Source organism: Monodon monoceros, unplaced genomic scaffold (assembly GCF_005190385.1).
Source record: "Monodon monoceros isolate NGI ecotype Baffin Bay Population unplaced genomic scaffold, NGI_Narwhal_1 Super_Scaffold_1, whole genome shotgun sequence".
In the NCBI taxonomy this organism is placed as follows: Eukaryota; Metazoa; Chordata; class Mammalia; order Artiodactyla; family Monodontidae; genus Monodon; species Monodon monoceros.
The window spans coordinates 221300-291560 of record NW_021703765.1 but is presented as its reverse complement, the minus strand read 5'-3'; the positions used below and the strand labels follow the sequence as shown (position 1 = coordinate 291560).

At 47.7% G+C, this 70261-nt stretch overlaps 3 protein-coding genes across 11 annotated transcripts; 2 read left to right on the top strand and 1 right to left on the bottom strand.

The window, feature by feature from the left end:
* Positions 1-2682: 2682 nt before the first annotated feature.
* Positions 2683-15375, bottom strand: TXNL4A (thioredoxin like 4A). Of its 7 annotated transcripts, none has more exons than XM_029222901.1 (4): positions 15323-15375; positions 14858-15026; positions 7212-7315; positions 2683-3260 (listed from the first exon to the last, which is right to left on the bottom strand). In XM_029222901.1, exons 2-4 carry the CDS (start codon positions 15008-15010, stop codon positions 3089-3091), a joined length of 429 nt encoding a protein of 142 aa, XP_029078734.1. In that variant the 5' UTR covers positions 15011-15026; positions 15323-15375; the 3' UTR covers positions 2683-3088. The 7 variants fall into 7 exon arrangements, with proteins under 7 accessions (XP_029078734.1, XP_029078742.1, XP_029078724.1 ...); XM_029222909.1 differs by lacking the exon at positions 15323-15375 and adding an exon at positions 15138-15231 and having other exon boundaries at positions 2841-3260; XM_029222891.1 differs by having other exon boundaries at positions 2850-3260; positions 14786-15026; positions 15138-15323.
* A 12575-nt stretch (positions 15376-27950) lies between these two features.
* On the top strand, positions 27951-37750 carry LOC114898253 (putative 2-hydroxyacid dehydrogenase SERP1888). The gene is given in 5 exon segments (XM_029227445.1): positions 27951-27962; positions 28134-28515; positions 30065-30236; positions 31693-31867; positions 37548-37750. Coding segments are annotated over 5 exon segments (840 nt in total). The 3' UTR covers positions 37647-37750.
* Positions 37751-38920: 1170 nt separating this feature from the next.
* Positions 38921-59373, top strand: RBFA (ribosome binding factor A). 3 transcript variants are annotated; one of them, XR_003793557.1, is made up of 8 exons: positions 38921-39237; positions 41953-41995; positions 43218-43394; positions 43955-44067; positions 47229-47313; positions 51556-51626; positions 52703-54322; positions 58970-59373. XR_003793557.1 is itself a non-coding variant. In XM_029222858.1 (7 exons), the coding sequence occupies exons 1-7, from the start codon at positions 38921-38923 to the stop codon at positions 53064-53066; spliced, it is 1170 nt and encodes a 389-aa protein (XP_029078691.1). In that variant the 3' UTR covers positions 53067-55683. The 3 variants fall into 3 exon arrangements, 1 of the variants encoding a protein (XP_029078691.1); XR_003793554.1 differs by lacking the exon at positions 58970-59373 and adding an exon at positions 54978-55683; XM_029222858.1 differs by lacking the exon at positions 58970-59373 and having other exon boundaries at positions 52703-55683.
* The last annotated feature ends 10888 nt before the right edge of the window (positions 59374-70261 follow it).

Here is a 70261-nt window from a genome sequence, read left to right as displayed (position 1 = left end):
AGATGCTTTGATTCTGTTGGTGCCCCAAGCTCCCCGTCTCGTCCGGACTCGGCGCAGGCAGAATAGGGCAGTCAAGCCCACAGACCCTTGGACGCCTACGTAACAGCCTAGTGCAAACACGGAGGCTGCTGATTGTCTTACTGTCTCAGATCTTGTTTTCAGTGTCTTAAAACTATATGAATGGCATTACGCCGTAGCGTCCTCTGGACCTGGCTTTTCCATTCAGCAGTTTGAGATTCGCCTGTGTTGATATGTATAGGTCTAGACAACGTAACTAACTTCAGTGTAATAGTCCTTTGACTCTTTGCCATTGGTTTCCAAATGATGCTGCAGTGAATACTCTTGCATGTCTGCTGTGTGTATGTCAGTCTCTCTAGTGTACCTGATAACTTACTATATTCCTGAATATATTCTGTACCTCCTAGGCTGGTTGCCTCTGTGTCAGCTGCCATGTCTAATTCCTGGACTTTGCATAAAAGCCATCCTGGGAAGGTTGGGAAACAGAAGTCACTCGATGCCCAGAGAACCAGGGGTATCAGCATACTTTCTCTACTAGTTAATTTCAATTTGATTAAAGCAGTATGCACAGCAGTGAGGTAAGGTTTGGTAACCCTGCAGGTCTAGGTTTTGAATTCATGTCCTCTGCGACTAGTTGTAACTTTGGGCAATCTATGCTTTAGTTTCCTTCTCTGCAAACTATCTACCTGGCAGGTGCTTGGAAGGATTTGAGAAAATGGCTTATAAGTTACTTGGTTCAGGGTGAGGTAGATAGTAATAAGATATAAGCTTATTATTACAATGATAAGCTTATAACAATAAGATATAAACTTGGAATGAAGAGGCCAAATCATTATAAATTCAACAATATTGCAGTTACAAAGCACCAGTGGAAAAGTTAGTTATTAAAGTCAAATGTGAATGAACTTATTACAACTTATAAATTAAATTTACAATAAATATACAGTAAGTTTACAAATGTGAAGTGTAACCTTTTTGCTTATTTTTTGTTAACAGTTAATAAAGCTTTATCAATGAGATATAATTCACATGCCATACAATTCATCCAATTAAAGCATCCAATTCAATGATTTTTGGTATATTCACAGAAATGACGGTGAGCGTCTTTTCAGGTGATTACTGGCTACAGTATTTGTTTTGAGTAAGTGTCGGAAGTATATTATTATTTTTTTAAAATAAATTTATTTATTTATTTGTGGCTGCGTTGGGTCTTCGTTGCTGCGTGCAGGCTTCCTCTAGTTGCCGCGAGCGGGGGCTACTCTCTGTTGTGGTGCGCAGGCTTCTCGTTGCGGTGGCTTCTCTTGTTGCAGAGCATGGGCTCCAGGTGCGCAGGCTCAGTAGTTGTGGCGCACGGGCTTAGTTGCTCTGCGGCACGTGGGGTCTTCCCGGACCAGGGCTCGAACCCGTGTCCCCTGCATTGGCAGGTGGATTCTTAAGCAGTGTGCCACCAGGGAAGTCCCGGAAATATATTATTGAATGTCTCTTATATGCCAGGTACTTGGGGTCACGTTGACTTTTTTCATTAGCACTTCATTTGATATGGTATTATACTATTTTGTAAATGGGAAAATTAAAGCTGGAGATATTAAACTGCAGATTTACATTTGAATTTTATAACCATTTAAAAGTACACTCCTTCGTGTGAGTGTGTAGCTTTTCTTGTATTTGTTAATTTCATTCTTTGGTATGTACTCCTCATGTTTCAACAATGAGTCAATCTGACGAGGCAGTGGGTGTTTTCACACCACGGAGGGCCCACCAGCCCTGTTCTAATTGATCTGCGTGTAACACAGGTCGGACAGCAGACACCATCATCCCCTTCACATGGGAGGAAACGGAGCGCTGGGGGCCACTCGCCCAAGGTCCTCAGTAGCGACAGAGCCTGGCTGTGAAACCAGGTAGGGGCTCCAGGGTGTGTCCCCCCAGGCCCCGGGCTGCCTCCACGCCGTATGCCCCCTCTTTCACCTCAGAGGCTGTGTGCCCTGAGATGTGCCTGTGAAGATCCCAACCAAACACGCTGCTGGGGTAAGAGACTCGGGAAAGCAACTTGAGATTGCGATAAGGAAACTAGCTACACGGACTCAAGGGTCATGGTTGCTGTGGAAAATACGATGCATTTAAGTGCGTTAGATACAATCTTAGGAGGAATGAGAAACACCTCTTACTTTTTATATTTAAAGGGAGTCCAAAAATAAAGGGAGTCCAAAAATCATTATTGCACTGTTTTTATAACCAGAAGAATAAAAGATGATTTTTCCCTTTTCCTGAACTCAAGCCTTTGGTTCTGCTGTGGGTCGAACTGTGCCCCCTGCAAGTTCACATGTTGGGAATCCTCACCCCAGGACCTCAGAATGTGCCCTTTCTAGAGACGGGGCTGTTGCAGGTGTAACTAGTGGAGATGAGGTCATGCTGGAGCAGGGTGGCCCCCACCCAGTGGGGACACTTGCACACAGACACGCACACGGGGAGAACACCGCGTGAAGGCGAATGCTGGGCCTGGGGTGAGGCATCACCAGCCAAGGGACCCAAAGATGCCAGAAACCACCAGGGCCAGCAGGGGGTAGGAACAGACTCCCCGTCAGGCCCCGGAGGACCAGCCCTGCCGACACGTGGATCTGACCCCAGCCTCCAGAACTGTGTCGAGTCACCAGTCTGAGGTCCCTAATTACAGGAGACCCAGGAAACTCAGACAGACTCTCACTGACAAGTGTGCAAACCACAGCAGCCCCATGGGACCCACACCTGAACCTCACTCAACAGTGAAGAGTTAATTCTTGACTACCAAAATCACTAATCTATACACTACTTTTCATAAGAAATGATTTTGACTGTTCCCATCACCATGTATTTTATTTATTTCAGCTAGATATTTACAGATATTTGCTGATACAAAAATACAAGGACCAGGCAGACTGAAAGTTGAGGCAATGCCACCCTCACCGCAGAACCCTCCAGCTCCTTGAGCTCTGTGTACTTTCCCAAACGCTTTCTCACAGGCTTTAAATAGTTGAAAATGTTTCCGCGTGAGAACGACCCCACGGCACTGCATGCACCAGGACTGGACGGGGGCTCAGTATCTGTACTTGGTGGAGTAGTCCTTCGGGGATACGACCAGGCCACGGCCCTTCCGGGCCCCCCGGTACACCGTCTCGATGATGTCGATCATCTCCTGCTTGTCTTCCATGGCCCAGTTGATCTTGTTGTTGTTGCCAGTGCCCAGGTCGATCATGATGTGCTTGTTCCTGTAGGTGGGCAAGAGGGGGTCAGTGCTCGTGAAAATGCTTCTGAAGCAGAATCCCATGGAAAACATACCTGTATCTCCCACTGCGAACGAGGACACGCACAATCAAGGGGGTCCGCCACTGTTTAGCAGGCTGGAAACCACCTAAATGCTGCTTAAAGAGACACACAGCTCCTTCCGCGTGCTCTGCACTCCCTAAGACAAAAAACCTACAGGGCAATCAAGGCCAAAGGACACAGCTTCAGTCACCTGGAAAGACAAACTGTTTTCCAGAGGGCTGCACTAATTTACCTGAAAAAGGCAATGTATGCGTTTGTCATGGTGTTCTTATGAGCACTTGGTGTAAATTTTATTGAAAGCCATACTAACTGTGAAATAAATGATATTTTGCATTTCTATAATTCTTCGTAGACTGACCTTTCAAGACGCTTCTTTCTGAAATGAAGTTATACGGGCACTGCATAAAAGAAAGACATTAACGCTTCTTGCACCAGCTGCACTGACTTTTATCAATTTAGCTTCCTGTTTCTGCAAGGTTGTGTGTCTGGCCCCCGGCTGCTGTTCCACGGTGCGTGCCCCATCCATCCTGAGGTCACAGCGTGGCCTCCTTTCAGCCAGGGCGAGCTTCCAAAAGGCAGACCTGATGCTTCTCTCTTGCTGCAAACACTCACTTCCAGGAACCTTCCAAGTCCACACACTGGCCCAGGAAACCGTGCATCTGGGCCCCGCCACGCTCTCCCCTGAGCACCCGCCACTCCCCAGCCCTCACCTGTCCGTCCTCCCTCATCCCCGCAGGTCCCCAAACGTGCGGCCTGCGCTGCCCTGTGCCCCTGCCTGCGCTCGCCCGTTATGATGCACGTGGCTCATGCCAACCTTACCCAGCAGCCTTTGGGCACTCCCCATCGCCCTGCTGCGCTCAGTGTTTGTGCCTCTGTAAACACCTGTTGCAATACTGTGATTTATAGGAAAAATATATACTTGGTCACTCAGAAGAATATATTTCTCATATGCATTTGGTCTTCACCCACAGATCCTGGCTCACAGCTGAAAAACCTTCGGAATTTCCAGCAATAAGAGTGATGGGATATTTGGACTCTAGTCCTACGTTCCTGAAGACACTTTAGGGCCATAAAGGTGAAACGGGTGCATAAGCACCCTTTCTGTCACAGTGAGTTTGCTAATGAAGGTGACTTCTAGATCCCACCAGCAGGGTGCCCAAGAATCGCCTGTTGGCGTAGGGAAGCCTGCACACACGCGCACACGCACACACGTTGCAACTGGGCCTGGGAACCCCTCTATCATCTGTCCCCTTGCATCTCCCTGGTTCCCTGTGCTAATTTACTCAGCTGTCGCCATCAGATGACGGTCTGTGATAGGAGGAAGCCTGTCTTATCTGACTGAATGTCCCAGCACTAGACATAAAAGCCAGCAGGACTCTATACGTATATATACTTGGTGAATAAATTAATTAAAATACTGTTACTACTTGTCTTAGAATCCTGGAATCCCGGGTCACAGAAACAGTAGGTTTTGTCCCCTTTTCCAAGTGCAGCATCAGTCCTAAACCATCAAAACACACGGTGGCCGCAGCGCCACTCGACTCCTTTCTGCAACCTCCTTCCCCGTCAGGGCAGCCCCGCCCAGGTGGGCCCTACATAGTGCAGTGCCCACGGCCCACCTGGAGGGCTCTGGGAAAACGTGAGAAGCATGGCAGGAAAGGCCGAGATTGCCTTAAACAGCCTGTTAGTGGAAACGTGGCTTGGAAGGAGGTGGGGATGCATTTCGGGGAGTGGAGGAAAGGGATCCTTGCTGCACAGGGGCAGAATGTCTGTGACGCTCCAAAGTGATGAGCATGGATACCAGCCGAGGACACGTAAGCAAAGTCTTGAAGGCGCTGCCTGGGTTCGTACTGCTTATAGTAAAAGGAGGGAGACAAACCGGAGTAAGATCCGTTAACCCAAAAGATTTCTCAGCCTCTCCAGATAGCAAAAGATGCTGAAATCCAGAAATGGCTGCTGAGCTGTTGACACAGAGGCCACACCACCTTCTGCTGAAACCTAGTAAAGACCTAAAAGTCAGAAGGTTCAGTCACAGGACAGGATCTTCCCCCAGGAAGCAGCCATCGGACAGAGGGCAGCCCCGGTGCCCAGGACAGAAACCCGACTGGCTCAGGCTAAGAGGGACAGAGCACGCAGTGAGAGGGGCTGATGCAACCCCAAAATGCTGCTGGCAGGAAGCAGGTTGAAAAATGAACCAGCTGCAAATGGCTTTCATAAAAAAGGCAGGAAAAACTGGGTAGAACCCTCCCATGGGGAGGCACTGGGCCAGGACTATGGTCCCAGTGCCGCATCAGAGCCCCCTTCCGAACCCTGACGCCCCACGGTGAACCCAAATCGCTTCTTGTGCCTGTCCCACACTGCGTCCTGGAGAGGGGGCCACAGATACGGAGCTGTGTCCAGGAGCTGTGCTTAATGGGTCACCTGGGAAGCCTCATCCACACCCAGTTTTGCACATGGGAGGGATATGAATCTTTGGGAGTCGGAGGGCAGGCTGCAGTAGGCAAAATGCTAAAATAACCCCTGCTACTTCCCGCCCTAATCCCTGGGACGGTGCTATGATGGGACACCATGCCTCTGATCAGTTACACTACACTGCAAAGGGAATTCTGCAGATGTCCCTGAGGTTACTCCTCAGTTCATTTGAAAATAAGGAGACTCTCCTGGATTACTGGGTGAGTCTAATCCAATCACAAGCGCCCTCTGAAAGCAGAACAGGAAGTTGGAGCAGCTGTACGAAAAGGACTCAACTCACTGCTCAGGGCTTCGAAGACAGAGGGGCCTCTAGAGGCAGAGAGCGGCCCTGGCGGAAAGAGACCTCAGACCCCCAATCACCGGGAGATGGATCCAGCCCACAGCCCCGGTGAGCCAAGTGGATTCTTCCCTGACCAACTGCCTACATGACAGCCCAGCCCGTGACTCTGGCCTTGTGAGACCCCGAGGCAGAACCCACTGAGCCTGCCTGGACTCTGCCCTGCAGACCTTGAGCTCATAAATGGTGTTGTTTTCAGCCACCAAGTTTGTTACAGAAAATAGAAACCGAATGCACACCCTGCACACTCCACCCAGACCTTCCTCGACCATTAGGGAGCTCTGCTTCTGCAGTACGGCCTAATGTTTATGTTGCTACTTACTAACTTTTGTAGTAACAATAAACAGTACGAAATTTTGACAAGTAAAAACAGTGATTTTTTTTAAAAAATGGTGATTTCTTTCCAAATTAAACCTCCACAACAGAATTTTTTTTTCACTCATGATGTTACTTAACTTTATTATATAAATACCATCAAAGGTATTTGCGTCTGCATCAGACTCTTGTGTACCTAACTCTGCATTTTCCTTTCATGCAAAGCCTGCCAATCATGGGTACAAATTAATTTAAGGTGATTAGAGAAAGTCTATTCCTTGAGCCCATGACTGACTGACTAGGGTACACAATAGAATTTTTCAGCTGATAAAAGATATTTTACAAGATTCTGTATTTATAAGCAAAGTAATTAAGTACAGGTTTTCCTCTTGGATATCACAAAAGGATGCTAAATAGAGTCACTGATACATTTAAAAAGTGAGTTATTTTAAAGACATTTTTCATCAACAGATTAAATTTAAAGGTATCTTAAATTTCAGTAAGAATGTCTTCCATTTAATAACACTTCCCCTAGGTTCCTGGGCAGTTATTTCAAAACGGTAATTTGTTACTGAGTAAATGCTAAAACTGGAATTGTTACTTTGAAAATTATTTAAAAGATTGATTGCCTGGTGATACAAACTATATTATAATATGACTGCATAACTGATTTCCTCCTAAATAAAAGAATCTAAAGATTTCTTGATCTCATTAAACTTCCAGACCATCTATTCAATTTAAACAACAACTTTAAGATAAGAGAACATACCTGAAGAAAAACATGACAGTGCACGGATCGTATAACTCATACATTTTGTTGAAGTCAGGTACTTCTGTAATATCCACAAGATAAATAACTGCGAAATTTTTAACCTAAAAGTAAAGGAGATTGGGGGAAAAAAACTAAAATAACAAATCAACTTTTTATTCTGTAAAAGCACATTCAAAAACAAAAACAGAAGAATTTGTGTATAACAGGACAATTTTCAAACTGACTCTGCAACATTTTTTCCCAGTAGAGCTGCCATGTAGGAAATTACTTCAAGAGGATCAGGGTCCTGAGCAACTGTCCATTAACATCTCGTTTAATGTTTTTCAGAACAGCAAGTTATGAGAATCCTGCAGAAGACGTCCACAGATACATTATTCACGCTGATCTAGTAATAATCTACGTGAACTTTTCCAATTTGGACTTTCACAAATACTGAATTACACGCATTAAACAACTGCTTTAAAACATGCCTTTGGAATTCAGCCACACACTCCCCTCTTACTGAGGTCTGGACACTTGCACATACTAACGGCCTAACACCCCAAATCACACTGCAGGTAACTAAGGTTCTTTAATTTCTTCCACAGCTGCAAGCTCATCAGAGAACATCTGGAAAACCCAGAAAACCATAAATAAAACAACCTTCAACCCCAACACGCAGAGCTGACTGCTGAGAATATACTTTCACTATATTCCTTCCCATTTTTTCTGGTATGTATGTTTATACTCTTTTAACAAATGTGATCATAGAGTGATCACACTACAAGATTTTGCATCCTGCTTTAATTATGAGCATCCTCTTATATGAATCGTATACTTTACATAAGAGAAAAACAAAATTTTATGGCTACATAACAGTTCACCAAGTGGCTATGCCATTATTTTTACCATTCTTTTGTTATTTTCTTTGACTTTTCATGAATATAAATAATTCAGATTTTCATTGATATCAATTATTCACATGTGCACATTATTACCCTTAAATTCATATACATACTTCATCATTTCCTAAGGATAAACACCTAAAATAGAATCTTTAGAACAAAAGACATGACATTTTAAAGGCTCCTTGTAAATACGGTCTCAATGCCTTTTAGAAAGCTTATACCGATTCATATCATGGGTTGAATTATGTCCTTTCACCCCACAAGAAGATATACTGAAGTCCTGACCCCCAGTACTCAGAATGTGACCTGATCTGGAAAAAGGGTGCCTGCAGAGCTCATCAGTGAAGGTCAAACGAGGTCATACTGGAGTCTGACCCCTAATCCAATCTGACTGGTGTTCCTATAGGAAAAGGGCCATGTGAAAACACACCAAGGGAGAAGCCACATGAACACGGAGGATTGGAGTGACGCACACCTATAAGCCAAGGAGTGCCACAGATAGCGGAAGACGCCAGGAGTTGGAAGAAACAAGAGGGGGTTCTCCCTTGAGGGTTTCAGAGGGAGCACGGCCCTGCTGACACCTTGATTTCGGACTTCTGACCTCCAGGATGTGAGGTAATAAATTTCTGTTGTTTTAATCTGCCCGGTTTGTGGCGCTTTGCTACAGCAGCCCCCGGAAACTCATAGAAAATGCACAACGCTTCTTCATATAGAACTAACTCTAAAAGCCTAAGTGTAACTTACAGATGAAACAATGCGGCGTTTGGGATTTGCTTTCAATACTGCAGCACGGAAAGTGTACAAGACTGACCAAGTATTGGTGATTGCAGCAGGTACAGAGGAATTCACTGTTCCCTCCCCTTTACTTGGGAATATGAAGAAGTGTTTAATATGGAAATTTAAACCACCATCACCCAGAAAAAGGAGGGAAGGAAGTTTACATTTAGTGGGCACTCCTTTTGAGGACAGACCTCGGTGCTGAGGGAGGGGAAGAACAGGTGTCTCTCCCAGCCATATGCCCCTTTCCTGGTGAAAGGAGAGAACACACCTGCAGAAGGTGGAGGGTGAGCTGAGCACCACGTGCTCACGTGGCCACAGTGGACACCGAGGTGGAGGACTGGGCAAGGCCAGCCACGCGCTGGCGGAACTGCTTCCTGCAAAAGTTACCCCGCTGGTGTTTAAGGTTCTGCCCACATCCAATTTCACTAAGCAGACATATTTTATTTCTTCCCACATAATAAAACAGATATTATATATATATAAAACAGATATTATAATTAAAAAGATAGATACTAACATCACAGTATAACCAAACACAAACACACACACACACATCTGCCTCCTAAAGCATAAAATGACAATCCAACAAGAGTCCCAGACACCTTTCAATCCAACGGAAGCCAATGGGTTCTGCTTCCTAGAACCTCCAAATCTCCCAAGTTAAAGCAGAAATCGACCGGAGAAACCACATTTTCTTAAAAGTTACTAGAATATGTCTCAACTAGTTCACGTATGAAGACATTCAACCATCCCAACTCAATGTCTGTAATTTTCACACTGTAAACACTGGTTTTTATGTGAGACTTTCTAAACAGGCCTTATTTTCTTTCGCCTTCAGTGATGAGTAAGAAAACCGTAGCTCATTCAGAAGCAAAAAACAACTGACACGACAGGATTTCATTTTCTCTTCCCTCCACATAAACCACATCATGGTAAACGTGACGCCTCACAAGGTCGGGAACCACACCTGCGATATTTATTAAAGAATGAACTTCAGAAATAAACCTATATTTCAAAATTCAGGAAATACATTATTGTCATTATGGACTTAATTACCTAATCCTGAGTTCAAACAGACCTGCATTAAGAGATGGTCTGGTCCCGCTTCGTCCTTAGAGGAAGTGCCCTGACGGGTCCTCCAGCCCCTGCAGCTCTGGGAGGAAAAGGCCCACAGCACCAGCTGGCCTTTCTCTAATTCCGTGACCCTCCCAGCTTCTCTCCTCTGGAAGAGCTTGTCCTAAAGGGGGTTGCGCGGATTCTATCATGATGCTTTCTACAAGGGCTGAACTATTTCTCCTGAATGTTTCACATCCATTAATGAATCTGCAATTAACTATAACCCTTGTGTATTTTTTATATAAAACTGAGATAAGCTAGGTGTCTATGATCTTTTCTCCATTTAAAAAATGTCCATTTTGAAAACACAGAAATGGAACGGAAACATCACTGCTTTGTTTCCAGCCCAGTATTTTTAAAACAAGTTATATAATTTAAAAGTACATGACAATCAGGAAATTCCCTGGCGGCCCAGTGGTTAGGACTTGGTGCTTTCACTGCCAGGGCCCGAGTTCAATCCCTGGTTGGGGAACTAACATCACACAGCCACGCAGCCCGGCCAAAAAAAAAAAAGTATATGACAGTCAAATAAAATCAATAGTATATAAGTGTTTTAAAATGAAAAGTAAATGTTTCCCTTTCCCCAGACCCACATGTTCTCTTGTGAGAAAACTGCATACATTCTGCTTTTCTCCAGCTAATGTCATTAACCAATGTTTCCCCACGTTACTAAATAAAGCTCTTAGGAAATCATTTTTAATGGTCAAATAATATCCCATCCAGGGAAGAAGATGCTCCACTTTAAATCCTAATGCCCCATTTCTGAGCCCGGACAAACTACTTCATGGCACCTGCCTTGGGGAGCTGCCGTGAGGACCACGCCGGGAGTCCATTTCCCACCTACCACCGTGACGGGCCTACGTGCCACACACTGGAGATTATGGTCATAAGCATGCTCCCCCTTCACTGGGCATCACGGTTCTTTCCAGTTTTCCTATCAATCACAGCAACAGTCTCAGGGAGCCTAAGGCACGGCTGTCTTTAGGGCTCTTCACCCAATGCCGAGCTGCTTCCCAGGGGCGGTACCAGCTTCACTTCTGCCTGAGTGTTAGATCTGCTTTCAACATACGCCCTAAGAGTTAAACCTTTGATACACCTGAAAAATGACAGTACACTATTTTAACGTGTGCTTCTTTGGAGTTTATTTAACCGTTGGAATTTCCTCTTTTTTTCCAGTTCTGTGCCATTTATCCACAGGGGTCTTACCTTTTTAAATGGTACTTGAAGCTGGCCTGCAGAGGCTACAGTGTCTACAGTATTTTACCCACTAGATTTGCAGTAATGTTAAGCAGTTGTTGAACAGTATGTTTTTTTTAAATCAAGAACCAGATGTACAAATTTCCCTTCTATTATCAAGTTGTTTTCTAGTATACGTTCTTTTGATTGTCTAAACTAGTAACTGTCCTTTCCAACCCTGCTGCCACACATTTTACAAGCAGGCTGCTTCTTCAGCAAGTCAGTGATTACGCAGTTCAGTGGTCCTGCACGCTGCCAGGTGCCTCCGGGTTAATGTAACTCGTGCAAGTCACCAAGGCGGAAGGCCGTCGGTGCTGCCAGCCACGCTTCCACCCTTCTGTACAGAGCTCCTCCACTAGCTAAGAACCCACCTAAGATTCTGGAAAAAATGTTCCTGACTGTCAATTGGCACTATGTATTTTTGAAGTGTCAATTTTTACATTTTTAGATAGTTCACTTCAAAGCCATCAAAAAACTGCATGATAACTTCATTTTCTCAAATTACTGTTTGCCCTGATTGGCTGTTGGTTCCTATGACATTCCTCATTTGAGCATAAATTTCTGCTGATTCAACCTACTTTATTTCATGCTTAAGAATGACCCCCTGAAGTCATTCCTAAGTAGTTCCATGAATACATTTACCTTATGTACAATCTAATTAGCACTTATGGCTATGAGATAGTATCACTGAGGTTTTGCATATTTTAAACTCTATCTGTATGAGCTTTTTAAACAGACCAAAATTAAACATCCCACTTATTCTTACATATAATGGGATTTAGAAACAGTGAGCTGTGGCAAAGTGCGTTCCTACAAAATGGCAAGACAGCTCAGAAGTACACAAAGTAGTCTCGCTTCGAAGCTGTGCGTAAAATCACCCACTCAACAGGAACCTTTATTTTGGTTATCACTCTACCAAACTCCAGGCATCTGTCAAATCTTTAAACATATCTCTAGGTTTTCCGTACAGCTCAAAACGAGCGCAGCATGCGGCGGGGCTGGAGCTACCAAGCAGCGAGTCGGTGAGTCCCGTTCCAGGAGGGACAGAGCGGTCAAGTCCAGCCTCAGCACTGGGACTCTTACTCACTTTAACACAGCTGGGGTATCCAAACAGGGCTCGCAACAAGATGAGGAAGATCCCCCATTATCTGCCGTTTCTGCAGAGGGAGATAGACAGTTAAATTGTTCTTTATACTAAAACCTTAAATGTCAAAAATTCCTATTGTGCTTCCCCAGAAAGGGCTTCCAGAATTATAAACTCATATTCTGCCCTTATACTAAGTAGAAAATAAAACATTAATAGTCTTGTAATGCATTTCAAGCTTGCATTCTGAATAACTATACTGTAATATAGTATTGAAAGTTTATTAAAAGAGAAATCCAAGTTTTGGACAAAAGAAATGGAAGAACTTAAAAGACCAAAGAAAAGCACTCAAAGTGAGCCCAGTTAAACTGTACCAAAAGAGCACGTCTGCTAGTACTACAGCGATTTGCTCTCTGACTGGTATATAGGGATTAGAAAGGAACAGTTCTGGTAAAACTCCCTAAAAACTTACGCTGACACAAAATCTGCCTCCTAGCTAAGAGTATCTTGCTGAGTTTTGCTCAGATACGAAGAGCAAACAACCCTCACGCCTCTGCCATCCTAGCCTCGTGCTGGGGGCAACCGGGTCTGGACATGCCCTGGTGCTACCTGCAAGGCAGAATCCAGAACACACACCTAAGTTACCTCAGAGTCAACACAGCAGTGATTCGCTTACTGAACAGTGTCTTTGCCCTTCTTCACTGAAGCCTGCAGTCTCTGCCCTTGACTACTGTAGCTTAAGCCATGCAGACACGAGTCCCCGACACCACCTCACTCTTGACCTCTGACGGGACTGGGAGGACCCCCGGGGGAGAACCCTGCTCTCCTGAGTTCCCCAGGCACCTCCTCAAGCTCCCTCAATGTCTAGGCGCCCAAGAGGAAGAACAGGGGAACGGCTATAATCACAGCACTCCTACTCTGACCCTGACCTCGTTGAGGGGATTCTGAAAGTCAAGTCAGAATTCCCTGGGGAGCTTCTTTAAAAAGCCGTTTCTGGACCTCGCCGCAGACCTGTAGAATCAGGACCTCTGAGATGCACTTTGGTATCCCAAGCGATACTTACGCTGACAGACACAGAAGGATGGTCCCTAATATTCACAAGGCCACCTCCCCCAACTCTGCCTGTCCCACCAAATAGGAGACAGTGGAAATTACCGATGGCAGGTCAGATCATTTTTCCTTTCCTAAATACAAAATATATCCTTACACCTGTTACTCTTTACTCAAAGGCGTTATTTTAACTCAGCCCATATTAGCATATCCTACTCCTGTGAAAGATGGCTTCAGTGTTTCTTACTTTTGCTCTTCATTAAAATGAACAACCTCTCAAATTATTATGGAATATTAATAAGTTAAATATTTTATTAGCATCCTTTTGCCTTTTGCCCTATTGCTACACCTGCAAAAATCTAAATCAAAGTTATCTTAGAATCCCTATGAGACAATTATAGAAAAAGAATTAAGCCCTGGTTATTCAACAGTGCCCTACAATTGCACTTTATTGTCAGCAAACAAAGGCTACAGACAATCCAGTGTACTGCATTTAAGAATTAGGAAAATTAGCTCTAACAAGTATAGTTCTAGTTTCTCCCACTGTTTCCTGCACCTGAGTCACTCTAAGCTATAAATCAAGTCACTTAAGAGCACCGGTGGGGTACAGAACCGACCCCAAGAAAAAGAACAGGATTTACTATGCTATCAACATAAATGTTCTGCTTCATAAACGCAACAAATAAACATGGTACCGAAAAAAGGACAATCCTTTTAAACTAAGCTATTCAAAGTAAGCTCCTAAGCTCCTGCCAGTCTGCAAATGTGTTTTGCTCTGGGCACTACAGATGAAAAGTTTTGAAAACACCCTCTCAGTTAAAACCCCTGTAAGTTAATAGGAATTATGAACTTCTTTAGGGGGGGAGAGATCATGAACTTCTTAAAAATTTGAAAATATATGGAAAATTCTCCCAGAAAAGAACATAAGCTATTCTGACCAATTTCAGGGAGCCCATTCTCACATCCCAAGGGAAGACTGTCCGTTTGTGAATCCTACTGCTTCTCTTTCGCCGGTGAACGTGCCACACTTTTTTTTTTTTTTAGTTTTTACATTTATTCTTTTTTTTTATTGGAGTATAATTGCTTTACAATGGTGTGTTAGTTTCTGCTTTATAACAAAGTGAATCAGTTATACATACACATAGGTTCCCATATCTCTTCCCTCTTGCGTCTCCCTCCCTCCCACCCTCCCTATCCCACCCCTCTAGGTGGTCACAAAGCACAGAGCTGATCTCCTTGTGCTATGCGGCTGCTCCCCACTAGCGATCTGTTTTACGTTTGGTAGTGTATATATGTACAGGCCACTCTCTCGCTTTGTCACAGCTTACCCTTCCCCCTCCCCATATCCTCAAGTCCATTCTCTAGTAGGTCTGTGTCTTTATTCCTGTCTTACCCCTAGGTTCTTCTTTAAATCTTACCGGCAAAGCAATCCAACACGATGAAATGACCAAACGGAAGGCGGGACGCGTTGTGAGGCGGGGCTGCGTTACCTTTTCAGCTATGCTGTACAGAACCTCGTCCATCTTCATACAAGTAGGGTCCCAGTCGTGTCCAAACCGAATGACGACCACGCGGTCTTCTTCCGAGAGGATGGCCTGATCCACTTGCCAGCCATTGTGCAGGTGCGGGAGCATGTACGACATCTTGGGGCCGACGGGTCTGCGGGAGGGAACCACCGGCCAGCTCCTCCCAGCTCCAGCGCGGCGCACCCACGGGGCCCCCACCCCACGGAGCCTCACCCCGCGGGGCCCCCACCCCACGGAGCCTCACCCCGCGGGGCAGTCGGTGCGCTGCCGGGAAGGCCAGGCCCGCGTCCACCTCGTCCCCAGACCCCGACCGACCCCACCAACGGATCGCCTCCGCCCCGCGGCCCAGAACCCAGGGCGAAGGGACCCTTGGGGTCGTACACCCACGCCTCCCTCGCCACCCGCTCCGGCGCCCGGCCCGGCACGCACACTGGGCCCTGCGGCTCAGCGTTCCTTCCGGGCGTGTACGCACGCCCGCAGTGCGTGCGCGCCGGCGAGTGCGTGCGCGCGCCCCCGGGCAGGGGCCTGGGGGCCGACTGGGCGCCGCAGTGACGGGCGTGGCTGGGAGGTCCTTATAGTGAGAGGCTCGGAGGCGGTTCGGCTGGGTAGGGCTGGTCCAGACCTGCTGTCTCTCCGGTTGGTCCATCGGAGTCTGAGCTCCTATGGTGCCACCGGGGCCCGGGGTGGACGGACCGGCCCGCCGGGACCCCGGGCTGGACGGAGAGGATGGCATCGCTGAGGAAGGGCTCGTCCCCGTTTACCCCCAGACGAAGTCCCCCAAATTAATCATTTTGGCGGTCACGCTTTCCAGACGTAAACACAGTTGCTTTACTTGTCAAAAGCAAGTAATTAACGGAAGAGTCCTGGTAAGACTCACACGCGCCCAAATAATTTATTTAAATTAGTATTTCTAAACATTTTTTATTGTGGTAAAATATATATAATATAAAATTTACCATTTTAGCCATATAGTTCAGTGGCATCGTTGACATCCTTGTACAGCCATCACCACTCCAAATACTTCTTTTGTTAAAAAGCTTTGTTGAGGTATTATTCACATACCGTAAAGTGATTCCTCCATTTCAAATAAGATGGTTTTTCCCAGAGTTGTGGAACACTACAGTCTGATTATGGAAAATTTTCATCACCCCAAATCCTGTACTCATTAGCAGTGAGTATCATACTCCTCCCATCCCTTTGGCTTTTGTCAGCTACTAATCTATCCTAGACATTTCGCGTAAATGGAAGCATAAGTACGTAGTCTTTTGTGACTGGCTTCGTTCACTTAGCCTAATACTCTCAAGGTTCACCCACACTGTAGCAGGCATCAGCACACTTGACGCTTGAGCAACAGGGGTTTGAACTTACACATGTACTATGTGTACTACATGATCTGCAATTGGCTAAATCTGCAGATGGGGAACCGCGGATATGAAGGGCCAACTGGAAAATTATGCGTGGATTTCTGACTTCACAGAGGGTCGTGGTTGAAGGGTCAACTGTCCTTGGTTCCTTTTTGTTGCTGATGAATCTATTGTTTGGATATATTGCATTTTATCTCTCCATCAGTTAATTGACATCAGGGTTGTTTCCACTCTTTGGCTGTTGTGAAAAATGCTGCTATGAACATTTGTGTACAAGTTTTTGTATGGATTTTAAGTCTTCATTTCTCTTGGGTATGCAGGTGGCATGGTTGAATCATGTGATGTTTACTGTTTTGAGAAATTGCCACACAGTATTTAAAAGCGGCTATACCATTTTACATTTCCAACAGCAATGTGGTGGGGTTGGATTTCTCCACGTCTTTGTCTACTCTTATTTGTGTGTTTTTGTTTTTGTTTTTTTACAATGATATCCTGGTAGTTGTGAAGTGATGTCTTATTATGGTTTTGACTTGCATTTCCCTAATGGCTAGAGATATAGAGCATCTTTTAATGTACTTATTGGCAATTTGGAGAAATGTCTATTCATCTCCTTTGGCCTCTTAAAAGTGGATTAGTTGTCTTTTTATTATTGAGTTGGAAGAGTTCTTTATATATTCTGGATAGAAATTCCTCATCAGATATAAGAAAATGTTTCCTCCCATTTTATGTATTGACTTTTCACTTTTTATTGGTATCATTTGCAGCATAAAACTTTTAAATTTTGATTAAGTCCAAGGTATCTGTTTCTCCCTTTGTTGCTTGTGCTTTTGGTATCGTGTCTGAGAAACCATTGCCTAACTCAAGATCATGAATATTTATTCCTCTTTTCTTCTTAGACTTTTAAAGTTTTAACTCTTGCTTTTAGGTCTATGATCGTCGTGAATACATTTTTATGTACGGTGTTAGGTAGGTGTCCAACTCTATTCTTTTGGTTTTTTGTTTTGTTTTGTTTTGGCGGTGCCACGCAGCTTGTGGGGTCTTAGTTCCCCCACCAGGGATTGACAGCTCTATTCTTTTGTATGTGGATATCCAGGTGTCCCAGCACCATTTATTGGAAAGAGTTTTCTTTCCCCATCACATTGCCTTGACTCCCTTGTTGAAACTCAATTGACTTTAAATATGAGGATTTATTTCTGTAGTCTCAATTCAATTCCATTGATCTGTATGTCTAGCCTTATGTCAGTATCACACTGGCTTGATTAGTGTAGCTTCGTGATAAGTTTTGAAATCAGGAAGTGTAAGTCCTCCGACTTTGTTCCTTGTCAAGATTGATGTGGCCATTCTGGGTCCCTTGCATTTCCATATGATCTTTAGGATTAGTTTGTCAATTTCTGCCAAAAAAAGAAAGCATCTGGGATTTTGATAGGAATTGTGTTGAATCTGTACACCAATTTAGGGACTATTGCTATCTTAACACTAGTAAGTCATCCAATCCATGGATATGGGATGTCTTTCCATTTATTTAGGCCTTCTTTAATTTTTATGACTTTTATAGTTTCCAGTATTCATGTCTTGCCCTTTTTATTAATTTTATTCCTAAATATTTTATTCCATTTGATGCTATTTAAATGGAATTGTTATTTTAAATATTTTCAGATTATTCGTAATCAGTGTATAGAAATAGAATAGATTTTTGGAGGAGGGAGGGAACAATCATTTTTTATTTTTATTTTATTTTTTGAATCTTTTAAAGTTGTATCAACCACACATAATTCAATGGAAATTTTTAGTGACGCATCTTTAGTGCCTTTCTAAAGCATATAACTTAGTCGTCATAGATATAAGCATTCTATGCCTTTTGCACTCATACTTCATAGTTTTATGGGACATTTAAATTATGTAACTTCAATAATCCACAAAATTTGCATAAACTGGTTTGGGATTAAATTCGATCACATATAATTCAACTGGTGACAGCAAAAATGCACAGATGTGTAGGGAGCCGCTTGAGCATTCAGCTTGGTTTGTGAAGAGAATGAAGAAATGCAGTTACTCCTAAGAATCTATTAGGTAGAGGTCAATTTGAAGATCTTTGAATGTATATGGAAAGTGATGTTTGCATGCCTGTAGATTTTACAAATCTATGTTATCACACTGAAAAAACATAGTAATATGGAGACTGCAAAATAGAATCGATTTTTTTCATTTTTTTAAATTTATTTTGTTTTTTCTCCCAGTTTTATTGAGATGTAATTGACATATAGCACTGTATAAGTCTAAGGTGTACAGCATAATGCTTTGACTTATGTACATCATGAAATGATTATCACAATAAGTTTAGTGAGCATCCAGTATCTCGTATAGCTGCAAAAGAAAAGAAAAAGAAAACATACTTTTTCCTTGTGATGAGAACTCAGGATGTATACTCTTAACAACTTTCATACATAATATACAGCAGTATTAATTATATTAATCATGTTGTACATTACATCTCTAGTACTTATCTTATAACTGGAAGTTTGTACCTTCCGACCGCCTTCTTACAATTCCCCCTCCCCCCAACCCCCCACCACTGGTAACCACAAATCTTATCTGTTTTTCCATGAATTTTCTGTGTGTTTTTTGAAGTATAATTGACCTACAACACTATGTTAGTTCCTGGTGCACAACATAGTGATTTGCTATTTCTGTATATCACAACATACAATTGAGTTTTGTATAGCGATCTTGTGGTCTGCAGCCTTGCTGAATCATGTATTATTTTGAATGGTTTTTAGTGGATTCCTTGGGCTTTTCTGTATATAAGATCGTACCATCTGCAAATAGGGACAGTTTACTTCCTCCCTTCCAATCTGGTTGCTTTTTATTTTTTCCTTGTCTAACTGCCCTAAAACATCCAGTACAATGTTGAATAGAAGTGGCAAGAGTAGACATTTTGTCTTGTTCCTGATCCTAGGGGGGAAGCATTCAGATTTTCACTATTATGCTATTTACTGTGGGCTTTTCACAAATGCCCTTCATGAGGTTAAGGAAATTCTCTTCTGTTCCTACTTTGTTGAGTGTTTTTGTTTGTTTGTTTTTTTAAAACCATGAAAGGTTGTTAGGTTTTGTCAGATGCTTTTTCTAATGCATCTGTTGAGATGATCGTGTGAGTTTTGTCCTTTATTCTCTTAATATGGTGTACCACATTGATTTTTGTATGTTAAACTAATCTTGCATTCCTAGGATAAATCCTATTTGGTCACAGTAACTTTTCAAAATATGTCGCTGGATTTGGTTTGCTAGTATTTTATTGAAGATTTTGTGTCTGTAACTCACAAGGGATATTGGTCTGTAGTTTTCTTGTGGTACCTTTGTCTGATTTTGATAATAGTGGCCTCAAAGAATGAGTTGAAAAGTCACCAGCCCAGACAAGAAAAATCGATTATTTGACCAAGACTCTGCATTTCTACTTCCATTTCCTCAAAAAGTATCTGATCATTTAGAAAATGGGAATAAATAGGCTAAATCATCTCTGAGTTAATCAAACTTCTTGAATTACGTTTTTTAAAAAGATTTATTTATTATTTATTTATTTATTTTATTTTTGGCTGCGTCGGGTCTTCGTCGCGGCACTCAGGATCTTCCTTGCAGCATGTGGAATCTTTCATTGAGGTGCGCGCGCTCTTGGTTGTGGTGCACGGGTTTTCGGTTGCGGTGCACGGGTTTTCTCTTCTCTAGTTGTGGCACGCAGGCTCCAGGGTGCATGAGCTCTGTAGTTGTGGCGCGCGGGTTCCAGACTGTGGGCTCTGTAGTTTGCGGTAGGCGGGCTCTAGTTGAGGTGTGCTAGAGCTCAGTAGTTGTGGCACATGGGCTTAGTTGCCTCTGGGCATGTGGGATCTTAGTTCCCTGACAAGGGATTGAACCCATGTTCCCTGCATTGTAAGGCGGATTCTTTACCGCTGGACCACCAGGGATGTTCCTTGAATTACATTTTGTCTTTAGAAATTGAATTCTTCATTTAAAAAAATGACTAAACATAAGCATTAAATAATGCAGTCTCATGTTCTCAAGTAAGAGCAAGACAGATGTTTGGTGGAAGATGTCCCTGTGTCTCCTAACTGGGAAAGGATACACATGTCCAAACAGAGTGCCCATTCCTGCAGAGCAACTGGCTTGAGTTAAGTTGAGAAGAAGGCAATTTGACTGAACTAATTGTTACTAATAAAAAAATCACTGGAGAGGCTTATAACTTTTCTAGAGGGATTTGCATTTTTAAAAGAAGAAATGGGGCTTCCCTGGTGGCGCAGTGGTTGAGAGTCCGCCTGCCGATGCAGGGGACACGGGTTCGTGCCCCGGCCTGGGAGGATCCCACGTGCAGCGGAGCGGCTGGGCCCGTGAGCCATGGCCGCTGAGCCTGCGCGTCCGGAGCCTGTGCTCCGCAACGGGAGAGGCCACAACGCTGAGAGGCCCGCGTACCGCAAAAAATAAAAATAAAAATAAAAGAAGAAATGTTTTAAGTCATATGTAAGACAATGTTACAGTGAGACTTTCCTCTCAAATTTCAGCAGAGGCCCCAAATTGAAGATTAAATGATTTAAAATGCCATATTCCAAATAAAGAAGGCAGACCAGCTTTTTCCAGATTTTGCAGAGGAGGTAAGAAAATGTGTTAGGGAAAAACTGACATCGTTTCTTTGGAGGAAGTTATGGAGTGATGTACAGTCCCATTCTCATTCTCTTCTCTTTGGGAAAGAGAGGGATGCTTCCATCCTGCCTCAAGCCAAGCAAAGGAGTTCTAAAAGAACCCCTCACTTTGGGTGGGAAATGGTCAGGAGGCAAAAGACCCTGTCACCCAGGACTGTATGCTTAGCTGAAGAAATTTCTACATCCAGGCCTGCTAAAGGGACCAGAGTTGAACTCTTGGGAGGAACCCTCAAATTTATGCAGTGTGCTCTCTTTGAAAGTGGCCAGCGCTCAACCTTACTTACCCTAAGAGCAATGCAAATATCTGACTGCAGAAAAATAGATAAACTGAAGTGTACTTATTGATATTATATAGCTGTATAGATGAATGACTACACCTCCATGTATAAACGGGGATGAATCTCACATACTGACAAGCTTAGAAAAAAAGCAGGTTACCAAAGACTGCATAAGGTATAATTCCATTAACATAAAATGCAAAAATATGCCAAACCAGACAATATATTATTTAGGCAAATTTTCTATCTATCTATCTGTCTATATCATAAAATTCAAGATAGGAGTTATATCTGGAGCCGCAGGGAGTGGCACAGGGAAATTCAAAAGTAGCGGTAATGGTATATTTCTTAAGTTTGGTGGTATATAACCAGGGGCTCATTTTATTGCTGTTTTCATAACATGCATATTTTATAACATTGTGTATTTGTAACGTGTGTTTACTTTAAAAATTAAGGCCAGTTTTATCAAATTCTAATTTTTTCATTATATTTACTCCCAACTGAACACAGCAGGGATTCTGGCAATCTGTGAATTCTTCTTGCTGGACCAAATTCAATAGAGGCCCTCTGGCTAGGTAGCTGGATGGTAATAAAACTCCAAATAATCTTTTGTGACAGGTAGTATTCACTTTTGCAAGGCGATGCTTTCTCAAGAGCTTTTTTATGATCTTGAGATAGAATAGTAAAACTCTACATCCTCTTTCAGTCTAGACTTTCCAAACAGTTCTAAGAAGGTTTCCTCCCTTATTTGTATTTTATTTATTCTTTAGTGTTTCAATAAATATTTATTGAGCATGTACATGTGCCAGACAGGATATCAGGTGCTGTTATCAAGAAATAGAACAATAACAAGACTGATAGAACAATAACAAGACTGAGTCCCTGCCCTCATGGAGTGTAGTCTAGCAGAAGGCCTGACGTTACACAGAAGATCGCACACTGAATTTGGATTCACAGCAAAGTCCTACAGGTAAAGAGTTTAGGGTATTAAGAGAACATTTAGCAGGAACACACTTAGTTTAAGGAGTTCAGGAAAGGCTTCCTTGAGGATATTACGCTTAAATGGGGACCTGCAAGATGAGTGAGAACTAGGGGGAGAGCTGGGGTCCAGTCCAGGCAGCCAGGGAACAAGTCCAGTGCCAGGAGCATGGCAATTTGGGTAAATGTGCAGCTGAAATGATCAGCACACACAAGTGGTTTGCTGGGTGGACAGGCCAGATAATGGGACCTCTGTGCTTAGGATTTTGTACTTTACCATATGAACAAGGCGCTGCCAAGGGGCTTTAAGCTGGGGATTAACATGTCAGATTTATATGTCCTTCAGGCATCTAGGCTGCCATGTACAGGAGAAAGGATTGCAAAGGGAGTACTTGAAGAGAGGGAAGTAGGGAGACTAGCCTCAGGGTAATGAAAGCTGCCAGAGAGGAGTTCTGGGCTGAAAATAAAAATTTGAGAGCCATCAGAGTAGAAGGCAGCAAGTGAAGCCAGGACACTGGATGAAACGCTCATCAGTGTTTCCTAAAGAGGACTATACCTGTTCATTACCTGTTCTCAGTAGTACCATCTAGTCTAATTTTAAAAATACCAGAGATATCCCCAGATAGTATTATTTTTGACTAGGTAAGTAAACACTTGAGTTGATTTTTAATTTACTTAGGGGGGGAAATGAGTAAATAGCAACACAGATGGTGTGTGACTATGAAAAATGACTGAATTTGTGACACACTGACCCAGAACCGTGGAGACACAGGAGTAAACCCTCGCGGGTGACTTAGAGCAGGGCCTAGGCAGCGCCAAAAAGGAGGAGGCCTCTTGCCGCAGGGAGGGCCTGCGTCATCCACTGCCCATTTTCCCGGGAAGAAGGCAGTCCTGATCTCAGGGTGAGACTTGCTCTTTACAGAAGCCAGCCAGGCGCCAGCGTGCAGACCCTGCCCAAAAATGCGCCCCCGCAAGGTCCCCCCACCCGACCACCTAAAACAATAAAATAGCTGATTACCAGCAGAATGGGTTTATTCAGGAACAGCAAAAAACTGCAATTTAAAACGCTCAACCTATAGCAAACCACAGGCAAGTGCAAAGAACAACAGAGGGGAAACCCTTTTATAGAAGAGAAGGGGGAGTTGGGCGTGGCTGCTTGTTATAAACAAAGAGCCCATTGGAGGGAACCCTGAGTTGGAAGTGTAGTAGCTTCCCATTGGCTGGGCTGTTTCCAGACTCGGAGAAAGGCTTCCTTCCCCGCCTGTAGCGAGGTTGTGCCCTTTTTCCTGCTGGATCTCCAATCGAGGGGGAGTGGTGCCAGAGCTATCCCTTCTGGACTCCCGGCTCCATCTTAAATGAGGTTTCTGTGTATTAATTTTCACACTCGTCACGCTGAAGCAGGCCAGCAGCCTTCCCCACCACACAGTCCCCACACTCGACCACCCAGACTCCGCTTCTGAAGGAGGCTCCACCCTAAGCCCGCCCGCCAGGCGCGGGGCCTCGGCAACCTGCCCTCCAGGTGGCTTCTCGCATGCGCACTCCTGGCGCCCAGAGTTACCGGCCGCGAACCGAACACCGGAGATGTGGGCGCGGCCTAGTTGCTTGGGCGGGGCTAGCAGACGAGGACCAAGCTGTGGGGCTTGGGGCGTGGCCTTGGGCCCGGCAGGCGGGCTTAGGGAGTGGCTGGAAGGTGTGGTCGGCGGTTTGGGGGCGTGGCTGGGAGGTGTGGTCGACGAGCTTTGGGGCCTGGCTCTAGCGTGGCTGGCCGTAGGACTGGGGCGGGGGCACTACGCTCTTTGATCTCGCGCCTTCGCTGTCCGGGTCTTGCCTGGGATACTGGGCCTGCTGGAGCGTCCCTTAAATCTGGGGTCTTTTTAAAAGACCCGGATGTCGCGGTGTGCGCGGCAGACTGGACTGCGCTCTGCAGCGTGGTGTGACTGACCTCGAACTTCACCTGGGGCAGGTGGGCAGCATTAGAATCCTAAGACCCTTCTGGGCTCGCAGGGCACGATCCTGAAGAATTTAATAAGGAAAATACATTGTTGTTATTTGTACCTGCCTTGTTCGAGAGAAGACTTAAGGCGGCTTCAGACACTGCCAGAATCTAAAGGTCATTTTGGACAGGTACTTTTTTCTAAGCTCCAGGCCGTGGCAGATTAAGCTTTAAATGAATAGATTCAGGTATCCACATCGGATTTTATAGTTTATTCCCCTGCATGAATCCAGGTTTGTTTGGTTTTTTTAAAATATATTTATTTTTGGCTGTTTTGGATCTTCATTGCTGCGTGGGCTTTCTCTAGTTGTGGTGAGCAGGGGCCACTCTTCACTGCGGTGCGCGGGCTTCTCACTGCGGTGGTGGTTTCTCTCGTTGCGGAGCACGGGCTCTAGGCGCGCACGGGCTTCAGTTGTTGTGGCTCACAGGCTCTAGAGCGCAGGCTCAGTAGTTGTGGTGCACGGGCTTAGTTGCTCCGTGGCACGTGGGATCTTCCCGGACCTGGGCTTGAACCCGTGTCCCCTGCATTGGCAGCTGGATTCTTAACCACTGCACCACCAGGGAAGTCCCTAGGTTTTTTTTTATCTTGTCTTTCTTTTCCTTAATGTTTAGCAGGCCCTGACAAACCATTTCTTAGGAGGGAAGCAACTGTTTTTGCTGAGACACATTGTGACAGTATTGGTTTTAAATTACATTGGATTTGTTGATACCTGGTGACTGGAGAAACCTCACATAAAGGGTGTAAACAGTGCAGTTTTCATTAAGCTAGAACTAGCAAACACACCCTCAAGGATATGCCCTTTGGTATATCTTAAACTTTTAGGTACTCTTATCTAGTCATGAGTGATCAGATTGTTCTCCAGCAAATCCAGAATATCAAGCTAAGGACGATTATAAACGCAGAGGGGCTAACCATGGCGTCACCTACCCCTCATTACGGAGAATTCTTTTTTTTTTTTCCAGGCTGTTTTCTGAGCCTCTTTGGAGCAGAATCTGGGCTGGGGATCTGTAGAAGACAAAAAGCAAACAACTTTAATTTTATACCCATAGGCAGGGCAGAGAACTGCTTGGTAGGTGAGGTGAGGACAGACTTTGAAAGTGATTGGAGAGAGGATAAGAGGACAGAGTGGCAGGGAGAGAAGTTAAAAGTCAGTTGGTGCCAGTTTGAAGCAAGTCTTGGCACGTTGGGTATGTGAGGATGATGGGGGTTGTATTGGACTCACCTCTCAAATATTAAGAGAGGAAGCTTCATGAGGAAATAGGATTTTAAGAAATATTACTGTGTTGTATGAATTCAGTCTCCCTCTTTGGTGTAAGTTTGTTTCTAGACACTTGGGTAAATATCTAAATTGTTGTTCAGATTTAAACATTAGTAACTCCCATTCTTTGAAGGCTTGCAGTAGGTTCTCCAGGCTCTGAATGTTCTCTTTCACTGTCAGGGCCACCATGCCAGGCTGTCTGTTCCCCTCACTTTACGTTGGAGGATAGTGAGTTTCAGAGGGAAGCACAGCCAGGCCGAGCAGCCTGAACCCAATGCCCAGCTCCTCCTTTGCACTCGGTCCTGCTTTGTCCTCTTGCTGCCCTCACCCCGTCTTTGTTTCTTTCTCTCTGTCCCAAAAACTAAAACATATTTTTATTGGTTGCAGTTGGTTTTTATTTTCATTTTTGCTTTTTAAGTTAAAAATACCTTCCTTACTCCCCTGCCCCTTGCCTGCCCCCATCCTTGCCCCTTCTGTGATTTGAATTTGTTCTCTCTGTGCTTGTGTTACCCCAGAACTCCTCCTGCCCTGTGCTCTTCTGGGCCCAGAGTCCAGCTGGGCAGTCACAGTCACTGGTCACGGGTCTGCATGCCTCCCTCCACACTTCCCTCTCATGAGTGCTATACAAACGTCAGTCTTACTTTCCTTTGAAAGAAGAGGTTGGAAGTTCATTCTACTTATTTTTCTTTCTGGGTCTCAATTTTACAGGGACTTTAAAAGAAGAAAATCCTGAATTTAGAGCCTTGGGTCTGTTGAAGGCAATTTCCACAAAGTTAATACATATTCTTTTATTTTTTAATTAAGCAATCATTTCGCAAGGAGAAAACTAATTTTTAATCTGTGCTAGCAGTTCAAATTAAACAGTGTAAGGAGAATGCACATAGCAGTTAGAAGACGTAGTCTAACTACATTTTCATGTCTGAACTATCACTCTGTTAACCAAAAACAAAGCTGTAAAGTTTTTGACTTTTCCAAATTTCACACATGGGTTTATCTTTTGACTTAGATGAAATGCAGTTGTGTAAAAATACACCTACGTTGTGGTGAGTTCCTTTGTTGTCAGAATGTCCCCAACCTAACCATCATGTCAGTACTGTGCATGCAAGGACACCTGCCAGAGGCATGTCCACTTAGCTCTCTTTATGCAGAAATTAGGGGAGGAGAATGAAATGTGATCTTACGGTGCAACTATAAAGCACTACCTGTTGATATCACTCCGGTTTCACCAAGAACGCAGGAAGCCTGGGAGACATTTGATCAACCGCAGAGCTGTGCCGGAGCCAAAGTTCTCGTCTTGCGGCCCTGCCCGCTCCTCTGCGCACAGGGCTCGGCATCAGCAGCGAACAGGGCTCACGCTCCTTCTCAGGAAGCTGTTGACGGTGGGTCCCACTTCCGGTCTCGTGCTCCTTTGCTGGACTCCTGGCTGTGAGTGGAGATGGTCAGAGGCTGGTGCTCGTGAAAGGAATTATAGAGCAAGAGACAGAGCCCAAGGATGGAGTGAGCTCTTGAATGTGTCTGGTGCTCCCATCCCTGCTGCGTCTATCTGCCCCAGCAGGGACTGTCTCCCTCTTCACTCGTGGAGCAGCCACGAGTCACTTGGAGGATCTTGGATCTTTTCCATGTACGACCACTGACAATAATGGGGTGATGGATGTGTGTCATTGCTCCATAACCAACGTTAAAGCAGTCAGGAATTGAGACTCCTTTCTATCAAAATAACTGAGATCTTGTCTTGAATGAAACTCTATTAATCTTTTACTGAAAGTCCAAAAAGTAAACAAGTTTTTTAGCCCATCATGCTCTGAGCTTTGAACACACTGTAAACATTTTTAGCTAAGTTTGTGACCCAAAGATAAAATACATTCACTAGCCTCAACTCTTGAAAGCAACTGGTTTTCTTTTTGGAAGAAAGCTATAAAATGTTAAAGATATCTTCTTTTTAATTAGGAACAAAGAACATAAAACATTATTTAATTTGTTTGACAGACAGTAAAAAGTATCTTTTACTTTCACAGTAAAAGATGGTCAGTTTTATTTGTTAGTTATTGTTGCATAAAATTACCCTAAATTTTAGTGGCTGAAAATCATAAACCTCTGTTACCCGCTATGTCTTCAGGTCGCAGTCCAGGAGTGACTTACCTGGGCGGTTCTGGCTCAGGGTCCCTTGGGAAACTTTAGTCAAGGCGCTGGCCGGGGCTGCAGTCATCCCCAGGCTCCCAGGCCATTGGCCAGCCTCTTAAGTCCTGCCTCTCACTCACTTGGGCCTTGGCACAGGGCTGCCTCCCAGCATGGCCCTGGCCCCCCGGGAGAGGGGGGAGCAGGGGAGAGCAGGACCCGCCTTCGCTTCTGCTGCATTCTCTTCACGAGAAGTGCACTCCAGGCTGGGGGTCTCACAAGGGCCTGATCACGAGGAGTGCCGTCGGAGGGGGCCCAGAGGCTGCCACCGCAGCCGAAGGGCAGAAATAAAGACCCCCGTCGGGTGGGGAGGAAAGTGGCAGTGATGGGAGCATGGGTACCTTCAGAGTCCAGCTCTGCTGTGTTACAGGTTTTACAGGAATTTTTCCAGGAAATAAAATGAATTCCAGTCCTGTTGTAATTTAGAAAATCTAAAGAGCAGTAGAAGAGCATATGGGTTGTTCTCTTGAAGACTCTGACAGCAGAAATTGCATCTGTCTTTCTGCAGGCCACGGGCGATCAGGACCTACCTGGAGTTTTGGTGTCTGGACTTGAAGGACGGTATGGTATATGTGAAGATCATGCTGGAGACCTGCAGAAATGCTTTAATCTCATTACCATGCAAGAATTTTTGGAAAATAAAACACAGCTGGGTCCAAAGACCCAAGCCGTGTACGTCTGGGGCGGAAGGCCGGCCGTTAGCCAGGAGCTGCGCAGCCCGCCCTGCTTGAAGATCGTCGCTGGCGTAGGGGCGGGGCCGGACCACCTGGACCCGGGACTCGTTGCCAGCTTTAGTGTGAAGGCGGCCAACACGCCACACGCCGTTTCCAACCCCACGGCAGACCTGGGGATGGCCTTGCTGCTGGCTGCAGCTCGGAGCGTCGTGGAAGGTAAACAGCCAGGAGACGCTTGTTTTCTAGAGATCAGATGACAGATACTTAATATCACACCTGATAAGGCCCTGATCTCTTCACACTGCGTCCAGGACTTTGTTGCCCTGGACTTGGAGCCACTTTTGGTTGTTTCAGCCTAGTCAGGGCCAAGCTTGGCACCCAGGCACATGCAGTCCATGTGATCTGTCTGATACGCTGTTTTCTCCTCCACCAAATTCCACTCACTACGCAATGTGTGAAGTACTTTCAACACCACTGTGGAAATGCCCTTGGAGTAGTTCACTGGCCGGTCAGCATGCTACCCTGGGGTGAAGGCCCCCAAGTGAGCAGGCAGAACCCCAGCTCCCCACACACTGGACCTGGCTGGGCCCGCCCCGCAAGGAGCAGCGCAGCACTTCAGCACTTGGCCGTCGTCCTGGTGGAGCTCTGGGGTGAAGGGGCTTGAGGAAAGGAGGCAAGAACCAAGCAGGTTCTGTTTCTTTTTTTTTTTTTCCAATATTTTTATTTTAATTTTTCATTTTTGGCTGCGTTGGGTCTTTGTTGCTGCCCGCGGGCTTTCTCGAGCTGCGGCAAGCGGAGTCTACTCTTTGCTGCGGTGCGTGGGCTTCTCACTGCGGTGGCTTCTCTTGTTGCGGAGCACGGGCTCTAGGCGCGCGGGCTTCAGTAGTTGTGGCTCGCAGGCTCAGTAGTTGTGGCTTGCGGGCTCTAGAACGCAGGCTCAGTAGTCATGGCGCACGGGCTTAGTTGCTCCGCGGCATGTGGGATCTTCCCGGACCAGGGATTGAACCCCTGTCCCCTGCATTGGCAGGAGGATTCTTAACCACTGCGCCACCAGGGAAGTCAGAGCCGGTTCTGTTTCTGACTGCTGGTTCACATGTGCACACTCACAGACACACGCACACACACATGCACACACAAACATATGCACAGTCACACACACATACACATACATGTAGTCACAAATGTACAGACACTTGGACACACCAAAACCAACAAATTTTAACCAGGAATCCTCCCTTAATGTGAAAGAAGTTGCTGGGTTTTTTTAAAAAATATTTATTTATTTATTTGGTTGCACTAGGTCTTAGTTACCACAGGCAGGCTCCCTAGTTGCGGCTCGCCTGCTCCTTAGTTGCAGCACATGGGCTCCTTAGTTGTGGCATATGAACTCTTAGTTGCGGCATGCATGTGGGATCTAGTTCCCTGACAAGGGATCGAACCCGGGCCCCCTGCATTGGGAGCCTGGAGTCTTTTTTTTTTTTTGTGAGCCTGGAGTCTTAACCACTGCACCACCAGGGAAGTTCCAGAAGTTGCTCTTTTAAAGCATTCTGCCAGGAGGCTGGGGTTTGTTATGAGGAAACTGCCCTGTTCCTGTCATTCTTCCCTTGCAGAAACATTTTGCTGTCGGATAGGAATGAGTGAGCGCCCAGGGTCCGCCCTGGACTTCCTGTAACCTCGTCTCCCCTTCAGGCGGCCCAGTGAGGGTTGTGGGGATTTTGTGTGTGGTGCTGTCCACACTGTCCACTCTGCATCGTGTTTATTTTAGGTCATCATTTGGCTATTTCGCCACATACGGAGAACTTTTCTACAGACTGGATGCGTTAAGAAGTGACAGGGACCACTCTGGGAATTATCGGCGTGGGGAGCATTGGCTGTAAGATCGCTCAGAGGGCCAGAGCATTTGAAATGGAGATTCTCTACCACAGTAGGAAACGCAGGTAAAATTCAGAAAATGGACTTGAAATTGACTGAGCAGAACTTGCACCATCACTGCCTTAAATATAGTTTAGATATATTATTCCTCCACTTTTCATACAATTCTCCTATTCTGTTTCTCCAAAAAGGATTGATGATCAAGGAAGGGACTGTGGTGTTTTTATGATCACCCAGAAATGCAGCGGATAATCTTCTCTTCATTGAAAAAATTTCACCAGAGAGAAAAGAGATTTTGGCTCACCTACAGCTGTGCTGTTTCAGTTTGTACAGTGACTCTTTCTGATCATGGGAGATGCTGTCCACACTTGAACACACATAACACACAGGTGTGTGCTTCCCACCCCCCAGTATTCAGTCTGAAACCCTCTTCCTCGTACTCCACCAGCAGCATTCAGCCCAACACCCAGTCCTGTTAATTTTGTCTCAAAACAACCCTCAGACCTGCCTGTTCACTCTCACTTCATCGCTGCCACCTGCCACCGGCCTAGGCCCCGGCCTTTCTCACCTGCAGTGCCTGCCCTCTAAGGAGCTGCTCTCTGCTCTCGAACTTCAGCCCGTCTGCAGACCGGCCAGATGATGGCGCTGTTCGCAGCCTTTCAGTGGCTTCTGTTGCCACGGAATAGATTTCCACTCCCAGAGGCAGGGTGAGCTGGGAGACTTCACATCGGGACTGCCCCCTTCTCAGTCACCCTGTTTGCACAGTGGATAGTGGCGAGGCTTCGGTAGCTGTCACAGCTCCCAGTGCGGTGAGGGCCGCCGCAGAGGCCAGGACAAGGCGTGTGAGGTGGGCAGGGCTTTCACAGTGGCAGCGTGTGCTGGCCGTTCCTCTTTCCTTCAGGTGCTCTGCTGGCCAAGATGTGTAGAAAGAATTCATATATTTTTGTATTCCATATTTGTAGGGCAGTAGCGGCTACCAGGGATGCTGTGACCTCCTGGAGCTTGGAACTTCTGTTGAATAGTCAGCTGTCTGGGTGCCCAGAGCAGGAGTTAGGACTGGACCCAAAACACAGCACTCAATCCTGCCTGCACCAGACCCTTGGATCCTCGCTCTCTGTTTAACAGATGGCACTCCCAGGCTCTCTCCCGTTTTATTTTTCTTTGGAAATTCAGATGTGTTTGCCCATATGCAGCAATGCTGGACGTCACTGAAAGCACGTCTGACACCATCGGGCTTGTACCAGACTCTGGGGGCTCAAAGTTGAGTGAGAGGAAGCTCCTGACCTCAAGGGGCTCGCAGTCTGGTGTGACACCCCACAGACACGGGGCTCAGAGCACCCAGAGACGCCCACGGCGTTTCCATGGGTGAGCCCTGGCCTCGGGGTCCAGCCGCCTCTGGACCCAGGTGGGGGTCTGGCCCACGGGAGGACAGACTGAGTCCATGGCTCCTCTCAGAAACTCCTTCCGGGAGTTGAATTTCTAACTAGAGAACGTGGTTTTTCTCCCTTGTTCCCTTCATAGAGAATCGGAGGAGGAAGTCATTGGGGCCACTTACTGTGAGAGGCTGGATGACCTGCTTCAGCGATCGGACTTTGTGATGTTGGCTGTGAGCCTGACGCCCCAGGCCCAGGGCCTGATCGGGAGGCGCGAGCTGAGTGGGATGGAGCCCACTGCCATTCTCTCCACATCGGCAGCGGTGCGTGCTCCACCGCTGTGTGGAGGCTGGGGGGCTCCAGCCATGGCCATCCTCTCAGCATTCCCAGGAAACCTTTTCCCTGAGTGGTCTGAAAAATCCACTTAGACGGCTGGGTGGTGAGTTAAAGGGGTTTTACTTTATATTTAGAAATACGTCTGATTTTTGTCTTCACATCATTTTGAACCTCAAATTAGTAATAAAGAGAATGAGAATCGTACACTGTGGGGTTTTCAGATCCAAGTATGGGCATCTCCTTGGGTAGCAGAATCACAGTTTGACCTTCCACGTATAATCAAGCAAAATTTATGGGGATGAATTTTCTGAGCCTCAGTTTAAAACAATAACTTTGTGTTAGTTCGTTTGGTTGGTTCTCTGACATTTTCGTAGAGCTTTGTGTGTTTGCATACAGGAGGCTTTAGGCCCCGCGCGATAACCAGATTTTCTGGTGGGTTGGTGTGGCATTTGTGAAGAAGAAAGCGTCGGAGTGCTCGACGCTGGGGGTGCCAGCACACGTGAGGATCGGTGCTGGCCTCAAACGTGCAGGCGGCTTGCCTTTGGGATCGGGGGCAGAAGACATGTGAGAGCTGGCGTCACCAGCAACCACCTGTGTCTCATCTGTAAAACAAGGAAAACAGGGCTTGCCGTGAAACCCCACAGGGCCAAGCTAGTACGCTTGAAGGTTTTCTGAAAATTCAGACCCTGTAGATGAGCAGGAAGGACCAGTGCATTATATGCTTTTGGTAATGTCAGAGGTCGGTGACGAAGTAAAGATTCTGGAAAAACAAACACCCCAGGTAGGAGCTTGGGACTAGGTTTCTCCACCAGCAGCACAGGCAGGCTGGGTGCTGTGTCTTGACCTGTAGGGCGGCTCAGCACGCCAGCGGGAAGGAGGTTCCTTGAAGGTCTCTGCTGGGAGGAAGGGGTTTCCTTCTCAGCTGCTGCTGCTATCTTGTATTTGAAATGCAGTTATGGGTGATGTTTGTGGCTGTTTGGTTTTTTAATGTGTACCTAAAACTACTACCTGGGGGCTGTTTCCCGGAACCCGGCGGTGGCTTTGGGAGGCGGTGTGGTGAAGTGGCAGGGCCCAGGCTCAGGGTCAGACAGACCTGGCCTCAGATCTGGGTAGATGCTTTAGAAGCACGTGACTTTGGCTGAGCATGTAACCTACAAGCCTCACGTGTAAAAAGAGTATTGACTTTTGCTGGGTAAGTGGAGGAGGTGGCGAGACAGCATCTGTAAAGGGTTTAGTGCGCCGCCTGGCATGTAGCAGGCTCTCAGTGTCTGAGAACGAAGTGGCAGAATGAAGTTCACATGCTGTCAAACCTGTGACAAGATCAAGACGTGTTTGAACAGTAGTGAATGTGACCAGAGTGCACTGTCTGTGGGACCTACCGAGGAGGGGTCTCGTCCACCCAGGTCTGTTAGTTGATCAAGACGCCCTGGTGGAAGCCCTTCAGACCGGGGTCATTAAAGCAGCAGTGCTGGATGTGACGTACCCAGAACCCCTGCCCAGGTAAGAAAGCCACACAGGATCTACGGTTTTCTCGATCCAGGTGGGGCAGTCCTCAGACAACTGTTGCTTTTGGCTTTTGTGGCCATGTTGAGCCACGTGTTGTAATCGTGTAGGGTCTTGGCCTTGGAGGGGCCTGAGCAGGCCCCTGGTGACCTGTCCAGTTCTGCAGTGGGTCAGGCCTCTGCTTCAGCACCTCCGCGGACAGGGTGCTCAGGGCCCTCAGGCCCCAGATGCCGCGGATGGAGACTGCACAGGACAGCCGTTCTCAGATCAAGCCAAGTAGTCCTCCCTTTACCCACCGACCCTGGTTTGCCTTCTGCAGCATCAAAGGCGAGCTCTGATTATTCTCCTCTTTACAAACCTTCATGTATTTTAAGACAACCACTACATTTCGTCTTAGTCTTTTTTTTTTTTTGAGGCTAAGTATCTTCATATCCTCCAGTTGCAGCCTAAATGATGTCATTTCCAGACACCTTGCCTTCCAGCACTTTAGATTCTACAGTCCTCTGAAAATGTGCTCCTGAGAATGGCACACAGTATTCATGTTGTGGCCTGACCACTGTAGAGAAATCACACAAAGGTTGTGTTGGCAGCACCCTTCCTCAAAGCCTCGCTGCACCTTTAACTCGTTACGTTTTTAGTCAGCTAAAATTGAAATTGTTATTCTCTCAATTGTTTTTTAAGTTTATGTGTGGAATTTTACATTTACTTGTATTTAATTTCATTTGCTTGTGTGTTTTGACCCAGTGATCCAGCCTGTTGGGACTGGAGTCTTGGTCTGTCACTTATTTGGAATCTTGATGCTGTCATTCATTAAACCAGCTATTCCTAACTTTGATTCCTCCAGCTTTGATTTCTATCCAGTAAGCAAATTACTGTCAGATGAATGTTTGACATTATGACCAAATTTAATACCTAAGTTTTATCAAGATTGGTCATAGAACTTACAGACATTTCTGAGAAAAACAATAATTTATTCAGAGCAGAGTTTCTCAAAATGTGGTCTGGAGACCCTTTCAGGGGGTCTGTGAAGTCAAAACTAATTTTTTTTTTCTTTTTAAAGGTCTAACTACATTTATTTGATAATTCATGAATCAGGCAGCATCCTATCTAGCAAGTAGAGAGGAGCTCCCAAGTCAAAACTATTTTCATGATACTGTAAGATGTTATTTATTTCCACTCATGTTTTCTCACACAAGTGTACCGTGGAGTCTTCCAGAGACTTAAGGACATGTGATGACATCATCACTCTGACAGCTAATGAAATGTGTGCTTCTGTATGATTGTATTAAATTTTTTTCAGTTTTAATTTCTAATACAATAAATGTTGATAGGCATAACCCTCATAAACACATGTTCTTTGGGGTTCTCAATTTTTAAGAATGTAAAGACCAAATAAGAGAGCCACTAATCTAGAACAAAAAATAATTTCAATATAAATAAAGAAGCATGACCATTTTAGACAGTTGTCAACTTACTGAAAAATGGAGAAGTCATGTTATCACCCCTGTTGCCTGCTAAAATGAACTTTTACTCACAAGTCACAAGGCAAATACTAGGGTTATATCCCAAAGCTTAGTTTATTCTAATAGGTGATGCGCTCCCAGTGTCCCATGTGAAATCATTTTTGTGGCCAAGAGGTTTAACAACTATTTTATGAATAACTTATATTCAGATCCCATGTTAATTTCTAATCTGTATGTTTATCAGATAGGTCTGAGTTTTCATCTTGGTTTTTCAGGGAGACATTTTGATGCCACTTACTGTGAAAAAAGTAATTTAAAAAGTAGGAAACCTGTGGTTATTTAGTCATACTACATAAGTATTCTTTGCTTTACAAAAGGATTTACTGTGTTTTGTGTTTTTTTTTTTTGCGGTACGCGGGCCTCTCACTGCTGTGGCCTCTCCCGTTGCGGAGCACAGGCTCTGGACGCGCAGGCTCAGCGGCCATGGCTCACGGGCCCAGCCGCTCCGCGGCATGTGGGATCTTCCCGGACCGGGGCACGAACCCGTGTCCCCTGCATCGGCAGGCGGACTATCAACCACTGCGCCACCAGGGAAGCCCCCTGTATATTATTTTAAAATGAAAAAATTCATTTGCCAATAGCGCCAGGAGTCCCCAAGATCACCTTCAGCCTTAATGATTTGCTAGCAAGACTCACAGAACTCAGAAAAGCTTTTCTACTCACAGTTACAGTTTATTACAGTGAAATGATATAGTTTAAAATCAGCAAAGGGAGAAAACTCATAGGGGAGTCGAGAACCAGGCTTGCACTTCCAGTTGTCCCCCCAATGGAGTTGTGTGGACAGTACTACCACCTCCAGCAATGGTGTGTGACAACACACGTTAAGTATTTCCAACCAGGGAAGCTCATCCCAGCGTTGGTATCAGGGGGTCAGTCATGTAGGTGTGGAGTGCCCACATGTCTGACACTAGCTTCGTAGTCTCCAGACCCTGCAGAGGTCAAACTGATACAGATTGGCCTAGAGCCCTAGGCGAACAAAAACAGGTATTCACCACAAATTAAATCACTAGCATAAACTATCTGGCTTTGCTCAAGGCCCCAAGTATAAGACACTCTTACCAGGCAGTATATCTCAAGGGCTCACAGGTTATCTTCCAGAGGCCAGCCAAAGGCCAGTCCTATTTTTGGAATGTGCAGGGTTCAAGAACTCCAAGCCTGCCTGCTGAGTTAATTCTTTACTACACAGGCCAGCCACTGGCCCTTGGCCTTAGCTGTCTCAGAGCAAAATGATGTTTATTGGATTATCTACATTTATTACAGTATTTATATGACAGATACAGTATGACTTCGCCTAACATTTGGAGGAGCCAATGTGGGGCAGGGATAGATTTAAAGAAACTAACCCATTGTATTTTTGTACCAATATGATTACTTGTTCCCCCCAACCCCTTGATCTACCACTATTTGTACATTATGATGAACTTGTGTAGCACTATTTAGTATATAAATTAGCTGGTATTGACCTAAATCCAGTATTCCTCAGGCCAGTCATTTCCCATTGATCGTCAGTGTCAGTATTATCATCTGACTGATTTACATGAGGTACTTAAATCTTACCAACAACGCCAGTGTTATACCATATTGCAATACTGTCGTGGTACAATGCAGTTTCATTACATAACAAATCGATAACAATTGCAGAGGTATTTGCTATGCCTTCTCAACAAAATTGTCTCTTGCCTATACACCAGATATTATTATGGGCAGGTGTTGTACAGTTGGCCGTGATTCAGTTCTTTCTGGGTTCCAAGTCAGTTGGGACAAAGCCAGTCACCCTGTCTCAGTTCGCACCCTTGTACTGTTTTCCAGCGTGTGATGTTATATAGTAGGACCCACCTCCTTCATAAGGGGAGGATGAGTGTTTTTCAGAATAGTTTCTACCACTGCTAACTGTACCACAGGATATGTCTTACTTCAGTCATTCCTGGAGGTGAGGGCAGTCAAACTGCATTGATATAAATTACAGGTGCCCCCAGAGAACTTCCATAGGTCTGGGGGTCTGTAAGATTCTCAAGGGTGTGCCCCTTGAGCCTCAGTATCTATGATGGGGGACCACTGCCACATGTCTACTTTGGCCTCTATTAAAATAGTCAGGATGCCCGCTGGGCCAGGTCATAGCACTTTCCCAATCCTGGGTGCTAATATTATCCATCATTATGCTTGAGTCTGCCTGACCCACTTCACTAAAACCTCATTATCTTTCCAGGCTAACTCCCATCTTTGCCTTCTTCCTGGACGAGAGCTCCCTCTGATCTGCTAATTCTAGCTAATAAATCTTTCCCCTCTGAATGCTATTCCCATTAAAGGCACATTCAGCTTGTCCCATGATGCCTAGATCAACGCCTAATTCCCCAAGGCCCTTTCTTGTCCTGTGGGTCAGTGTCATTTAATCCATCATGCATGTTGTGCAATTGTGAACTAATGGCCTGGGTGCAGTTAGGATACGTATTTTACACCCAGAAATGTTGGGTCACCCAAACCAGGGTTAGATGAGCAGTGGTCATACCTAGGTGTCATTAAGAGTACGCCATAAGGCTCCCACAGCCTTCCCCATCTCAGCGTAGGGGATATGAAACCATAACATGACATTAAAGAAACGAAACAACTCTGAATAGTTTTCCTCAATTAATCTGTATTTCAGAGATCATCCTTTGTTGGAGTTGAAGAACGTCACTCTGACACCTCACATTGGAAGTGCAACTCATCAAGCAAGACGACAGACAATGGAAAATTTGGTTGAAAGCATCCTGGCTTCTCTCAATGGCCTTCCTATTCCTAATGAAGTGCTATTTAAATGATTTATGTGGGCTGAGAATTCAATGGGATGAAAACATGGCAGATTAAATGGACAAAAAACACTTACTTTGTATGTTAAGAGTCCATTATATAGATTGAATTAATACTACTTAGATGAAAAACTTAAGGAATAGTAATCATAGTTACCACCCGTTGAGAGTTTGTTAAATGCTTTCCTTACACTCTCACTTCATCCTCAAGGCAGCTGTATGAGGGAAGTTATGTTGTTATGATTCGTAATGAAGCTGAGCACAGAGAATTACTTGTCCAAAGTCCAAAAGCCTGCACTAGGTCTACGGATTTCCCAGTGAGCTATGTTGCTTTCGATCCTGATAAATTCTGATACTTTATTGGATTACATAGTCCCCCTGATACTCTAATCACTATCCATTTGTTTCAATCATTCAAAAAAAAAAAAAAGGATTACTGAGCACCTTCTACGTGCCAAGTCCTGTTCTAAGTGCTGGGGCTGCTATAGGAAAAAAAGTCCCCACTGTCAATGCCCAGTATGGAATTATCAGGGATGACCATGAAGAGGGGTCTGAGGTGACTATGCCTCCTTTCTGGAGTAGTTTGGAAGCTGTGTCTTTCTCCACGTAGACTGGTGAGGAGGTATTACAGGAAGTGAGCAAACGAACTGGCAGCGTAAAGAGGACTCGAGTCCTTCCTAGTGGTGCAGGCAGAAGGAGCTCTGCTCCGGGACGCCCACCCAGTTAAGACCTCTTACCTCCCTGCTCTTCATTTGATATTCCGTGGCAAGGGAGTTGAAATGCACCCTTCTCTGTTAGCTTCGTGCGTTTCCCTAAAGTGTATTCCTCGCTCCGCAATCTCCGCATCCGGGTGGTTTGTGCGCTTCCCCGCCACAGAGTCGCAACCTCCCTTGCACTCGGCAGCATCTGGCTGAACCCAGCTCGCCGTGGGAGTACGACGGGTGCGTGGCCCAGTCGCTCCGCCCACGCACCAGCTGGCCCTGCCCCCGCACAAACGTCATCACGTCCCGTCCCCGCTCCTCAGTTACGTCATCAGGCCCCGCTCTCCACCACGTGTCGTCTGGCCCCTCCCACAGGCGTCCCGTCCTTTACGTCACCCTGCCCCGCCTACTACCCCACCCACGCCGTGTCTAGCCACCCCTTCCTCACGCGTCGTCACGCCTGTCCTCGGCCCTAGCCGCACGTCGCTCCGCCCCGCCGCTTCACGTCCCGCCTACCTGTCCTCCAGATGCCGCCTCGTCCTTTCGTCCCGCCCACAGTCTCCCGGCGACTTCGCACGTCGCCTCGCCCCACGTCGCCCCGAGCCGCCTCACGTCGTTCCGTTTGCACGTCTTTCCGCCCGGCGTTTCCCCGCCCCACGTCTCACTGCCAACCTCAGCCCGCCTCGCGGCACCCGGTAGGCCGTCGCTCGGCTGAGATGTGGGCGGCTCTCGGCGGGGCCGGGGGTCTCCATGTGGGGCTCCTTCTGGGCGGCGCTCGAGGTCTGCACAGCTCGCCTGTCTCCTGCGGCAAGAACCTACTCAAGAAATTTGCTTCGAAAACCAAGTACTGTTACCCGAGTGGGGGCGGGGGCTCCGGGGACGGTGGCCCGGGATGGGGGCTTCGCGGGTGGGAGGCTTGGCGGGGCGGGGGGTCCGCGGGCGGGAGGCTCGGCGGGGCGGGGGTTCCGCTGGCGGGAGGCTCGGCGGGGTGGGGGCTCCGCGGGCGGGAGGCTCGGCGGGGCGGGGGCTCGGTGGGGCGGGGGGCTCCGCGGGCGGGAGGCTCGGCGGGGCGGGGGGCTCCGCGGGGCGGGGTGTTCCGCGGGTGGGGGTCTCGGCGGGGTGGGGGCTCCGCGGGCGGGAGCTTCGCGGGCGGGAGGCTCGGCGGGGCGGGGCGTCCGCGGGCGGGGGGCTTCGTGGAGCGGGGCGCTCGGCGGGGCGGGGGGTCCGCAGGGGTTCCACCGCCGGCGCATTGGCCGGCGCCAGAGCTCCCAGCCGCGTCAGTAAGCGCAGCCGCTGCCTGTTAGGTTAATGGCTGTTGAAAGCTCACCAGGGAGCCCACCTCTGACAGTTAACGTTTTTCCCACCCAACCTTTTTTCTGTTCTTTCACACAGCTGTGACGGTAAAGTTCTAAGTGTCCTAAAAGCTAAGAGTGCATCATGAATTTATGAAGCAAAGTGATGTATACATTTACAGTCCACTCTGGGTCCGAGGTTCCCAGTCCTCGGATTCAACCAACCTCGGATCGAAAATGTTCCGAAAAAACTCCAGAAAGTTCTAAAACACAAAACCTGAACTTGCCTTGCTGGCAACATTTACGTAGCATTAAGTAACCTAGAGATGATTTAATGTATCCGGGAGGGTGTGCGGAGGTTATGTGCAAATACAGCGCGTTGAGCATCCTCCAATTTTGGTATCTTTGGGGGTCTTGTAACCAATTCCCCACAGATACTGAAGCGTTTTTCGGGAGAGTAGTTGCATCACATGAAGAGAGAAGGAAGAATTTCCTTTCCATATTAGTGCTTTTTCTGTGGGGTTAATTTGAGGAATAAAGAAAGCTTGTCACGATAGGTTTTCTATGACGAGAGATAAGTATAATAAAATATGTTGACTTCATATCATTTTAATTCAATTGTAGATATGTATATATGTATGTTTTTGTTTTAATACACTTTTTTAAAAGTTTAAGGTTTACAGAAAATTTGGCAAAGATGAGTGGAGTTCCCATATAAGCACACTGTTTCCCTTCTGTTAACCTCCTATGTTAGTGCAGCACATTTGTTACAATTGATGAACCAGCATTGATACATGATTATTAACTAAAGGCCATGTCTTATTCACGTTTCCTTAGTTTTTCCCTAACGTCTTTCTTCTGTTCCAGTATCCCATCCAGGGCCGCATTACATTTAGTCGTCATCTTTTTAGGCTCCTCTTGACTGGGGCAGTTTCTAACTGTCCCTGTTTTGATGACCTCGACAGCTTGAAGAGTACCGGTTAGATATTTTGTAGGATGCCCTTTTGTTGGGATTGGCGTGATGTTTTTCTCTTGAGTATACTGGGGTTTGGTTTGGGGGGAGGAAGACCACAGGTGTAAAGTGCCATTTTCATCACATCCTGTGGACACACACACATGCTCTCAACATGGTGTATCACTGTTGATGTTGGTCTTGATGACTGACTGAGGTCATCTGTGTCTGTCAGGTTTAGCCACTGTAAAGTTACCGCCCAGCCCCCCAGTTCCATACTGTCTTCTTTGGGGGGAAGTCACCATATGCAGCTCACACCTAAGGAGTGGGGAATTATTCGAAATACATGAATTATTCAAAATTTTAGGGGAGATGTGTCTCTTCATTTATTAACTCATCAGGATGGACTCACGGGTTATAATCCAGTACTACTTAATTTTGCTCGAGTTGTTCCAGCTTTGACCATTGCGAGCTCTTTCAGGTGGCTCCTATATCCCTTTGACACACCCCGTTGTTATGGGGTTTTGGAGTAGTTTTTCAATTAGAAACCTTTTTTTTTTTTTTAGCACTTCCTTACTTTCTGGCACCACAGGTTGCCTCGGCCCTAGAATCCGCCATTTCTCCAAGGAGCTCTGGTTCCTTTATTGGAAACAGGGGTCGGAAACCATGATCTGAGAGCTTAGTATGTTTATTGCTACTGGGGTGTCTGTCTTTTAGACCCTTTCAGCTGGCAAAGAAAAAAAAAATAGTGTTTATGTTAATCCCTGTGTCTGTGCTTATCTAGAAACGTTTCTGTGTGTCACCACCTGTAGCTGTAGTAAGTGAAACTTGAGTTTGTACTGATCTCCAGCCCTAATCCACTAGCACACGAATCATTCTCACTTCCTTCCCTTGCTTGTCTGCAATAGCGAGGGGCCTGGATCCCCCATCTGCCTCCTGTTTACTTAGCTGTTCAGTCCCAGTTGATGTGTGGCGGTATCAGTCGTTAACCCTCCCCTGGGAAACAGCTTTATTCAGTAGAGGACAGTGCTCATGTGCAGTTTGGTAGGTGTGTTTTTAAGGTCCTCGTTCTCTACCTTTGGGACTAGAGGTAGACTTTAGGTAAAAGTTACGAGCTTGAACTGAAACTGTTGTCTGTCTGTCCCCACAACCCGTGCTGCTGTTCATTGGGTATCTAAATCTTTTAGGCCCCTAGTAACCTAATTTCTATGTCCAGGGCTAGCCCCTTAGAAACAGTTATGATGTTAGCTTTTGTAACTCTTTCTTAGTTTATTTGCCGTCAGTATCCAGCATAGTTCTTATTTTCTCCCCATAGGAAGAAGTTTTGGTATGAAGGTCCTTCCTTGGGCTCTCACTTGGTAAGTATAGAGTAGTAGGGATGAGCCACTTGAGAATCTCGGTGGGTGTGAGGCTCCAAAAGTCGGCAACACTCCAGCCCTTCCATTTCAATATTGGAGGGGACAAGTTCTGTAGAGATGGGAGTAGATACACTGGAACCACAGAATTTTTACCTTTAAAAAAAAATTACACTAGGGGACTTCCTGGCAGTTCAGTGGTTAACCCTCCGCTGCAGGGAGCGTGGGTTCGATCCCTGGTTAGGGAACTAAGATCCCACATGCCGCACAGTGCGGCCGGAGAAAAAAGAAAACAAAATTTACGGGATGTCGTATCTGTTATCAAATTCTAATGTGGTAATGTCCATTCAGTTTGTGTGTGTATAACAGATATGTGTAGATACACAGGCATACCTTGTTTTATTGCATTTCCCAGATACCGTGTTTTTTACAAACAGAAGGTTTATTACAACCCTGCATTAGCAGGTGATGTTAGCATTTTTTAGCAAGATTTTTAATTAAGGTATGTATATTGTTTTGAGACATTGTTATTGCACACTTTAATGGACTACAGTATAGTGTAAACATAACTTTTATATGCACTGAGAAACCAAAGAATGCATGTGACTCACTTTATTGTCATATTTGCTTTATTGCGATGGTCTGGAATGAACCTGCAGTATCTCTGAAATATACCTGTACTGTGAGAGTTTATGTAATGAATGGTTCTTGATAGAAAAAAATACACTGTATATACTAGAAACCACCGAATTGTACTTTTTTTTTTTTTTTCGGTACGCGGGCCTCTCACTGCCGTGGCCTCTCCCGTTGCAGAGCACAGGCTCTGGACGCGCAGGCTCAGCGGCCATGGCTTACGGGCCCAGACGCTCCGTGGCACGTGGGATCTTCCCAGACCGGGGCACGAACCCGCGTCCCCTGCATCGGCAGGTGGACTCTCAACCACTGCGCCACCAGGGAAGCCCCTCGAATTGTACTTTTTAAGAGGGAGAATTTTATGCTGTGTGGATTATATTTCAATAAAATTTTTTTTGGAAAAAAATATATGCTTGGCAATACTCTTGATCTTTAAGCCATGGTAGGTAAAATCTAGAAGGGTCCTGGTCTGTAAAAGAAACTGTATCTTCATGAAAACTAAGATGGCCGAGAATGACCTTTATCCTTAGTTAGTACAAGTTTATGTACAGTTGTAATGTTGCCTGTGTGTCTGCCTTTCTTCTTAACGGAGACTCACAAGCCGTCTCAGTTGGTATCCCTGACAAAGAGCACCTCCAAGAGAGCCAGAAGGGAAGACCACGTGCGCCTGAGGGCCCTGAACGGCCTCCTCTACAAAGCGCTGACTGAGTTGCTGTGCACCCCGGAAGTGAGCCAGGAGCTCTGCGACTTGAATGTGGAGCTGTCCAAGGTAGGCCTCGGGGCCAGGGAGGGACTGTGGGCCTCGCGCCTCTGTCGTCGCCTGACAGTTAGAAAAGGTGGAAGGGATGCTCAGTGTGGCCGTCTGGGTATCAAGGAGAGGAAGGTGCTTGTGGGGTGCAAAAGCAGGTGTCTCGCTGTGCACAGGTGGTGTTTGGCCAGACAGCACCGAGGGTGCTCAGAGCCCAGTAAGTGATGAAGTGGGGTGTCTGAAGGTCTGGGGGTCAGGTGAGCGGTGGATGATCTGCCTTCATCTTGGTGTAAAGACACGGGAGGCAGCTTCTGCTGTCTGTGCCCCCAGAGCAGAGTGCGTGCAGCCAGAGGGAAAGGAGGAGGGGCAGTAGCAGCAGCTGAGGCATTGCTGTGCGTGGGTTGAGGCTGGGCTCCGCCCAGGGAAGGGGACGTTTCCCCCGTCCCCAGCGGTGTGCTTGGGGCGCTGGCCCTGGCAGTGGGAGCCTGAAGCCAGGACTGCCCATGAGTTAGTGCGCCTCTCCTGACGCGCTCTGTCTCCAGGAGCCCAGGTGAGCTGAGAGTAATTGGGGCTGGGCTCAGGTCTCTCTGACTTCAGACTTCTCCACCTGCCGCGTGTTCTGGAGGACGACTGTCTCTGAGGCTCAAAACGCAAACGTGGAGGCCGTCCTGCAGAGGAGCGCTGCGCACATGAGGTGAGGCCTCTCCTTGACCCTGCCCTCCAGCTGGTTTTGTCCACTATTTTTGCTTTTAAGGAAAATTTGGGAAGCATCTTGTTGAATCTCAGAGCAGAACTTAACGCCTTCATGTAAGCCATAACCTAGGTCAGCTGTTCTTGAAGTGTGATCCCGGGTCCTTTGTAGGGGGAGGTTGATGAAGTGAGAGCTTCTTCACAATGAGGTGTGGTTTTCCGTTCCCACCGCGTTGACATTTTGTACTGAAGCTGTGGGGGTAAAGCTGCTGGCCCAGATGTCCTGGGTCATTGTGGCTTCTGCTCACGCTTGCGGTAGTGCACCGCCAGCTTTATTTAAGCGTGTCCGTGACGCGTATCCCGGCCCTTTGGCACATCTTTTTAGTATCTGTGGTGGGAAGTGTGCGAGACGCTGGTGGTTGTCTCGGAACACTGCAGCTGCTGACTGTGGCCCAAAGTAGACACTTCACTTCAAAGAACAAGTGGACCAGCTATGGTTATGCTGGTTTTTTTTTAACATCTTCATTGGGGTATAATTGCTTTACAATGGTGTGTTAGTTTCTGCTTTATAACAAAGTGAATCAGTTATACATATGTTCCCATATCTCCTCCCTCTTGCGTCTCCCTCCCTCCCACCCTCCCTATCCCACCCCTCTAGGTGGACACAAAGCACCGAGCTGATCTCCCTGTGCTATGCGGCTGCTCCCCACTAGCTATCTACCTTACGTTTGGTAGTGTATATATGTCCATGCCTCTCTCTCGCTTTGTCACAGCTTACCCTTCCCCCTCCCCATATCCTCAAGTCCGTTCTCTAGTAGGTCAGTGTCTTTATTCCTGTCTTACCCCTAGGTTCTTCATGACATTTTTTTTTTCTTAGATTCCATATATATGTGTTAGCATACGGTGTTTGTCTTTCTCTTTCTGACTTACTTCACTCTGTATGACAGACTCTGGGTCTATCCACCTCATTACAAATAGCTCAATTTCGTTTCTTTTTATGGCTGAGTAATATTCCATTGTATATATGTGCCACATCTTCTTTATCCATTCATAACTATGGTTATTCAGATGTGGGTATAGGACAGACATTTTCTCCAAAGTGAGCAAAGCGAACCTGTCACTTCAGGGGCACAACTGACCATATTTGTTGCCAGTGGTAAAATTTAAGCTTTCAGTGAAAATCAGAATTTTAGAAAACTGTATCCACCACTCTGAGTTTGACAGCCTCATGGTACATAAGACCCTTTTGATGAGATTGGAGGTGACGTATTGTAAAATACATCATCATTCTGAAAATCTGTGTGACCTGCTGAACCAGTATTTTCTAAAAGACCAAGGCATGAGGTTACAAAATCACACACAGGGAGACATCGATTCAAAGGGCAAGAGGGCCAGTGGATTTTCATGTACAGAGAACGCTGTTCATGGATCTGGTTTCAGATTCCACATTGCAATCTTTAATAAACTACTCTTTGTTGAGTTCTTGGGTAGCATCAAAGAAGATCTACACTTTTCTGAAAAGCTGTTCATATACTCTTTACTTTTCAGTTACAGATCTGTGTGAGGCCAGATTTTCTTCTATTTTAAGCAAAATAACAACAGATTGAATACAGATAACAGAGATGAGAATCCAGCTGTTCCATTATGCTAGGTATTAAAGGAATTTGCAACTACATAAGCAATGCCACTCTTCTCATTAATTTCTTTTAAAATATAGTAGTGGGCTTCCCTGGTGGCGCAGTGGTTGAGAGTCCGCCTGCCGATGCAGGGGACGCGGGTTCGTGCTCCGGTCCGGGAAGATCCCACATGCCGCAGAGCGGCTGGGCCCGTGAGCCATGGCCGCTGAGCCTGCGCGTCTGGAGCCTGTGCTCCGCAACGGGAGAGGCCACAACGGTGAGAGGCCCGCGTACCGCAAAAAAAAAAAAAAAAAAAGTTACTTTAAATGAATTAATAAATACATATTTTCAGCTTTAATTTCTAGTCTGGTATATATTGGTAGATGTAACCCACATAAACAAAAGGTCTTTGGCGTCCTCAGTAATTTTTAAGAGTATAAAGGGGGTCCTGAGACCAAGGATTTTGAGAACCGCTGAGCTGGCTGAGAGTAAAGAAGCTACTCAGTTTTCTCCTCAGTCTTAAAGATGCAGAGAGACCTGGCAGAGCAGCCCTCGGGACTGGAGTTCCTGCTGTTTTCTGATTAGTTTTTAGGTAACAGAAAATTCAGTTGAACAGAATGTCCCTTTTCCCAATTCTTTTGATCACCAAGGTTTAGTGTAAAGGTTTTCCCATAACTGCGTCACTGAGCAGATGTGCTGTGTGTCACAGCAGTATTTTCACTGGATACTTGTCGCCCCTGGATCTGCATGTATTGCATGATGGGTAATACGAAGATCGTTTCTGTGTCTGACGTCTGGGAAGCACGGCCGGCAGCCACACTTCTGTGGCGCTGTTGCCGATGAGTGTCGGCCGGATGGAGGGACGAAGTGCTGGCAGGTTGCTGGTGCCCAAACCACAGAGCCCAAGGCCACAGTGATGCCCAGGAATGTCCCAAGTTCACGTCAGACTATTTATAAGGATCTCAGAAGTTGCATTTAGAGAATTAAAAACAATCGTGATCATGCATTTTGTATGCCTGTTGAAATGTGGCAGTTGGCTAAGGAAGACTTTTCATCTTTGAAGAATGTGATAAGCAAAACTCATGCCTCAGGGCTTCCCTGGTGGCCCAGTGGTTGAGAATCCGCCTGCCAATGCAGAGGACATGGGTTCGAGCCCTGGTCCGGGAAGATCCCACATGCCGCGGAGCAACTAAGCCCGTGTACCACAACTACTGAGTCTGCCCTCTAGAGCTCACGAGCCACAACTCTTGAGCCTGTGTGCCACAACTACTGAAGCCCGCGTGCCTAGAGCCCATGCTCCGCAACAAGAGAAGCCACCGCAGTGAGAAGCCTGTGCACCGCAACGAAGAGTAGCCCCCGCTCGCTGCAACTAGAGAAAGCCCACGCCCAGTAATGAAGACCCAATGCAGCCAAATAAATAAGTGTATTAATTAATTAATTTTAAAAAATGATGCCTCACCTCTTTGTGAGATGACATTTTCTGTTTCTGGCGCCGTCACCCCTCCACCAAGTGTCACCTGTGACTGCACAAATCTCTTTCTCTCTCCAGGCACCTTCTGATGTCCCAGCAGACCCTGAGGAACATGCCGCCAATAGTGTTTGTTCAGGACAAAAAAAATGCAGCTGTAGTGGAGGTAAGGCTTTTACATAATTACCTGTTTATGATGTACACTTTTATATGGGTAAGATTTTACATTTAATTTTTAAATATTCAAAAGATAACGTATACAGTTTTTAAAAGGCAATAGAAGGGTACAGATGATGAAAAGAAAGGCACCTGTGCCTTGCTCTCAGCCCTGTTCCCCAGCGGTAACCACCTTGTATGGCTTTAATGTTTTAATGCTTGTCAGTATAGCCCTAACTAGTAAAGCAGATCCCTCTGTCTCTCAGTTTACAAACTTGAAGCAGCCAGAGCTGCCCTCCTGTGCTTACCTCCTTCTCTCACTTCCCTAGATTTCAGTCTTGTCTATGGTTACTTTACACTGTTAAGGCTGACACACTTACGTTCTGTCCTGTAACTGTAATTGTTTCATACTTATGTTCCTTGTTTTAGGTATAGGTTAATTATAAAGGTTAAAAACCTGTTAAAACATACATACGTTTTAATCTGGGTGGTGGTTACTTAGTGGTTATTAAGGTATGTTATACCTTTAAAAAGTTTACTGAAGAAAACGGCAGCATTTACGGGGTTATGATTAGGTGGCTCTTACTTACTGTAGGACTAGGTAGTATTCAGATTCACAGAGGGGAAAAAAAGTCTAATTGTACATTGTTGTCTTTTGTTATTCATGACACAAGCGATACTGAAAACATTATGTGGATAACTTTGATAGATGTGTGATTTCCTAGCTAGAAAGGGGAACAGGAGTGAAGTTGCAGTGCCGCTTACAGCTCAAGTGGAGTTTAGGTCATGGGTGTGCTGTGCAGATACTCAGCAGGAATCCCCGGGCACGTCGGGTGGGGCTGGTGGGAGGACCCACCTGTCTCAGAGGATGAGCCCTCAGCTGGCTCGTCCCTCTCTCTGTGGAGGAAGAATTCAGAGCCGCAAGGTCCTACCTGGCTGTGTGGGTTCCTTTCCAGAAAAAGTCACTGGAGGGAGGGAGGTGCATGCGAGCTTAAGCGTTTCTGGGAGGGCCTTATTCCGGAGGCCGTGCTGATGGGTGTTTGCATTGGAGACCTCTAGCGTCTGTCCTGCCCCGTGTGCTCCGGGGAAGTGGCCACGGGTCGGACACGTGCCACGTGGTGATGGTGGGTCCTGCATGTGCCCAGAGCTCAGCTGTTGACCTGGGGGCCAAGGGTCGGTCAGGCCTCGGCTGGCGCCTCAGAGTCCTGCAGTTTCTGCCTCACTGTAGTTAGAAGTGAAGGCTGGACCAGAGGGGTTTCTGATTTGGGTAGGTGATCATTTGAGGACATGGTCATTGCTTCCCCTGGCGTAAGTCAGGGCATTGTTTTTCAAACACTGTGTATGTTTTTAATAGATTTAAAGTCAGCTGTTGATAAAGCACTTGGCTAGAGACAGACATTTGAAATTGGGAGTCCTGGACGAAACTTTGAGTCTTCTATCAGTCCATTTATTTCTGTCTTATATTGGTTGCACCAAAAATCACAGGTAGTTGCAACTGCTAACATGTTGCCAGTTTCAGCAGCTTACCTTGCATCCTCAGGATAATCCTTAGGTCACCAGTCTGGACATTTGAAAGAGAACTAGTAATGAGCTCTGTCCAAACTGCACCCTGAGTAATTCATCAATATTGATGGTACTGTCAGTAAACACACGCGGAGGCGCTCAACCGGATTCCAGCGCGCACCCCTCCGTGAGGGCTTTCCTTACAGGAGTGAGGGTGCGAGCGCCGAGGGCTGGGGCCTGGCGGGAGGGCGGCTCACAGTGCCCCGCTAGACTGGCCGTCCCCAGGGAAGCTGAGTCTGTGACCCTCGAGGCCCCCCACCCCCACCCCCCGCAGTACCCACGGACTCGGCCGGGAACGTTGGCACAGGGTCTCTGGCGAGTGCAGTTAGCAGAATGGACGGACGTGCTCTGGAACAGTCCCCTGGCCCACCTCCCACCGGCCATGGAGCCAAGGAAAGGCCACGCGCTGAGAGCTTCTGTTCATAAAACGTTCAGGAAGAGCCTGGCTAATCCTTGGTGTTGGAAGTAAAAGTAATGGCTGTCACGGGGAGGGGAGTGAGCAGGAGGGGCCTGAGGAGGCTTCTGGGCTTCACCTTCTAAGTGTCGCGGCTGTGCCCACACGTGTGTTCAATTTGTGGGATGTCACTGAGCTACACTTCATGGTTTGTGTACCTTTCCCATAGATGTTGCACTTCAGTGAAGAGGTTTTTAAAATGTTGATTTTTACTGTAACTATAGAGGAAACAGCTTTTTTATCTGAATTTTTAAGGGAAATACATAAACTCTGACACCAGTGTTGTGGTACATGCACACTCGTCTCCCCACTGACTGTCAGGCTTCCGAGAGCAGGTGTCGGGCAGCTGGTGACCACCGCGCAGGGGCACCCGCTGCCCCACCGCGCATGGTCTGGCCCGCACCATCTGAGCCCAGAGCTCCCCTTCCACACAAGAAGTTAGCCCGGCGGCCTGTGTTTAAAGTGTTAGAGTTTGAGGTTGTGTTTGGATTTGGTTCTTAATAAAATAAGCTTTACGGAGGCTTAATTTATGTTGAGTTGTGCCTCCTTTGACAAACGCATACCTTTGTGTCATCGCCACCCCTGCTCACCCCGGTCAGCTCTCCCCTACCACCCATCTGGTTTCAGTCACTGTAGGTTAGTTCTGCCTGCTGAGATTCCTGTAATTTCACATGAATAGAATCGGGATGTTGTCTTTTGCCTCTGGCTTTGCTCGGCACAGTGTTTTTGAGATTTCATCCGCCTTGTTTCATGTGTAAGTAGTTCCCTTTTTATTGGTAAGCGGTATCCACTGTACAGCTGTACTGCAGTTTACTAACCCATTCACTTTTTGATAGACATTTGTCTTTTTTCCAGTCCTTGGCTATAAAGAGTGAAGCACTGTGAACGTTTGCGTACAGATGTTTGTGGATGTATGTTTTGTTTCATTTAGGTCAGTTCCTAGGAGCAGCAGGCGTATGTTTAACTGTCAGAAAGCTGCCAGGCTGCTTTAACCATGGCCGTGCTGTAGGCACTCCCACCGCAGCGTCAGGGTCCCTGGGCCTCCACGCCCTCGCCAGCCCCTGGCGTTGCCATCCTGATGGCTTAAGCTTGCATTTTCTTTTTTTCTTTTTTAAATTTTGGCTGCGCTGGGTCTCTGTTGCAGCATGCCGGCTCTTCGTTGCGGGCTTCTCTCTAGTTGCAGCGTGCGGGTTTAGTTGCCCCGTGGCATGTGGGATCTTAGTTCCCCGACCAGGGATGGAACCCGCAGCCCCTGCATTGGAAGGCGGATTCTTAACCACTGTGCCACCAGGAAGCCCCCTAAACTTACATTTTCTTGGTGACTAATTATATTGAGCGTCTTTTCATGTGCCTGCTGGTCATTCCTCCTTTTGTGGATCAGTTAAAGTCTCTTGCCCATTTTTAATAAGGTTTGCTTATTATTGAGTTGTGTAGGTTCATTGTATATCTGGTACAAGTCAGTTGGCAGAAATCTTCATTGTGAATATTTTCTCCCACTTTTAACTTTGGAGGAGGCCACTTTGTCCTTGTTTTGTAGCATCGTCAGTCCTGTTCCTGGTATTTTCTGTGGACTGATTTGTCTCCAGTTCTTCTTTTCACCTTTGTGGTTTGATTGGTGTGTCACTGGTTGGTGATGATGCTTTAGTTCCTGCATATGACAGGGCCCGGTTGTGGACCAGGCTCGCCGGGGCTTGCACTGAAGCAGGAGGTCGGGTCTCAGTGCATGGCCCCAGTAGGATGACCTGGCGGCAGTCAGAAGAGACGCGTGAAGGTGGAGAGGCCCTTGACGGGCCCTGCTGAGGAGCAGGGTCTGTCCCCAGCGTAGGCCCCTCAGCGCCTGCAGGACCGGAGCCACACGCTAGACTTGGGACACTCACGTTACCGCACTGGGGGGTTTCCCCGCAAATTCTGCGGCAAAATTGAAGCATTTTATGAAACTTCGTTAGAAACCAGTAAGCGTTAGTAATTCAACTAATATTTAACTGTTTCTTTGTAAATTTGACTGACATTTACAAGTTTTAAGTGTAGTTTTCAAAAAGCCTCAGTTCATTATCAGAGAAAGTGTGCTTGAGATAGCGGGTGTGGGCAGCGGCACGGGAAGGAAGGACGGCGGGCAGGCTTGAGGCCCGTGGTGGAGCTGGCACCGGACAGCGGATGCTCGCACTCAGCTGGCGCCCAGCTCCGACGCAAGCAGTGCTGTGGCTCGAGAATCACCCTCTGTCTGTTCCTTTTCAGGTTGATCGGTTACTGGCAATCGCTGATTTTGGACCCCCGGATGAAAAAGACTTTGAGCAAAATGATTTCAGGTGATACGTGTGGGCATATGTTTTTGATTCGGGCAGACACCCAGGTGTGGACTTGCTGGTCTCCACAGCACCTGCACAGTCCTGCCTGTCCCCAGCCAGGTGTCGAGGGGCAGCGGGTCCTGCTTTGTGCGCTTGGCTCTTGCCCTGGGGCCCAGCCCGGTGTCGGCGTGCAACTGGTGAGCTACCCAGCACCTGGGCAAGGCTGTCAGGAGGGCCTTGGGGGTCCACACAGAAGTGCTGGGGCCTGGACTCTGAGTGCTGTCAGTAGCGGTTCATCCTCTCCACTCCCTTGGCACACTGCTGCCTGGCAGGCCCTGTTCTTGTACTTAGGGAACATCTGTGCACAGTAAATGTCAGGTTAGGCCTCTGAGAAGGTGACGTGAGGATTCGGAGGTGGGGGGAGCCCCATTCCAGGTGAGGGAGCAGCTGCACCACGTGTCTGGCCTGTGTTCCATAGATCAACTGTGTCAGCATCATATGGGTACCGTCAGGGCCTCGGGGTGGGGACCCCCAGCCAGCCTGCCAGGGGATGGGCTGCAGCACTCAGACCCCTGAGCTAGAGCATAGGCCCCAGGCGGCAGTGAGTCCCCGGGTTCCAGATCAGCAGTGAGTGGACGTGGGGAGAGGCGGGTGGGGAGCCCTTCCAGATCAGAGAGTTGGGGTAAGAGGCATGATGTGGCCAGATTTGGGTTTTGAAAAGATTGCTCTGGTTTTGCTCTCAGAATAGATTCTTCTCTTTTGGTTCATCAAGTAACCTGAGCAACAGATCTAAAGAACCCTCCCCCGTCCCCCCAATAATTCTGTTTAACTAGCCTAGTGTACTAGCCATGTTTAAGTGGGGAAAAAATGAAAACGCATTTAATGTCAGTGCACAATGGCTGCACCAGAAGTATGCTGGCCTGAGCCACACACGGGCTCCAAGAGTGCTGGCCGAGAGGTTCTGGACTGGAGAACGCCAGACCAAATCCCCCTTCTGTCCAGTTTCCACAATTTCCCTTAGAGAGGTGCTAGGACAGTGCATAAGCAAATGGCTGTAGGAAGTATTGTGCATGGTATGGATTTCTTCTCCCCTCCAGCACCCCCAAGGCCCTGGACATTACATCGCCGCGTGATACCCTGGGCCCTGCCGCACCCTCGAGTCTGTGTGGGATCGACCACGAGGCTCTCAACAAGCAGATCCTGGAGTACAAGAGGAGGAGAGAGAAAGGGCGTGGGAGCATGGGCCCAGCGTGGCTGGAGCCCACGGCTGAGCTGATGAGGAAGAGGAAGGCCAGGCCCCGCGTGGACGACGACCTCCCGCCCAAGGACTGCCTGTGGGAGACGGGGAGTGATGGGCCCCTGGACGGCGGGGCCCTTCCCGAGGAGCACACCCCAGGACGCAAGGGGGCTCCAGGGGCAGAGCAGGAACTAGAGGCAGAGAGAAAGGATCGCGGGTCCTGACCTGCTCCCGTGAGCACACAGAGACCCGTGCTGCTGGTGCCCCCCGGGATGCCCTTGTGCAGGTGCAGGCTGAGCTGTGCGGGTGTCATCTCTGAGTCCTTCAGACCTATTGCTGTGCTGCAGTGAGAGATGGGGCGAGGCTGTGGAGAGGGTGTGAAATCTCTTAGGTCGATGGCGTATGATCTGCCCTCCATATTTGGGGTTCCAGGCTTGCGTGTTTGCTTGCTCACTAGAGTTTGTCCACGGCCCCCAGATCCATACTTGTGGCACTTTCATGGTCATTCTCGGACATGGACAGACCAGTGGGATGCACATGTGGCCTGTGGTCACACAAGGCACTGCTCTGTCTGCTTTGTTCATCTCGGGCTGTGAACAGCCACCCTCTCTGATCGGGTTAGCGCCACGTTAGTGCCTTCTGACAGAGATTTCACTCATGGTGCCTAAGTGCAAGAGGCCGTGATGTGTCTCCTAGAGAAAGCACGTGTTAGATGAGCCTCGTTAGGAAATAAATAAATCATTTAATTCTGACACAGAAACGTTGTCCTGGGCTTGGGGCAGCTCCATTTCCCAACTATCATTAACCTTGAAACACTGAAATGATAAAGTTCAGATGATTGGAGAAAGGTACGCTACAAAGCTAAAGCAAGGAAACCTGTAACGTGGCTTTTCAGGGAGTGTAATTTCCCTTCTTGTAAACTGTTTCAGGAAGGAAAGCGTTGCCTTGCCTCTGCAGCAGTGGCAAGCCCCAAATGCCACTTTCCCTGTCGGCACCTGGGACCAGGTGTGATGCCCCAGCAGGGATATGGCACCAAGAAGCTCTGTCTTTGCCGGGACAGTGGCCCCCTCTGAAGGGCTGGCATCACGGGCCACCCTGTGGATGCTCCAGGCATGTTGCTGTTTGAGTGGTGCTTGTGGGATCCTGCCCCGGAAGGGTGCATGTAGCCTGTGTGTGGGCTGTCTGCATTAGGAGTGTGGGTTGCTTACACAGCCGCTTATGACCAGAGAAGAAATGTCCAGAGGGAGGATTGACCTGTGTTAAAATGTACACGGGATGTGTCCTGATCAGGTGTGGTAAGATGACAGAGTTGGAAACTGCTACCTTGAAAGAAGAGTTCTTGACTCACAGCTCCCGAGAGGAGGGGTGCACCACGCTGCACGGGGCCCACGAGGAGCGCCAGGGTCTGTCAGCAGGCCGAGGGTGAGGAGGAAGCGTGGCTGAACCCGTCTCGTGGCTCCTGGAGGACGGAGTGGGCCAGGTAGGGTGAGCACGTCTGGGCAGGCCTGGGGTCGGACAGCTTGGTCATTTCAGCAGGCTCCGGGCTCTAGGGGTGGCTTCCAGTTGTCCAGTCCCTGGCCCTGGGGTGATTTGGGGCAGAGGAGACACTGGCCAGGGAGGGCTCAGGCGTGGCTGGTTTGCGTGTGAGTGGTGCGCTCACGGGGAGCTAGCCAGCTTGTGGAGGGGTCTCTCCCCAGCCCACAGGCCCCCAGGATGTCAGAACATAACAGAAAATAAACACCGTGGTTAATACCCGACAGCACTGAGCAGTCTTCTCCACTGACTGCGTCTGAGCCTACACTGCAGAAAGTGCCCAGATCCCAAATTGCGAGGGGCAAGCATGGTGGCAGGCGATGAGTGCACCGGCCCTGTGAGTGCCAGAAGCCGGGACCGTAGGAGAGGCTGGTGCACGATGCCGCTTACCCTTCTTCCTGCCTGTGCCCCAGCCTAAGTTCTCTATGAAGTTAAGTGGCAGGAACAGGAGTTTTTTGCTCAGACCAGCATTTTTTGGTTTTGCTCCATACTCTTACAGGAGGGAGTTAACAGTGGTTTGTAAGGGTACGAGAGGGGCCAGGAATCAGACAGACGGTGTAAAAGGAAGGAGCCTGGAACGTGACCCTGGATGTCCTCCACAGGCCCTGGAATGCCGGTGCTGGGACGGCTGATCCCTGACAGCCCTGCACCTGCCCCAGGCACCTCACAAGTGCAGATGCCGTCTAATAGCTGCAGGCACGCTGCACATTTGATGTGAAAAGAGACAAAACTGAATACAGGACGCACCCAGCTCACCTTTCGTTTCATTCAAAGGGCATAGAACTTTGCTTCCTCAGAGCACATGGAAGGAGCTCCCAGGCTGCTGGACACGTGGAGCTGGGGAGTGGTCGCTCAGAGATCCGGGGAAGCTCCGTGCCCTTCCCGGTCCCTCGCCCTGTGCACCTCTTCCATCTGGCTGTTCCCGGGTTACATCCTTTCATAGTAAACCAGTGACCTGCAGGTGGAGCTCATTAGCAACCAGATGTCCTACAACTTAAACTTACTGAAGACAGAACAAAGGGACTCTGACTATGGATATCTTAGAAAGGGCCATCTGAGCAGCCAAAGAACAAAGCTGAAGATGAGCGAATATTAAGCATGTAAAAACAGCCAATAGGAAAGAAAAACTGACAGTCTTCCAGGGGAGCACTGCCCACGAAAGTTACTTTTAGTCTTGAAAAACTTCTTGTTCTTCAAAAGGGTTTTTCTACCTTGAGTTTTCCTCTGATGTCTTGGCCTTCCAAGTCCTATCAGTAAAGTTCAGAATACCTAAAATTTTCTTACGGCATCTTCTGTTCAAGAGTTTGTTATACGTATAGTTTTCTGTTGTTTTTTTTTTTAATAAAAAGTAAGTAGTTTTCATCATATGTTTTAAAAAGCATATTCAAGTCATCACCATCAAAACTGTGACGTATCTAAGCTTTAGAGTAAAAGATGGGGAAAGCCTGAGCAAGTGAACTGCCCCATCGTCTGCCTGCCTGTGGGCTCAACACCAGCCTGTTGAGAGGTGTGGACACCCGTATCCGAAGGTCGCGTTTCAGAATTTGCTCAACGCTTAATTGAAGGTTATCAGAGCTATGTAGAATGGAACACTGGAAAGAATAATGCGTCACGTGACAAAGTAGAGCTCCAATTTGCCTTTTAAAGACAGTTCGAGATGAAAAACCAAAATCTATCAGATGAAATTTGACAGGAATACACACAAACTCCTATGTTTGAGATTTAAAATGTTAATAATCTACAGGATTGTGGGTTAGGTGAAAAGGGTCTGGCGGTCCCACTGAGTTCTGGCTGAGCTGAGGCGGGCGCGCTGCTGAGGCTGTGGATGGAAGCTGCGGCTTGGCTGGGGGTGGCCGTCACTCTGGCACCGGACCCTGGAGCCGAGTTTAAACAGGACTTCGATGGTAGGGGATGATGCCCTGGGAAGGGTTGGCTAAGCCTGTTGTGAGACACGCAGGGGAAGCTGCAAGGTTATTCCGTGGTAGAGGAGAGCTGAGACCAAGACCGGCAGCAGCAGCCGAGGAGGAGGCCTGAGCTCCCTGCCTGGGGCACCTGCAGGTCAGCTTTGAATCTGCATTTTTACCTTGAGATGTTACCTCTGTTAGAGGCAAAGGCTCCTTGCTAAGTGTTTGACTCACATTCACCCCTCTTTTCCCCAGCCCCCCACTTGTCACCCGCCTGCAGGCTTGCTTCTGTCCAGGACCCCTCAGCACAAGAGGCCACTCAAGCCACAGCCCTGTGGGCAGGGTCCACGCTTGCGCACAGCCTCCCCTCCCGGTGCCTCACTGCGCTTGCTCCTGCAGCTGCATCAGGGCTCACGTTCGTCCCACTGCTCCCGCCTCTCCTGGTGAAGAGCGCACTTGCCCATAACCCAGTCCCCAAGGCCCTGAAATGTGAGCGTCAGCCTCTCGGGGAGAGCCACGGTCCTCGAGACCTGCTAGGCAAGACTGAAGCACGTGTCGATCCGCCAGCAGTGGACTGCTGTTGAGGTTTGCCCCAAGGTTGAAGGCAGACGTTCTTGCTGCTCAGAGGAAGGAGGAGACAAGCAGCAAACGCAGGAGTGGCTTTGAGGCTCTTTCTCACCCTGTGCCTGAGAAAAGCAGAGAAGAAACAGATGTGGAGCCAAGAAACCAGACAGACATTGGGCATTAGGATCACTGGAAAAAATCCGGGTTTGAGGGTGAGTGGGAGAAGCAGAAAGAAGACAAGACACGATTCTCTGCATACAAGGAGGGTGGAGCCCCGAGTCATCCAGGTCCGACAGGCAGAAGAGAAGGGCTTTTCAGCCATTTGACTCTTAAACCTGCTGCCCTGGGTTCAGTGCTTGGATCTGACACTTGGTGGCTGAGTGGCCTCTGCTCCGTTTTCTCCGTGGTCGGGATACTGGTAGCATCTGCCTCAGAGGTCACTGGGAGGACTGCCTGGGTGGTACGTGTGGCAGCACTTAGCAGAGCCTGGCACATGGTATGTGCTCCACGAGTCCCAGTTCTTGATGCTGCCTTCCTAGGGCTTTGGTTTCAGTGACAAGTAAAGGGACTGGGGGGGCAGTTGGCTCTGTCATGTCCTTTGGTGGAGATGCACACAGTCTACCTCTTGAGGATGTGCAGAGCAGGACTGTAGGTGCCCCTGGCTGGAGCTGGCTGGGCCTCTGCAGGGTGGGCCCACAGACGTGACTGAATTGTACACGTGGCCAGGTTTTCATGTCTTTGGGACATGAAGATGAAAGGAGGAGATCAAAGTCTGCCTGTTAGAAGTGAAATTTGTTGATCAGAACCCAGAGCACCAAGGATACACCTGAAGAGCCTTATTTATGCAAACATCTCTGCAACCCCAAAATCCTGTTGGGAAAGCAGAAGCACAAACAGCCTTCTCTCTCAGGTTTTGTCTCTGGAACATGAGTACCCTGTGTGGCTCTTCTGCATTAATTTGAATACCATCCAGCACTAGACTTGAGTAAAACCCGAACAGGAAGCTGAATGTTGACAAGTTGTTTTCATTCTGGAAAGTGAAGCTTAGTGTGATCCTCAGGCGTGGACTCCTTATAACCTCCTATGTTGAGATTCCCGAGCTGCGGCCACAGTCCACCTGGTTAAGCCGGTCGTGGGGTCTCAGGAGCCCCCTCGGAGGAGATGGGACTCAGACATCCGGGATAAACAGTGTGGAGGAGATGAAAAGATGCAACAAAGCATCACACAGTCCAAGGCCAGTGGTCAACAAAGACCCATCAGGTCCCGTTAAGGGCTTCTTTGTTTTGTTTCCAAACCTCCCTCCCCAGCTTGGCTCGTTTGCAGGCCTCAAGCTCCACGTGCTTGGATACATTGCCTTGTCTTTCTGGATGCCTCCTGGGCGTTTCTGATGCTCCTGTCTTGCCAGGCCGAGACCAGAACCCACACTCATGCCCTCAGAGGCTGAAGAGATGACGTCTCAGTTTTGCATGAAAATTCATGGCGCTGCAGTAGCATTCACGTTGAAGAAACATGTCTTCTGCTTGCATTGGGAGGAACCCCTGCTTTGCAGTGGTAACAGCACCAAACTGGCCAAGTCTAGCAGGGTGGCAGCAGAATTCCAGCTTTCCTAGATCTCGGGGCACCTTCCCTTTTTAATCCTCCCCCTCCAACACACACACTCTCAGTGCAGTGTCTTAGTGCAAGAGTCTTGGTAGCCTTCCCTGCCACCAGGCCTTGGTTTCTGAAACTCTGAATCTTGGTGCGACGAGGGTTGGAGGCAGGGTGGAGGGAATCATGCTTCTTTCCCTTCTAGAACAGGAACTATGCAGATTGGCCCATCTTCCAGATTTCGGCCATGCAAGGTGTCAGGTGTGAATTCTCTGTCCCCCAGGTGCAGAGGGCAGATGGAAGGTACTGTCACATTCCCCTGGGGGTGGGTGCTTGGGTGCCCAAGGACTCACCTCTAGAAACATCCAAGCAGCAGCTTCTTTCCCTGAGAAAACTTAAGCTCTGTCTAACCAGGCACTTCGCTGGACATGCTGTGTGGGAAGCAGTTCTGACTCAGCCTTTCACCGTCTCCCCTTACCCTCCGTGAAGTGCACACAGGTAATCAGACCACTGTTAAGAGAACTCCCTTCCCTTCACAGCTCTGAGGAATCTTTGGTGGAAGACGGATGTGGGACGTCTCATTGTGCCACATAATCCAAGATGACATGCAGTCACTATACAACTACTGCGGAGATCAGAATCCAAGTGTTCCTGGTAAATGTGGAAGCAATCTAATTTACATCTATTTTAAAAAAATAGGTTTTCAGTAACTGAAGGAAAAAAATGTAGCCTACAATATATTTTATTTAGCTCTGGACAACGGTTCCCAGTTTTATAGAATGCAGGTCCCTGCAACACTGTTTTCTGTACGTATTTTATGTTATAGCATAGCAGCTCTCAACATGGAGCATGACATTACTAGGTACAGCTTTTTAAAGTAAGCTGTTCTGGGAAGAATGTGTATAGAAGGAACTCTCAAGTGTCCAATAAAGCCTCTTCACTCAGCCCCAAACATAAAATTCCCCTCTGTGCCTCCACTGCATGCAGATGGCGCATGCACTGGCTTTGGAAACGTGCTTGATGCAGGTTCTGCAAAAATTAGTGAAATGCAATGGGGAGAGATGCCCCTGAAGCTGGCAAACATTCGGTGTGGGGTGGGGGCTGGTGGGCGGGTGCTGAGCCACAGCAGAAGAGCAGCCAGCTGTGTTCATACCGTGACCAGCATGATGGTGGCATCTGTGTTGCGTAGGCTGGTCCTTCCATCTGGATAAGTGGAATTCCTGATGTCAGTCCCTGCTCAGGCCCACGACTTGCAACTTGGCTTGTGGGCTGGATGGCTGCATCACACACTATTGGGATCAAGAAGCCCCATCTGGCTCCCATGCTCAACTACTGGATCTTCAAAGCAGGTTTCATCAGAGATATATTAATCTTGGTCACAAAGCCAAGAATGATTGTGTGTGAGTGTATTTTAGTGACCAGAAGAGGAAAGGTGGAGAAAGAACCATTGAGAAATGACAAAAGATTCATTGCAAAATCTTGCCTGAATTCTATCTGTGTAACTCTTAGAGGGTGGCAGTGTAGTACATATAACAGAGCACTGTATCCTAACTTTTCCCCCCCAAAATGGAGAGGCAGGAACGCTTCCCACCTTACTCTAGAAGGCCAGTATAACCCCAATACCAAAGCCAGACAAAGACACTACAAAGTAAGAAAAGTAAAGACCAATATCCTTTGGACATTGATGTAAAAATCCTCAACAAAATACTAGCAAACAGGTTTCAGCAGCATGTTGAAAGGATTAGGGCTTCCCTGGTGGCACAGTGGTTAAGAATCCGCCTACCAATGCAGGGGACATGGGTTCGTGCCCTGGTCCGGGAAGTTACCACATGCCACGGAGCAACTAAGCCTGTGTGCCACAACTACTGAGCCTGCATTCTAGAGCCCACTGTCCACAACTACTGAGCCCGTGTGCCACAACTGCTGAAGCCCATGTGCCTAGAGCCCATGCTCCACAACAAGAGAAGACACTGCAATGAGAAGCCTGTGCACTGCAACCAAGAGTAGCCCCCACTCGCCTCAACTAGAGAAAGCCCACATGCAGCAGTGAAGACCCAATGCAGCCAAAAGTAATAAATTTTAAAACTTTAAAAAACTAGCCTTAAAAAAAAAGGGTTATACACCATAACCAAGTGGGATATATTCCTGGAATGCAAAGTTCGACACAGGAAAGTCAATGTTACATGCCACATCAACAAAATGATAGGAAAAACCACATGATCATCTCAAATCATGCAGGAAAAAACGAGACGAAATTCAACACCCTTTCATGAAAAAACACTCAACAAAATAGGAATAGGAGACCTTAATATTTATAATATCTGTATATGAGAAACCCACAGCAAACATAATAATGGTGAAAGACTGAATCCTTTTCCTCTAAGGTCAGGAACAAGACAAAGATGTGTGCCTGCTTTCACCATTTCTATTCAACATAGTACTGAAAGTTCCAGCCAGAGCAAGTAGGTAAGAAAAAGGAAAGGCCTCAAATTAGAAAGGAAAAAGGAAACTCATCTGTGTGCAGATGAATGGCCTTATGTGTAGAATATCGTAAAGACACCACATACAAAAAGCTGTTAGATCCAACAAATGAATTCTACAAAGTAGCAGGATTAGAAGTCAACACACAAAAAGCAGTTGCATTTCCATACATGAGGAATGAATGATCTGAAAACATTACAGAGAATTCCCTGGCAGTCTAGTGGTTAGGACTCAGCGCTTTCACTGCCAGGGCCTGGGTTCAATCCCTGGTTGGGGAATGAAGATCCCACAAGCTGTGTGGTGCAGCCAAAAAAACAAACAACCCCCCCCACCATATTACAATAATAATTACATTTACAATAGCACCAAAAAGAATAGAATACTTAGGAAATAACCAAGAAGGAGAAAGACTTGTACAATGAAAACTACAAGACGTTCTGAAAGAAAGAAGAGAAATCAGTGGAAACCTCCTGTGTTCACTAATTGGAAGACTTACCATTAAAACACCAATATTACTCAAAAGTGTTCTGCAGGCTCAGTGCAATCCCGATCAAAATCCTGATGATTTTTTCTCAGAAATTGTAAAACTTATACTAAATTTCATAAGGAATCTCAAGGGATCCTGATAGTCGACACAATCCTGCAAAAGAACAAAACTGGATGATTTTCGGTTCCCAGTTTCAAAACTTACTGCAAAAACTAGTCGAAACAGGGTGCTACTGGCTTAAAGACAGACATATAGACCAATGGAATAGAATAGAGAGCCCAGAAGTGAACCCTCACGTATATGGCCAGATGATTTTTGTTTTTTAATATTTTACTTTTTATTTATTTATGGCTGCATTGAGTCTTAGTTGCAGCACACAGGATCTTCGTTGCGGCACACAAGCTTCTCTCTAGTTGTGGTGGGTGGGCTCAGTAGTTGTGGTGCACGGGATTAGTTGCGCTGTGGCATGTGGGATCTTAGTTCCCTGATCAGGGATCGAAGCCATGTGCCATGCATTGGAAGGCGGATTCTTAACCACCGGACCACCAGGAAAGTCCCTGGCCAGATGATTTTTGACAAAGGTGCCAAGATCATTCAATGGGGAAAGGAGAGTCTTCTCAGTAAATGATGCTGGGAAACCTAGATATCCACATGCAGAAGTATGAAGTTGGGTCTTTACCTAACACCAAATACAAAAATTGACTTAAAATGTATCAAAGACTTAAATGTAAGGCTTAACAGTATAGGGAGTAACCTGGCAGTCCAGTGGTTAGGACTCCATGCTCTCACTGCCGAGGGCACAGGTTCGACCCCTGGTTGGGGAACTAAGATCCCAGAAGCCGTGCAATGCAGCAAAACAAACAAAACCCACTATAAAACTCTTCAAAGAAAACATAGGACTAAAGCTTCAGAACATTGAATTTGGCAATGATTTCTTGGACGTGTCACAAAATGCACAGGAAACAAAAGAAAAAATAGGAACTTCCCTGGTGGTCCAGTGGCAGGGGTTAAGACTCCATGCTTCCAGGCTTCCCTGGTGGTGCAGTGGTTAAGAATCTGCCTGCCAATGCAGGGGACACGGGTTCGAGCTCTGGTCCGGGAAGATCCCACATGCCGCAGAGCAACCAAGCCCGTGCACCACAACTAGTGAGCCCACGAGCCACAACTACTGAGCTCACACGCCTAGAGCCCATGCTCTGCAACAAGAGAAGCCAACGCAATGAGAAGCCCGCACACCACAATGAAGAGTAGCCCCCACTTGCCACAACTGGAGAAAGCCCGTGCATAGCAACGAAGACCCAACGCAGCCAAATAATAATAATGAAAAGAAATTCATGAATCCTGATTGGTTCATAGATTTAACAAAAAAAAAAAAGACTCCACGCTTCCACTGCAGGGGGTGTGGGTTTAGTCCCTGGCCGGGGAACTAGGATCCTGCATGCTGCATGGTGTGGCCAAAAAGAAAAAGAAAAATTAGACAAATTGGACTTCATGAAAATCTTAAAATTTTGTGCAGAGCCAGTATCAGTAAAATAAAAAGGCAGTCCACAGAATGGGAGATAATATTTGCAAATCATATATCTGATAAGGAATTAATATCTAGAATATATTAAAAATGACTACAACTCAATGACAAGGACAACAAAACAATTCAAAAACAAAGGACTTGAATAGAAATCTCTCCAGAGAAGATGTACAAATGACCAAAAACCTTATGAAAAGATGCTCAATATCACTAATCATTAGGGAAATGCAAATCAAAACTACAAGATACCAACTCACAACCATTAGGATGGCTACTATTTTAAAAAATAACAGAAAATTACAAGTGTTTTCGGGAATGTGGAGAAATTTGAACCCTTGTGCACTGTTGCTGGGAATGTAAAATTGTATAGCCACTGGAAAACAGTATGGCTGTTCCTCAAAAAATTAAAAATGGAACTGCCAAATGATACAGCAATTCCGCTCTTGGGTATACACCCCAAAGAATGGGTAAACAAAATGTGGTATGTCCATACAATGGAATATCATTCAGCCTTAAAAAGGCAGGAAACTTTGCAATATGCTACAACATTGATGAGCCTTGAGGACATTATGCTAAGTGAAATAAGCCAGTGACAAAAACCCAAATTACTGTATGATTCCACTTACATGCAGTACGAGTGCTCAAAAATCATAGAGACAGTCAGTAGAGTAGTGGTTGCCGGGAGCTGAGGGGAGAGGGGATAGGCAGTTAGTTTTTAATTCTTATAGAATTTCAGCTTTACAAGATGAAAAGAGTTATGGAGATGGATGGCGGTGATGGTTGCACCCCAATATGAATATTTCATACCACTGAACTGTACACTTAAAAATAGTTAGGATGGTATATTTTGTTTCGTATATTTTACCACAATAAAAAGTTTGGGAAAATGTGTGCAAATAGCTGACATACAAAGATTCAAGAAAGACAAAATTTTATCTTATTTATACTAGTAACACCTGTGAAAAGTATCCATAGGCCTGTGATCCCTTATCTGAAATCCTTACGGCCGGAGGCAGCGCACTCTGTCAAAAACATTAGTATTTATGCAGTTAAGCATTTAAGTCTCCACACTAAGTAGTTTAAGTAGAGGAAGGCCCTTGGGAGAAAGGAGGTAATGGTAGTCGTAGCAGCTGACATTCACCACACGCTGACCGAGGGCAGTCTCGGGTGTTCCTTAACAACAACCGGAGGATGCAGGTGCTGGCAACCCCACATGACAGAGGAAGCTCTTTAGCTCTGGGCGCTCCAGTAACTCGTAGCAGTAACTGCTAGTAACTGGCAGGTCTGGACTGTCTACCAGTTTGACCAAAGTCCCACTGTTCCTGGTGGGCTTCTTGGGGTCGAAGCATCACAGCATGTGGGGGTAATGGGGTCCCCCCTCCTCCTTGCTAACCAAAATCCTACTGGGGCAGCATGTGTTCCCTGCTCTTCGTGCCAGCACTGGGTTTAGAAATGGACACTCGGCCGATGAGAAGTGGGGGCCAGAGGACACCGCCCCTTTTTCTGCCTCTGGACGCCGTGGCTGAGGTGTGCTGGGCAGACGTGACGCAGCACAGAGAACCATGGCCTGGGCATCTCTGCCCCTTTCTCTCGTTAGTGAGATGAGGAGTAGCTGTACTGTTAAAGCACATTCACTTGTCCTGTCAATTGCGTCCAGACGTACCCTGACAGATGTAATCCCTGAGAATTCCCCAACTGAAATCCAGATGCTGCACGGAGGGGGATAGGCTAACTCACTACTGGCCATGAACACCTCAGTGGTGATGAGTTTATCAGACACAACCTACCACGTTTGAGAGCAGAAGCCTATGGTGCCAAGGAGGGTAACAATAGAGCGCTTTCGGCATCCGCGGAGGCAGACTCCATTATCGCCTTTATTTATAGATGAGGGCAGAGGCTACGTAACCAGCCCAAGGCCGCAGAGCCAGAGGCAGCCTGCCGTCCTGACCTCCGCTGCGCACCCTCATCGGTGGGCGGGGAGAGGGCGCTCTGATGCCACCTTTAGTAGGGAAGCGTGCATCCCTGGACACACCTAAGATGGGCAGGCTATTTTCTTGCTACCAAAGATATTGTTGCCTTCGTTTTGTCTCTGGGGCCCTTTCCAGCGTGTGACAGGACTGGTGTGTCCCGGGGCGGTGAGGCCGGCACACTGGAGAAATCCAGGGACGGGAAAAGGCAAAGGGGGGGTCGGTGTGGAGAGCGGGACAGACAGGCACGGGCTTGCAAGCTCAGTCCTCATCTTACAAACAGGGAAACAGGTCCAGGCAGAGGTGAAATGCTGCGCTGGAGGAGCTGACCAGTGTCTGGATCAGAGCCGGGCTCCTACTAGCGAGTGCTTAGTGTCTCCAAAAGGGCAGCAGTGGGCACGTCTCCGAGATACTGTCCTAGATCTTGCTGTTCGCAGAGTGAACCCAGTTAGAGATGCAGAACCTCGCTCCCTGTCCTGCGAGACAGTCCACACCTGGGGGTTTCCCGAGCCCCCCGGATACCTCAGTCCACAGTAAGCACGAGAGGCTGGGAAGTGCTGATCTAGTGAAGTCCTCAAACTAGCTTTGTGAGCACATCCGTGAACCCATTCTCTGCAAACACCTCTCGCTGCGAACGCGAGTCTACGCGTTTCAGCCTGAGAAACTATTGTATCAGCGCCTGTTATTTTGTTAGATAGGTCAGCGGTTCTCAAGCTTCAGTGTACACCCCTGGGGCGCTGGTAAGATCAGACGCAGGCCAACGCTAGCCCTCCGGATTCGCAGGCCTGAGGCCCGAGCACCTGAACTTCTGTCGAGCTCCCTGGAGATACGCATGCTGCCGGCCCAGGAAGTACACTCTGCAAACCACCGAGGCATGTCCAGGAGAACTCCTCCCAGGAGGTAGCACCACTCGCCGTTCCCCGCTGCACCACGGGGGCTGCGCGCGGACCGGCTGCACGCGTGGACCGGAGTTCTCATGGGCAACACTGGCCGTCTCGGGGCCGCCAGCGCAGCGCGGGCCGCCGCGGAGTGACCGAGACACACCTGCGTCCGGACCCGGGCTCAGGGCTTGGAGACCTGGGCGAGCCTCTTCCCCTTGCGAACCTCCGTCTCTCGTCTGGGTCGGGGGACAAGGCCCCCAGCCTCCGGCCAGCGATACCGGCCCGGCAGAGGTAGCGGGTAGGAGTTGGCGCCGCGTCTGCGCCGCCCTGAACCGCAGCCCCGGCTCAGGACGGGCCCCTGAGCGCGCACAGGTGTATTATCTTTGGGCCTCATCCCCGGCCCCCTCCCGCCGCCCCGCCCCTCCCGCCGCCCCGCCCCCCCCCCCCCCCCCGCCCCCCCCCGCCGCCCCGCCCCCAGCCCCTGGTTATAGTCCGGGGCCCCGACCGCCTCCCGCACCTTTCCGTCCTTGGCTCCTGCGCCGAGAGCAGGACCCGCGCCCCGCCCGCCCAGGCTGCGCCCATGCACGTGCGTGGGTCCTGCGCACCGAGGCTGCCCGCCTAGCTGACCCGGCTCCGCGGCTCTCCGCCCGGCTCTCAGGAGGGTGGTCTTCCATCGGCCCGGCAGCCGTTCACCTCTCCCGCGCCCCGGGCCGGGGTCGCCTGCAACGGTGGAAGTAAGGGCGGGAACCCTGAAGCCTCGCCTTCTCCGAGGTCTGAGGAGGAAACTACTCGAGCCGCCGAGCCAAGTGGACGACCTTCGCTCCGGGCCCCTCGTCCCGGCCCTTTTCACCTGCAGGCGGACCTGGGAGCTCGCGCAGGTGCGGCGCGGGGTGGGTCCGGGACACGGCGCGTGCGGGGCTCAGTGGCAGTGGCAGGGCGCTGCGGGCCGGCGCAGCCTTCCCCCAGGCCGAGCGGGAGCAGCTGCCGGCCCCGCCCGATGCCCCGGACACGTGGCGCCGGCGACCCCGGGCTGTCCCCCTCCCCTGACCGCGGGCAGGCAACTCCGAGGGCGACGTGCTCTGGCCGCGCGGGTGCCGGCGGAGACGCGGGTCTCCAGCTGTTGCAAGTACCGCCCACCTCCTTTGAGCCGGGGAGCGGACCTTCTCTTTAGCCTGGATTGGGGCGGGGGACGGCGGGGTGAGGGGCGGGGTTGGGAAGAGGAGTCTCTGACCCTGGGCCGTGGGGCAGCCGGCGGGGAGCCTGCTCCCAGAGTTTGCTGCCCGCGAGGTCGCAGATCCCGCCCAGGCCGGTCGGCTTCGGCGGCTCTAGGTGGGAGAACCGCTAAATGTTCTTCGCAGGCTTGTAAAGCAGAACGTGGAAGCAAGGTCGAGGGGAAAAGACGTTAGTCCCTTGTTTAAAAGAAAATCTAGCAGATGGTTTTCTCCTGTGTTTTGTGAAAGTCAGCAGGTAAAGGGGGCGGGGACCGGACCACCTGCTAGAAACCCCTCAAGTGTGAAGCCCGGTCTCTGGTGCTCTCGCCAGATTCCTGAGCGACTTTGAAGGGACTGGATCATTCGTCCTGGGAAGGAATGCGCCAAAGGACGGGGTAGTGTGGTCTTTTCTGAGCAGACGATTATAAGCAAAACATCCATTTGCGTTTTCTTGGTCTGAGAGCCAAAACCCAGGAGCCCTCTGCTCAGCTGTCCTTGTGAATCCCACGAAATGGATTGCTGGATCTTATGGTAGTTCTATTTTTAATTTTTAAAAGAACTTCCAGAGAGGCTGCACCAATTTACATTCCCACCAGCAGTGCATGGGGATTCCCCTTTCTCCACACCCTCACCAACATTTGTTATTTGTTGTCTTTTTGATAATAGCCATTCTTCTAACAGGTGTGAGGTGACATCTCGTAGTTTTAGTTTGCATTCCCCTGATGATTAGATGTTGAGCATCTTTTCATGTGTCTGTTGGCCATCTGTATGTCTTCTTTGGAAAAATGTCTATTCAGGTCCTCTGCCCGTTTTTTAATTGGGTGGCTTGTTGTTTTGGTGGGGGGAGACCAGGGAGGGGCCCTGGTGAGCGTCTGTCTTGGACTAGAAAGGGGCGCGGGAGGCCCAGGGACTCCTGTTGGCAGCGGCTGTGCCCCCCCGTTCTGAGTCTGAGGGACTTTGGGAGGCTGGGGCCCTGGAGGCCCCTCTAAAGGCTGGAAGCAGGCGCTGTCGCAGGACATCAAAACAGGACTGCACTGCCCGCTGGTCCTCACCCTCCTGCAGCTGCCGCTGGGGGCGCAGCTGTCCCCCAGGACGGCCAAGAGCTAGTGCAAACCCAAACTGTCTACAGGGCAGACGACGTAGGTTCCTGTTTATGATTTTTGAGCATTAGCAGTGTAGCAGGGCAAAGCCAGACGCAAATTTTACTTCTAATTTTATAATTTGGAGTTAGATAAAGGACAGTAAAACCCCAAAGGAGAAGGATGGGAGAAGATCACTAAGGAAGAAAAAAGAAGTGAATAGACGACACATATAAAAGTTACACTACGTTGTGCAGACAAGCTTCTGTGTGACGTGCGACGCTGGAGACGGGGGAGACTGCTTTTATCTTAAAGCCTAACTTTTAAGCTTTGTGCCTGTTTGAAGAATGGTGAGCATTCTGCTTTTATAGGAAAAGGAGTAAAATTTATTAAAACATGACAATTATGATAAAGGAGAAATTCTGAATTAGGTATCGTACTGTTTTGTTTTCTATATAAAATATATAGTTTGAATTTTTGTAAATGTCTACTTTTAAAGCTTCCTTCACCGCATTCCATTTCATCTGCACCTGCCAGGGTGCTCGGCAGAGTAGGTGTGACTGTATGTATGTTGCCTGCAGAGCCATCCTCTTAGCTGAGTGATTTCAAGTGAGTTCTCAAAGTGAGCCTCACTGACATTTTATTTTAAAATGCAGTCATAAAATTTTCCTCTAAACAATTCAGAAATTATTTTTTCCATGGCTTTTTGAAAGAAAGTGTGTTCTGGTATGTAAATGAACAAGAATCACCTCCATTTCCAGCTGGTTGGGACCAACACTTTATGAAAGAAAAGAAAGGCTGTGACAAAGGCAGGAGTGGAGAGGTGTGTCCGGCAGTAAAAGCTGTTTCAATCACAATGGGGAGAACGCGGAGGAATGACTTGGCAGACAAGTCCCAGTGTCATTAAGTGGTGTCTCTGAACTTGAACAAAACCTAGAAAGTGAACCTAAATTAGATATGGAGGGAGAAGATGACCAAAAACGAGGTTTAGAAGACCTCAGTGTTTGGGTAGTTCTCTGCTCAACTCCCGCGCCTCATGGGGGGTTTGCACTCCACCTGCCGTGCGGGCTCCGTTCCGGTGTCGGAGGTGATTATGACACCTGTGGCAGTCGTGCAGGAAAATGGGAAGGACCAGGAGCGTGCAGTCCGGTGGCCTGTCTCTGCACACAGTTGGGGGTGTGAATTCAGTCACCTCCTTCGTCTCTCTGAGTTGCAGTTGCCTCACCTGTAAAATGAGACAATAACATCTCTGTGATTTTTGAGAATTAAGTATTAATTCTCCTTTCCCTTTGCTACCTTTTATGATAACTGTGTGTTTGTATTTTAGTTTGGGAATAAGTGTGTGTAAACCAATTTTTAAATGATGACTTTTTCCCCCTAAAAATACTTGCATTCCTCTTCTTTTTTTTTTTTTTTTTTTTTTTTGTTTGCGGGGCCCTCACTGTTGTGGGCTCTCCCGTTGCGGAGCCCAGGCTCCGGACACGCAGGCTCAGCGGCCATGGCTCACGGGCCCAGCCGCTCCGCGGCATGTGGGATCCTCCCGGACCGGGGCACGAACCCGCGTCCCCTGCATCGGCAGGCGGACTCTCGACCACTGCGCCACCAGGGAAGCCCTCCTCTTCTTTTTTAAGATTTTTTTATTTGGCTGTGCTGGGTCTTCATTGTGACATGCGGGCTCTCTAGTTTTGGCGCTCGGGCTTAGTTGACCCGCAGCATGTGGGATCTTAGGTCCCCGACCAGGGATCGAACCCACATGCCCTACGTTGGAAGGCGGGTTCTTAACCACTGGACCACCAGGGAAGTCCCACTTGTATCCCTCTTCTAATAAAAACTTAAAAATACCACTGGGAGGCCAGAAGTTCCCAATGTTTTGCTATTTCTCCATTATGGCGGGATGAATCTGATTAAAACAGCTCGTGAGACTTAATTCTGGGGAACCTGAGAAGCAGAAGGAAATGACTGGAGGAAAGACTGGAAACACGAAAGGAAATGGTGAAGCGAGGAGGGGCTCGGGATGCAGCCACTCTGCTCTGTTAACAGTCTACTCTGTGGTGGGACATTGTTGGCTGTGTTCTCTTCCATCAAAGGGGCAGAGGGTCGTGCTCTGCAGAGCACCACAGGGGCACATACAGTTGATTCTTATGATCTGAGGTCCTTACGCACAAAAAGCCACTGTGAACCCTGAAGCCTGGCTCCTCGG

What these genes read in the sequence shown, in the direction of transcription:
- RBFA (XM_029222858.1), top strand. Translation starts at nt 38,921, where the DNA reads ATGCCGCCTCGTCCTTTCGTCCCGCCCACAGTCTCCCGGCGACTTCGC. An exon ending in AAATTTGCTTCGAAAACCAA is followed by an intron (nt 39,238 to 41,952) that starts GTACTGTTACCC and finishes TTCTCCCCATAG; the next exon opens with GAAGAAGTTTTGGTATGAAG. An exon ending in TTTGAGCAAAATGATTTCAG is followed by an intron (nt 51,627 to 52,702) that starts GTGATACGTGTG and finishes TCTCCCCTCCAG; the next exon opens with CACCCCCAAGGCCCTGGACA.
- TXNL4A (XM_029222873.1), bottom strand. Translation starts at nt 15,010, where the DNA reads ATGTCGTACATGCTCCCGCACCTGCACAATGGCTGGCAAGTGGATCAG. An exon ending in CGTGTTGGATTGCTTTGCCG is followed by an intron (nt 7,316 to 14,785) that starts GTAAGATTTAAA and finishes CTTTACTTTTAG; the next exon opens with GTTAAAAATTTCGCAGTTAT. An exon ending in ACTGTCATGTTTTTCTTCAG is followed by an intron (nt 3,261 to 7,211) that starts GTATGTTCTCTT and finishes GCCCACCTACAG; the next exon opens with GAACAAGCACATCATGATCG.